At 42.3% G+C, this 71,023-nt stretch overlaps 4 protein-coding genes across 11 annotated transcripts; 2 read left to right on the top strand and 2 right to left on the bottom strand.

Moving 5' to 3' along the window:
* The first annotated feature begins 23,072 nt into the window (after window positions 1–23,072).
* On the top strand, window positions 23,073–27,203 carry LOC112263141 (ras-related protein Rab-27B). 2 transcript variants are annotated; one of them, XM_024439149.2, is made up of 6 exons: window positions 23,073–23,190; window positions 24,541–24,721; window positions 24,989–25,074; window positions 25,292–25,395; window positions 25,639–25,762; window positions 26,574–27,203. In XM_024439149.2, exons 2-6 carry the CDS (start codon window positions 24,566–24,568, stop codon window positions 26,758–26,760), a joined length of 657 nt encoding a protein of 218 aa, XP_024294917.1. In that variant the 5' UTR covers window positions 23,073–23,190; window positions 24,541–24,565; the 3' UTR covers window positions 26,761–27,203. The 2 variants fall into 2 exon arrangements, with proteins under 2 accessions (XP_024294917.1, XP_024294918.1); XM_024439150.2 differs by having other exon boundaries at window positions 24,520–24,721.
* LOC112263139 (sia-alpha-2,3-Gal-beta-1,4-GlcNAc-R:alpha 2,8-sialyltransferase) lies at window positions 27,193–43,108 on the bottom strand. The gene is made up of 4 exons (XM_024439148.2): window positions 42,441–43,108; window positions 41,501–41,623; window positions 40,786–41,343; window positions 27,193–30,713 (listed from the first exon to the last, which is right to left on the bottom strand). The coding sequence occupies exons 1-4, from the start codon at window positions 42,599–42,601 to the stop codon at window positions 30,431–30,433; spliced, it is 1,125 nt and encodes a 374-aa protein (XP_024294916.1). The 5' UTR covers window positions 42,602–43,108; the 3' UTR covers window positions 27,193–30,430.
* Window positions 43,109–44,917: 1,809 nt separating this feature from the next.
* On the bottom strand, window positions 44,918–53,817 carry LOC112263138 (cyclin-G2). Of its 3 annotated transcripts, none has more exons than XM_024439145.2 (8): window positions 53,685–53,817; window positions 48,222–48,351; window positions 47,973–48,110; window positions 47,508–47,758; window positions 47,289–47,367; window positions 47,096–47,194; window positions 46,629–46,831; window positions 44,918–46,408 (listed from the first exon to the last, which is right to left on the bottom strand). In XM_024439145.2, exons 1-8 carry the CDS (start codon window positions 53,729–53,731, stop codon window positions 46,294–46,296), a joined length of 1,062 nt encoding a protein of 353 aa, XP_024294913.1. In that variant the 5' UTR covers window positions 53,732–53,817; the 3' UTR covers window positions 44,918–46,293. The 3 variants fall into 3 exon arrangements, with proteins under 3 accessions (XP_024294913.1, XP_024294914.1, XP_024294915.1); XM_024439146.2 differs by lacking the exon at window positions 53,685–53,817 and adding an exon at window positions 52,247–52,445; XM_024439147.2 differs by lacking the exon at window positions 53,685–53,817 and adding an exon at window positions 48,872–49,142.
* Window positions 52,856–62,792, top strand: LOC112263137 (coiled-coil domain-containing protein 158). Of its 5 annotated transcripts, none has more exons than XM_024439143.2 (24): window positions 52,856–53,372; window positions 53,531–53,585; window positions 53,768–53,910; window positions 54,102–54,298; window positions 54,464–54,573; window positions 54,710–55,016; window positions 55,123–55,199; window positions 55,366–55,476; window positions 55,641–55,755; window positions 56,071–56,190; window positions 56,430–56,627; window positions 56,748–57,200; window positions 57,468–57,636; window positions 58,099–58,242; window positions 59,251–59,363; window positions 59,578–59,736; window positions 59,821–59,904; window positions 60,025–60,144; window positions 60,478–60,626; window positions 60,860–60,919; window positions 61,103–61,152; window positions 61,361–61,537; window positions 61,745–61,849; window positions 62,661–62,792. In XM_024439143.2, exons 1-24 carry the CDS (start codon window positions 53,264–53,266, stop codon window positions 62,744–62,746), a joined length of 3,411 nt encoding a protein of 1,136 aa, XP_024294911.1. In that variant the 5' UTR covers window positions 52,856–53,263; the 3' UTR covers window positions 62,747–62,792. The 5 variants fall into 5 exon arrangements, 4 of the variants coding, with proteins under 4 accessions (XP_024294911.1, XP_024294909.1, XP_024294912.1 ...); XM_024439141.2 differs by having other exon boundaries at window positions 52,857–53,372; window positions 61,082–61,152; XM_024439144.2 differs by having other exon boundaries at window positions 52,858–53,372; window positions 60,028–60,144.
* The last annotated feature ends 8,231 nt before the right edge of the window (window positions 62,793–71,023 follow it).

Below are 71,023 nucleotides of genomic sequence, written 5' to 3'. Positions count from 1 at the left end.
TCATACACTTCTCCGTGAACGAGATGGACTACCTGTACTACTAGCAGATCCACTTGAGACTTCATGAATTTATACAAAAATAAATTCAGTTTAACATGCAGATGTTTACCTTTTTGGACTGTTATTTAAGGTAGGAGAGTCATGGGGAGACTGAAAGAGGTCAAGTACAACCAACTGTTAGCTGATTCATTTTGCCCGGCGGTGAGCTGATGGCTGAGATTCTGGCCATTCCTCTCGTGTAGAACCTGTGTTTCTCTATCGCCCACACCTGGGAGAGGCTCTGTGAGCAGCTTCCCCACCCCCACCGTCCTGCGTCCCCGGTGACATGGTGAAATGAAAGGGCAAAATAAGCTTCCTGTTCTGAATTGTCTGCTCTATGCGTCCCAGGACATGACAATACAGTCTGTGGCCATGATATGGATGACTACTACAGTGAGGCTATGGGTGAGCTCATTTACAATATCATTGGATGAGGTCAATTTGATGATCACACCACAAAACAACCGAGTACAGTGTATTTAAAAAAAAAAGTTTAAATGGATGTTCTAATGCAAATACTACTTATATTCTACCGATTTGTAGTAATTTGTCATGTCTAATTTTTTGGGAGAAACTACTTTTTTACTAAGCCAGAGCATGGTGTAACAGGTAGGCAACTGCAGCTGCACTCAATGTGTGTATGGGGTGCATTCCAATACCCTAGCAATGACACCAATAGGTACTCAAGTGCTGCGCCCACTGGTGGCGTGCATGTGTATTACGGTTAATACCACATTCCTCCCCTCTTAAATAAGTCCTTTGTTAGGACATACAACATAACACATTCCCTATGCTCTCCTATTGCGTTGATGAACTCATTATGAAATGTGAAGTTCCTTTAACTGAAACATTCTTTAAAACTTGTCATGTACTCTACTGATCCAAACAAGTCAGTGTAAACAATAAACATGACATTTCACATGTTCACAATAATTGAATTTTCTTTTCACATGCTTGGGTAACTGTTATGCATTTAATTCTTGAGTCTCATTTACTGTGAGCCCTTTAGTTGTCTTTTAAAAACCAATTTATATCAGTTCTTGTTCAGAGTTAAAGGTTTTTTAAGCAGCTTGGAAGCTCTGCATGCCTCTGAGAATGACGAACACTAGGGGTAGTATTTATTCTCAACGGTGTAAAAGCCACCGAAAAGCCACAAATACTCTGAGCCAGGCTCAGAGTATTTGACTGAAACTGTGTATTTCTCTTGGTGAACAGTTTTCCCTGTTACAGTCTCTGTCTGTGGCACGTGCACCACAGAAGCACTTGGATAGCTAGAGAACAGCCTGTCCTCTGCCACCACAACTGGTAACTCACTTGTTGTTCCTTACATCTGGAAATAATCGGATCAACATGTCTGCAAACCACTTTACCATCTCCCAACATTCCCTTGTAAGAGACAGGACCCGTCACTGAATCTGAGGTATCAGGTGTCCAGGTATCCATTTTGACCTCTGACTGAAATTTATGGTAAGGACAGGGTCCCCCTCTCCAGAACTGCGGCCCTTGGTGAATTTGTCATGGTTCTCTTTCTGTCTGTTTTGTTTGCGTTCAACTTTCCTTTTCAGGTCTGGATAGACTAGGTCCAGTGTGGAGCGTAGTCGACAACCTGGTACCATCTCAGCAGGAGAACGTCCTGTTGTGGGTTGAGGTGTTAAGTCTGCAGCTGAACAGAACACGTGACACTTTGCTGCTACGCTCCCTTCTGCGCTTTACTTCCTCGTTTCTTTGAATGTCTGCACTGCGCATTCCGCTGGGCCATTTGAAGATGGATGAAGTGGAGCAGATGGCACATGCACAATGCCGTTGTTTCTGGAGAACTCTTGTGTTTCTGTACTCATGAAACAGGTTGCACTGTCGCTCGCCACCCTCTCAAGTATCCCCTTTATTACTAAAACTCTGTCGCAGGCCATCGATAGTAGTGGTGGACGAAGCAAAACTAACAGGATACACATCCCATCCATTTTGAATGTGCATCGATGATTATCAGGAACAGAGGAACAGTTTCCCATGAATGGCCCTGCGTAATCTATATGCAATCTTCTCCAAGGTTTCTCTGGGAAGTCCCAAGGGTGGAGGGAAGCTGTTGCTTTCGCCTGTGTTCCTTACATGTCTTGACTAGATTCTCTATCTCCTTATCTAGTTGAGGCCACCATAAGTAACTCCTAGCCAACCCCAGGGCGACTCTGATGTAGCTGCTGTAGGATAGCCTGGCGTGCTGATAGTGGAATAATCACTCGTGCTCCCCACAAAACGCAACCATCCTGTACGCAAAACTCTGTTTTCCTGACTCTGAAATTCAATCCCTTCTGTTTGTTGTGGTCATCCCCTTACCATATATTGTCTAACTCTAGACCGTCCTGGATCTTTACCTGTCCAGGTTCTCACTTGCTCTGCAGTCACGAGTGTCGTGTCTGTCCACAAACATCAGCACTCTGTCCTGTTGAGCTGTTATGCTGGCGTGTACGGCAGCAGAAGACGGCTCAAGGCATCTACATTCCCATGGTACTTTCCTGCCTCGAAAAACGATGAAATACTTATACGCCCTCAACGTCATTGCCCACCTCTGAATCCTCTGAGACACCATCTGTGGAACTGCCTTCATTTCTTTGAAAAGAGACCGTAAAGGTTTATGACCTGTACATGTGGTAAACTTCCTGCCATATACACAGCATTCGGAAAGTATTCAGACTTTTTGCAAATTCTTTCACTTTGCAGCCTTATTCAAAAATGTATAAAAATGTTCCTCATCAATCTACACACAATACCCCATGATGACAAAGCAAAAACAGGCTTGTAGAAATTTTTGCAAATGTATTAAATATTTTTAAAAATGAAATATGACATTTACATAAGTATTCAGACTCTTCACTCAGTACTTTGTTGTAGCACCTTTGGCAGTGATTACAGCCTCGAGTCTTCTTGGGTATGACGCTACAAGTTTGGCACACCTGTATTTGGGGAGTTTCTCCCATTCTTCTCTGCAGATTCTCTCAAGCTCTGTCAGGTTAGATGGGGAGCGTCGCTGCACAGCTATTTTCAGGTCTCTCCAGAGATGCTAGATCGGGTTCAAGTCCGGGCTCTGGCTGGGCCAATCAAGGACATTCAGAGACTTGTCCTGAAGTCACTCCTGAGCTGTCTTGGCTGTGTGCTTAGGGTCATTGTCCTGTTGGAAGGTGAAACTTCGCCCCAGTCTGAGGTCCTGAGTGCTCTGGAGCAGGTTTTCATCAAGGATCTCTCAAGGATCTTTTCCCCAGTTTCTTTTGGTTCTAGTCCTCCTGGTTTCGACCCTTGCCTGTCCTGACTCCGTACCCGCCTGCCTGACCACTCTGCCTGTTCTGTCTTCAAGCCTGCCTATCCCCTTGTACTGTTTGGACTCTGATCTAGTTACTGAACCCCTGCCTGGCCTGACCTCGAGACTGCCCTTCGTCTGGTACTGTTTTGGACTCTGACCCGGTTTATGAACTCTCGCCTGTCCCCGACCTACCTTTTGTCTACCCCTTGGATTAATAAATATTGGAGCTCAGCCATCTGCTTCCTGTGTCTGCATTTGGGTCTCGACCTTGTGTCCTTAAAGTCTGAATACTTTCCGAATGTACCCCAAACTGTACTGCTAACCCCTCTTTGTCTAGTTGGGAATAGTTATTTTCTGCTGGTTTAAGAAGCCTCCTGCTCTTCCTCCTACTGCCACTTTGTCTCTTTACACAGTAGTGTGTGAAGAGGTGCAAAAACCTGTTATAATAGTTTAGCAGTCCCAGGTAAACTCAGTCACATTTTCATGAACAGGTGCGTTCTGGATTGCTTGTACCTTGTCATTGAGTGGATGGATACCCGTGGCGTCCAATCTGTGTCCTAGGAACACTGCCTCGTTCCCGATGAAGGTACACTTACTGCGCTTGAGATGTAAGGCCGCACTCTCCTCCCCATCACCAGCACGTCATCTCTCCTCCCCGTCATCAGCACGTCATCTCCCCGTCACCAGCACCTCATCTCACCTCCCCGTCACCAGGACGTCCTCTCTCCTCCCCGTCACCAGCACCTCATCTCTCCTCCCCGTCACCAGGACGTCCTCTCTCCTCCCCGTCACCAGCACGCCATCTCTCCTCCCCGTCACCAGCACGTCATCTCTCCTCCCCGTCACCAGGACGTCATCTCTCCTCCCCGTCACCAGCACGTCATCTCTCCTCCCCGTCACCAGCACGTCATCACTCCTCCCCGTCACCAGCACGTCATCTCTCCTCCCCGTCACCAGCACGTCATCTCTCCTCCCCGTCACCAGCACGTCATCTCTCCTCCCCGTCACCAGCACGTCATCTCCCCATCACCACCACGTCATCTCTCCTCCCCGTCACCAGGACGTCATCTCTCCTCCCCGTCACCAGCACCTCATCTCTCCTCCCCGTCACCAGGACGTCATCTCTCCTCCCCGTCACCAGCACGTCATCTCTCCTCCGCATCACCAGGACGTCATCTCTCCTCCCCGTCACCAGGACGTCATCTCTCCTCCCCGTCACCAGCACGTCATCTCTCCTCCCCGTCACCAGGACGTCATCTCTCCTCCCCGTCACCAGGACGTCATCTCTCCTCCCCGTCGCCAGCAGGTCATCCAAGTAAATGGTGACATGTGGAATCCCTTGACGTACGCCCTTGATGGTCCTCTGAAAAATAGCAGGACTGCTGGAGACACCAGAAGGTTAAAGTTTATACATAAACAACCCCTTGTGTGTGTTTACTGTACAATACTTCTTAGATTCCTCGTCATGTTGCTATGCATGGCTCATGTCTAACTTTGTGAACTTCTGTCCACCAGACAGATTTGCAAATAGATCCTCTGTTTTTGGAATAGGATACTGCTCTAATTTGGATACTCTCTTAACAGTCAATTTGTAATTCCCACAGCATTGTCAGGTTTTAAAACAGGCACTATGGGAGCTACCAATTTCAAGAATTTGACTGGTTCGGTAGTGTTCTCCTTCAAGAGACGGTCAATCTCTGCCTCTACCTTTGACTTCATGGTATAAGGAACAGGTCTTGGTTTGTAAAACCTTGGTGTGTCCTCCTCGTCTACATAGATTTTAGTTGGGAAACCTTTCAATGTTCCTCTTGGAACACATTCTCATGCTTTGTAAACACCTCTTCCAATGTGCACCATTGACCCTCATCAATCTGATGTAATGCTCCTCATTCTAACTTCAGTTCTTTTATCCTGCCTCGACCTAGCAGGTTCTGATACGACTCCTACGGGTAGCTGAGTCACTGTGTCTCTGTGCTGCACAGTTACATTAGCTGCGCCTAATGTGTCTCTCACCTGTGTACGTTTTGAGATGCAGAGAACAATTCTTTAAGTTTGGAAATGTTGCACTGTCCTACAACTTCGAGTACTCCGATCTGTTCATTATGTTTACACTGCACCCTGTATCCACTTCAAACTTCACATCTGATTCAATGACTGTCAATGTGATAGGATCCACTTTTGGAACGTCATCTCCGACATGTTGTACACTGTAAACATATCCTCTTCTACCTCTTTGTTTTTTGTTCAGCTTCCCCACTGCTGTAATGTGTCCCATACTGTTGTATAAATGTTTCTTAGTTTTGTTTTCCTCACACTTTTGGATTGGAACTCTCTGCATGGGGATTCAGCCCTGCATGCGCATTTTATAGATCCTTGTTTACCGCACTTATGGCACTTCCTCCTGGAAATGGCACTAACTTCCCTTGTGATCACCTTCGCATCTGTAACATACTTTCACGTGCTCACCTAGCTCGTGCTGGTTCGTCTTCCTGAGGCATTCTTAGCTTGTGCACACTTCCCTGGTATGTCCCTTGTTTCCAGGTCACATTAGCACTGTCCACACATTTTCCCTGGATTTCTTTTACACCCTCGTTGACAGTCTCCATTGCTTGCGCAAGTATAATCAAATGTAAATCCAGTCTCCTATAATAACCAGTTGGATCCAGTCATTATTTATGCCGCAAACTAGCCTCTCTCAGAATTTCCTTCAGATTGTCCCCATAATTGCAATCCTGTGCCAGTATACGCAAGAAGGCAACACGGTCCACAACACTCTCATCTGTATTTCTGTTGCTTGAATTAAACTTAAACCATTGCGCAATCTCATTCGGCTTCCGGTTGAAATGTGCTTTTCGCAAACTCCACTATCTCCTCAAAGTGTTTATCCCCAGGTTTACCAGGATGCAGATTTCTCATACGATTGTAGGTTTAGCTCAACGGAATGGCTCTTTTCTTGTCATAATCTACAATTTCATTTGCCTTGAAAAAATGACCTAGTACTTCACAGTATTCCTCCCACAATTGTGTCTGATGATAAAAGGGAGATACCTACACAGATAGAACAATGAGACAGCTATTTCACTAGATGTATAAATGTGAAGCATCTGATTGGCATTTCCACTCACTACCAAATATGATATTCTGACATTCTGCTAATTTTCTCATCAATTAAACATTTGACCTCACTACAGTTTTCTGCTCCCAAAACTACAATCTGTTACGAACAGAGTGGACTAAGTTTAGTAGACTTTACCCTTTGCCAAGTTAAAACATTGCACTGTTTAGAAGGAGTGCAAAGGCAAATTGAGTTATTGCACACATGTACTTCTCACACAAGGCGTTCCTTAATGGAAATACGCAAATGTAGCTAGAAGGTGCATTCCAATACTCTTAACAATGATACCAATAGGTACTCAAGTGCTACATTCCCTGGTGGCAAGTATGTGTAATGACGTTAATACCACATTACCACACTATCCCTATTTTTCTGGGGGGGTTGCCTGTTTTGCATGTTATTTTGGTATTAATACGTGTCACATATCACTTTGCAAACAAAGTAAAAAATGTTTAAAAAACAATCATTGAGTTAATAAAGACGCATTCAAACATGGTCTCTTTGTTTTCTTGAGTAAGGCAGCTCCAAAATGCAGGTGTTTCAGTCTAGCTCAGTGCTTTCTGTGGTGGTGGGGCAGCCAGCAGAAAATACAGAGTGTAGGGGTTGCTAATGTTCTCTACTTGCGCTGTGATTGGCTCAGTGTTCTGTCACTCATGGGGACACTACGTCACTGACAAATCTAAGGGTAGAGCTCGAAAATTCAAGCCCCTTAGGTGCTGCCATACAGTTACATTAGAAGTGCCCATCCAAGAAGGCTCAAGGTCATTGACCACAGATAGAATTAGGTCGAATCACGTTATATCTACAGTAACTTTTTTTGTGAACATCATACTTAATCTTAGCTAGCAGTCATCATCATGAATCAAGTCGACAATCTGCTGGCAAATCCTTTTTAATCCTTGTCATATGAAGAGAAGAAATTATAGATAAAACGTATCGGAGCTCATCGGCCATTGGACTTGAACATTACACAACAAGTTGGAAATTGCAAATTTAACAATGAGGGGTTTGGAAGGAATCAGTGGTTAACTGCATGCATTGCAAAGCAATCACTAGCCTGCTATTCAGAGGAGTGGGTGTGTGGTTCCAAGTCTGGGATTAAGGGTCTCTTTTCAAACTTAAAATTATAAACATTCAACATTGACCATGCTGTCAATCCAGCATGATTTCTGCCGCGCTCAAAACAACTGTTAACTAGAAACTGGGAAATCTGACTTCAGTGAGTACAAGACAACTGGGAACTCGAGAAAAAAATTGCTCCGACTGGGAAAATACGTTTTGAACAGTCATCCAACTCGGAATTGTAAGTCGGGAGCTCGTTTTTTCCCCCAGAGTTCCCAGTTGTCTTGAAGCCACTGAAGTCAGATTTCTAAGTTCTGAGCTAACTGACGTCATCATGATTCCACCTTGTTTTTCCCCGCTTTTCCAGTGTTCTTGAAAGCACCATAAATCCAGAGAATGCCAGACTTTGATGACAAAATTTGCCCATGAAGGACCACCGCGCCACCTTCCTGTTCAAGTGAGCACAGCACAACAATGTGAGTCCAAAAATGTCTTGTATGCTGCTGTATAAATGATGTAATATGCCAGGGAAATATATATACTGTTGCTAAGTAATACTAAGTGTATGTTGTGTAGTAAACTGCTAGTTGTCCTTGTTCCTCACCCTAATAATTTGGTCTATTTTCTCTCTTAATTTTGCCTACTATTCTGACTCGGTGGTGCACATGTAGCCTATAACCTGTTTTAGAGAAATGTAATCATTAAATATTGTAAGAACTTTCAATGTCTGCTTATATGCCCCCTTTATTTATCCTACATTTCTAACTTGGTGTACATGTAGAACCCTGTAAGAACAGCACATGTTCTGAATTCTGTTGCTGTACATTTCAAAAGTGCTGAACAAATAGTTATATTGACGACGTCCGTCCTAGCTCGCTCATTAACGTCTAAATTACGGATGGCCTCTTATCCGCTTGTCGTCCCAATGTGCCATAATTTGTACATCTCATTTGTCAAGAGAAACCACATTTGTTTCAGCAAGTCAGCCATATCAGGTATGTATTTATAAAATCTAGTGAATGAGGCTGAATGAACTGTTTCGCTGCCAGACAAGGCTCCGCTGATAGCCAGATGTAGCAGTGGTAAGGTGTTGGAACTGCTGTTATTATTTCCATATTCTTGTACAGTTATTTAACTTGACTCTCTTCCTCGCCAGGGAGAAGTGATGGACACCAAACGACATCAGCATTTTGTGTCTCATATCTGACATTTCTGTGAGATTGCTCAGTTTATTTTAGTTCATGTTTGTGTTCATTCACTTTTTTGAGGAAGTAATAGGCTTCACACAATTTGAACCTGTTCTTTCAAAAGAAGTGTTCTTACTTATGGAAATAGTTCATTCTCTGACACTGTTTGAGGTTTTATGTGTCCATTTTGATTATGTAACATCGCATATAACATCTGAAAGTGTTGAGGATTAGTAGATAGCACACTGGGGAGGAGACTATGTATTGTTCAAATTCTTAGTTAATTTTATTTTGGATTTATTGACCCTAATCTCATCAATTGGAAATTGAAATAGTCTTCAGGTGTTCCTTCAATCAACACAGCCACCATCAACATTAACAAGGTTATTTAATGTTAATAAAACCCCATAACAGATTTTTATTTTACTTTCAATGTATTCTTATTTCCCAATGTTCAGAGTGCATCCCCAAATAATAATGACATTGACAAAAGAGACTGCGGAAGGAGCATAACATGGTAAAACAAAAAGGAATTCCACCAATTGACATAAAAATTATAATTTCAGTCCCTCTCCAAGCCTACCCACACCATTCGAAGAAAAGGCCCAACAAATAACACTTCACCTTTATACAATAAGTGACATTTGAACATCAATATTTGTGATTTCATGAAAAACGTAGGTGGGCGATGACAGTTTTATTCAGGTCACCATCGTTTAGTTTTGCCATCTTTGACCTTCCACAATGTGAGAGGTCACGTCTACTCCCGCTCCTTCTCTCTGGCACTCGATATCGCCAGTTTATTCATTATTACGCACACCTGCCACAATCGTTACGCGCACATGCGCCTCATCTGGACTCTGTCACCTTCCTGATTACCTCCCCTATATCTTTCACTCCCTTTGTTTTTTTCCCCCAGGCGTTATTGATTCTGTTTCTGTGTTTTATGTCTGTACGGTAGTCATGTTTCTTGTTTTGTTCCATTTATTATTAAATTCACTCCCTGTACTAGCTTCCCGACTCCTAGCGTACTCGTTACATGAGCAGGCAGCAGCTTCTGCAGAGTCATGGCCACCCACTGGAAGGGAGCAGAGCAATACCATACACACAGTTACTATAAACCTATAGCGCACATGCACAAAATCTGAAAACCTTGGATTAGGAATGATTCTCAAATTAGTGGACACATGTTTAGGACTTTTGCCTACAACAAAACACAAAATATGATCATCTCTCAGATTGTCTCAACTGCTTTTACAAGTGTTCTAAGAACACATTTAACGGTAAGCAGTGAATGGACAGAGTTGGGATTGTGAGACACTTCATTAAAAGATTCATGCAACATCTTTCCCTGTTTACACCATGATCAGTTTGACTGTTTAGAAATGTAATGACACACAGGTGATGGGTATTATTCCCATTACCAGAGACTTGTTTGTTTGACCCTCCACTCTCCTGGATGATCCTCCTCGGGTAGTCTGCTGTCAGGTTGTGGAGCCGTGAGGCTGAGATTAGGCCTTGTCCTGGACTAAAAAAAATATGCTCAAAGACAATTCTCATTGGCAGTTGTAATGTTTTTTATTTCAATATTAATCTATACTGTATTGACAGAAAAAAAGCAACTGTTATTGATAGACTTTCCATATCGGTGCGTATTTACTAATACATAGTTACTATTAATAACTAATGCAGCTGAACTCACCTTAAGTGCACAGAGGTCAGTTTCTAAGCATTGGCCAATCAGTATAGTCTCTGCGCTTACAAAGCTCAGAAGAGTCTCCTGAACATCCCGTATGGACGAGCGTGTTCCTTTCACACGAACATCACTGGTGCCTGAAAACCTGAGCAGAAGAGAGCATTGGTGACTGCGATGCCATCTTTGTTTAAAATGCTGGATAAAATGAAGCAGTCTGTCGAGATTCTATATGAATTCTGGAGTGTTATGTGGCCCTTCCTGGTGTTGTAGTCAATGACTTCATTATCAGCTTTCACAAAAGGCGTCATAGGTTACCTGCAAACTGGAGTTGACAGAAGTCACTGTAGCCAGCTCCAGACCATGAGTGGTAAAGCACTGAAGGAAGAAAGACTAAATCTATTAGTCATACAGTAAAGAAAATAACTTGACCAGATCACTAGTACGGCAGTGGGGACATCGATGTTCAAAACACACTGACCTAACTTTAACTGGCATGTCATGCAAAAGGTTGCCTATGATTCCCATAATCCGACTGTTGAATCTCACCATTTCACAGTCGACTGAGAACACCTCCAGGCAGCCCGTATCAGAGGCAGGTCTAGGAAGGGTACTGACAGAGGCATCTAGGCTAACTGTGTCATGGGACATGCGGCTGAGGGGGAGAAGTATGTGGGGGATACTATGTTTCCTGACATCTTTGAAAAGTCTTGCGGAAAATAGGTGCTATGCCCTTTTTGTCTTCTTATTACCTTGAAAACGTGGCATCCAGGAATGACACCCTCACAGCAGCTATGGCGTGTTTCCACTCCACCTGGAACTGTAGTAACAAGTTACTCAAACAGGATTACATTTCTACATTCAGAAATGTGGAACATAACATAATGTCCTCTCACCCTTCTTCTCAACTCCCTTCCCATTCTGGTAGTTCCTCCTTGCGAGTGTGCTTTCCCACTTGGTTCATAGAGTAAGTGGCCCCACACCGACAGAAAACCCTCTTTAAAGCTTCTTTACCCAGAAACAAAAACACACAAGTTGCCAATTTGGAAGTAAAACAGGACTAGCCCTGAATGCAAATACATCATAAAGCTGAAGTATGCCCTATTCTGGCATAATGGGGAATGATGAACAGAGCACGAAGAACAGCCCCATGTTGACTACAATACCCAAAGTAGGCCAGTCCTAGGGAAATTAATCATACCACAGCCTATAGGATATACTGCCTATACCAAGCATGTAAAAGGCATGCTTATGACTAAATCTGTCACATTTCAAGAGGTGCATTTTTACATTTGGTCAGCCCTCAGCAATATACAACTGAACAATGCTTTGCTTCATACTGTACTCGCGGTCAGTGAACATCACTGAAGCCATTTTAGTCCACCTCTACATCTTTACGTTTGAACTCACCTTAGCAGGGATGAAGGCCGTAGGCTGAGGTTCTACAGGAACAGGGGAAATGGGTAAAACTGTGACTGGGTTTGGACTGGAGTGACTGGAGAACTAACTGAAGTGATGGGCAGAGTATAGCTTCCCTCTGGGAGGATGAAGTTCAGGTTGTTGCCCACCTGGATGGTTGTTCCCACAGGTATGATGTTCACACAGGCTAGCAGGGGGAAAACACAAGCAATGACTTTGTACAGACAATATCAACATGTTCCAATCTCCAACTGTCCAAGTACCCTGCCCAGTGTGTGAGAGTGTGGGAGTATCAGCCTGTTCTGTTGATCCCTCTTCAGCTTGTTGGCTTCCTCCAAGAAGATACGGTAGCATTCCTCCATTGCATCACTATCAGATAACTCAATACTCAAGCTCCTCAGAACTCAATAACTTCATTCACTTCGTCTATGGTAAGTGGTTCAAAAGGAGCAGATTCTAATTCTATTCCATTAGTTAGCCCATGTAACAGCTGGCATTTTGTGATACCCGGGGTAGTGGCTGCTGGCTCTACAAAGTTTGTTGCCGGAACTGGACTAGGCAAGGCAAAATCATGCCCTGGAGTTTGGCCTGGTATTTTCTGAAGACATGGCATTGATGATACGCTTTGTACAAGTGACCAGAAGCTCTGTGTTGCTGGCTGCTTATCTCTCTGGGGTCTCAATGACGAGTTTATGGGGGGAGGAGATCGAGGGAGGGACTAAAACCTTGTGAGGTAGTGAAGATACATGTCCATGTAAGACTTCATTGGGTTGAAGAGGGTTACTGTTCTCAACACAGTTGAAGGCAAGCTCACTTTCAAGCAATTCAGGCTCTGCCATCAGTAAGTTGACATCCGCATAACCAACTGGATCATTATGGTGAGGTGTCTGTAAAGATGAAGCATCCCTTTTGGGACATTCAAGATCTGTCTCAGTTACTTTCCGCAGTGGCCTCAGCCTCTTGGTAACAAACTATTCGCTCACTTTCACTCCTCGGGTTTTCTAAGCATTTTGACAGGTCATCAAACACACTCAGCACTGGGTTTACCTTCAATTCCCTGACTAGCAGAAACACTAGATATGATCACACTTATAACCTTATCTTTCACAATCTCAGACACTGCAGGTGGGGATATGACTTTGACTACTTAAGGACTAGGAGTGGACACGGGAAGTGGAATAGCAAGTGGAGCATCAGCCACAGCAGGAACAGCAACAGGAACAGGGTGGACTTCCGCTTTGACTTCCTGTGGAAGGTTTGTGGTGGTCTTTCTGAGCTCGACTCTTCTTCCTGTCGCTCTCCAGAGGTGGAATATCAATGATGAGGACCCCTTCTTCATCAGGGTCATCAACTAGCTTGTTTCTACTAGCTTGTGAGGGAATGGGCTCTTGAGAAGGCAGCTTAGTTTGGTTCCCCTTACAAACATTCTCTCTCGTCCTGTTAACCACTTGCCCACTTATCCCTTTACTTAAAACAACAACTAAATAACAAAGAAGCTGAGAAGTTGGACAAGGGCTATTATTCCAAATCAATCTTCTGTTTGGAGCTGTCAAACACATACTTCCTCCTAGAAGGAGAATAGACTGTAGTGGGCTGCCTGTGTGAAGATTTGGCGCTATTTCCATTCAAATCTTCACCTGCCGTTTCAGATTTGGGAATCAAGACTTTCTTGGACTCTGTGCTTTTACTGTTAATCTGCACAGTTTGGTAAAGGGATCATCTCCTCTGCTCCTTCTCTACCTCATTCACAGTCTCTATTTCCTTGTTAATCCTCTCCAACTCCAAAAGGCAAGGGTCTTTGTCCTCATTGACCTGTGGGGCTGTAACGATCTTCGTCTTCATCGGATGAGGAGTAGGAAGGATCGGGCCAAAATGCAGCGTGGTAAGTGTCCATGATTATTTATTACACGAAAATACAAAATAACAAAGTGAATGTAAGAAATGAAAATCAAAACAGTCCTGAGAGGTGAAAACAGGAAACAACTACCCACAAACACCATGTGGGAAAAGGCTACCTAAGTATGGTATTCAATCAGAGACAATGAAAGACAGCTGCCTCTGATTGGGAACCATACCAGGCCAAACACATAGAAATAGAAAACATAGAACACAAAACATAGAATGCCCACCCCAACTCACGCCCTGACCAAACTAAAACAGAGACATAAAAAGGAACTAAGGTCAGGACGTGACAGCTACATCCGCAATAACATCTGCTAAATATGTGTATGCGACCAATAAAATTTGATTTTATGGAATAACTCTCACCTGTCTCTGTGTTTTCCCCCATTCAGAGTCGCTGATGTCATTCTGTCCATTTAGTAAAATGACTGGGATATGTTAAGAATTTCATGGACATCACAGAGATGGTTGAGAGGAGGAAGGAACTGACTCCAGAGTCTGCTCGCTATTCATCATGACAGTGAGTAACCTGTCTAGCAGCATTCAGACTGGGTACTTACTGTTAATATGGTTCTAGGTATCCATTTGGCTTAATGAAACCAGGATATGGGTTGTGAAACAACCTGTCAGGATATACGTTTCGGAAAGGGTTTGGATTCTTAACCTTAGCCTTTAGTTCCTCAGTGAATATTTTCTTAACTCTATTTCTTGAACTGCATTGTTGGTTTAGGGCCTGTAAGTAAGCATTGTATTCTGTGCATGTGACAAATACAATTTGATTTGATTTGATTTTAGTTCGAAGAAATGAAATGTCTTCATACTAGCAATCGGTTTACGATGATGTGAAATGCAACCAAGGATTGTATATGTTATTGTTTTGTTTACTCAGCCTCAGATGCCAAAGTCATGGACCACCCTGGACTGGGTTGTGGTGGGCTCACACATCACAGCGGAACTGTGAACAGCCATCCAAAGCAAGCTGGGCCTCACTGGTGTCAGGCACCTTCAAGCCAAATCAACAAACCACACTTTTGCCAGAGAGTGTCAGAGAAATCATGGGTAGTCTAAGTGGTTTAGATAAAGTACCAGGTTTAGATATACGTTTTATATCTAACTTGACTCAATTTAGTGTATCCAAATCACTACATGAAGTATTTGTATTTATTATGGATCCCCATTAGGGCTCTATCAAAATGAAGGCAGTTATACATTTGTAAAAACATTACAGTACATTCACAACAGATTTCACAACATATTAAGTGTGTAGAGTAGAGCTTATTGATGCTCAATGTAACCCATAGCAGTTATCGCCTCTGTAGCTGTTGTCAAGCCATTCAGGTCTTTACCTTAACCCATTCTGGACGATTTCAGGAGTTAGTTTAGTATATTTGGATAGTAACAAGCACAACACATTGAACAAACAATTGTCCTATGCATTGCCCTGTAGTGTTTCCTAACTCACGCTCATTTTCAACACCTATCCCTAGTTGGACTTGAATGGAAGCCAAAGCTAAGAAACAAGTGCATAATCAATGTTTAAAATAATAATCACATAAAAAAACACATCTGTACATTATCATAATTATATCACAAAGCAGATGTCAGTCAACAATTAGACGCACAAAGCAAATCTCATACATCCAGTATATACCCCTAATATTTACAACTTGGATGTACAGTGCTCTTACTGGAAGCACTTCATACAGTTCATACATGATTGCAATATTGGAGCTGTAGCAACCAGTTGTTGTTGTTTCTTTTGAATGTATTTACATGTTCCAGCAGTTTATGTTCTTCTGATAAAGTGTTCCATGCATGTGTCTCCTCGGTAAGAGGACTGACCTTCAGAAGTTTTATATGCAGGGACCTTGCAGTTTCCCTTGGTGCACCCCCTGGTGGACATTCCAGGCCATTGCAGCTTCTGCATGCGTTTGGTCAGGGATTCAGTGGCAATACCATTGAGACACTTAAACACAAGCTTCACATTTGCAAATCTGATTGTGTTTTTAACAGCTCAGTACATTGTACTTTTTCAGGATTTAACAGTGATGGTACCCGTACATGTTTTTGGACCAATATTTTCAGCGCACACTTATACAGTGACTCTAAGGGTCTCAGCACTGTCTGGCTGGCCTGGGACCAGGATGTTATACAGAGTGACATGTGAGAGAACCCCATTGCATGTAAGAATAAAAAAGGCACTGTCAAGACACAGACAAGGTCTTATTAGTCTGAAACAGTAGAAGCTTGCTTTGATAGTCCTACTGATCTTTTTAGCATATTTGTCAAACTTCATATTTTACCTCTGTGACTTGTTTGTCTTTTCTCTTTTCTTTGATGCGGACAGAGAGCGACTTTGTCACTGGCAGCTTCCTTGTTGAGAAACAGATTGAGACCGTTTACTTTACATTCAGTCAGACAGAGTTCAACCAGGTGGCCACTGAGGCCAGGTGTTTTGTCAAATGTTTATTGACATCAGCACGGGTTTTATCAGACACATAGACAACAGTGTCATCAGCGTACATTTGAAGGCCGGCACTTACTGGCTCTATGTCATCATACTGGCTCTATATCTCCTCTGTTATCATACTGGCTGTATATCTCCTATGTCATCATACTGGCTGTATATCTCCTATGTCATCATACTGGCTGTATATCTCCTATGTCATCATACTGGCTCTATATCTCCTATGTCATCATACTGGCTCTATATCTCCTCTGTTATCATACTGGCTGTATATCTCCTATGTCATCATACTGGCTGTATATCTCCTCTATGTCATCATACTGGCTGTATGTCTCCTCTATTTCATTATACTGGCTGTATATATCTTATGTCATCATACTGGCTGTATATCTCCTCTCTGTCATCATACTGGCTCTATATCTCCTCTATGTCATCATACTGGCTGTATATCTCCTCTATATACTTAGAGTTATCTTCAGTGGCTGGACTGCATTCTGGGCTCGGTGCTATCACGTTTCAGGAGAAGACCCAGATGCAGACAGTGTCAAAGTAACAAAAGTTTATTACTAGGGCAGGAAAAACGACAGGTCAAGGGCAGGCAGAGGTCAGTAATCCAGATCGGAGTCCATAAGGTACACAACGGCAGGCAGTCTCAGGGTCAGTGCAGGCATAGGTCAATAATCCAGGGTGGTGTGACAAGGTACAGAACGGCAAGCAGGCTCAGGGCAGGCAGAACGATCAAAACTGGGAAACCAGGAACTGGAAAAAGACAGGAGCAAGGGGAAAACCACTGGTAGGCTTGACGAACAAAACGAACTGGCAACTAACAAACAGAACACAGGTATAAATACACTGGGGATAATGGGGAAGATGGGTGACACCTGGAGGGGGGTGGAGACAAGCACAAGGACCGGTGAAACAGACCAGGGTGTGACAGGTGCAGGGTATTGTCCCTGGCCGTCTTGACACTGTCCATTGCCCTGTCCAGAGTAAAATATTTTGACCCTGTGTGGATCGATCTTTGCAGAGCGGGGTATGGGCTTGCTTCAATGTAAACAAAGCAATCTCCATTGGAACAGTTAATTAGTTGGTTCTTGTATAGAATCATGTGTTTCATCACTTTCCCCACAGTTTTGCAGCCTGCTTTAGTTAGAAACTAATTCAGCCAGCTCTTTGGTTGTCTTAGGTCTCTCTTAGGTCTCTCTTTATGTTGTGGTGTCTCTCTTGTCGTGATGTGTGTTTTGTACTATATTTTATTTTTAATTTTTAATCCCAGCACGTGTCCACGCAGGAGGCTTTTTGCCTTCTGGTAGGCCGTCATTGTAAATAAGAATTTGTTCTTAGCTGACTTGCCTAGTTAAATAAATAAAGATAACTTGGACTGAGTTCTGATTGGCCATGCATGACTTCAGACTGAAAGGGTTGTTTTCCTTGAACACCACATGCTTTCCACAGACAGATATTCCTCTAATTGGAGATTTGCCCTTGCTTCCTTTTATGTAGATGGATACACCAGAGTGCTCTAGCTCTCTGTACTGACCTAAGGTGGCCTGGGTGGATTTCCTGGGTGAGGCTATGGTAGAGCTCTTCTTCTTTCAGAGGGTTAGCTATGGCCTCCTCCCTTGTAAGGATTTCTCTCTCCAAAATGAAGATAGGAAGAACAGTTTCCCTTGACGTGTTGCACCCGGCAAATGTACTCCAAGCCTCCTTTTCTTTACCATTTTCCTTGATGCTGCTTGATGTGTCAGCCTCCATGCACTCAGCCATGTTGACTGGTTCTGATTTCCCTATATTATGTCAAAAATCACAACAAATGCTTTCTATCATCACAAAAATACTTATCTAAGATTGTCGGGAGTAATGGAGTGAATTGAATTCCCGCTGTATAAACATTGGATGGTTGATTTTGTACTATATATTCACTAGGCCACCAGACTGCTAAGAGATTTCAGGCCCTGGGATTGATTAGTGTGCAGGACTTGCAGCTCTTCCCATTGGCTGACCTGGTGAGGGAGTTCAGAGCCTCCAACGCTCATCGTCTCCAGAATCTAGCTTTGGACATAGATGACACTCCAGTCACCCCACTGAAAACGAAAAACTGATAAATGAAAGGACCTTGTGATTTAAACCGTTTTCAGCTAACACTGATACAGTGCACATATTGATACTGTATGTCTTTCTGTCTTTTGTCTCCATATCTTCGTAATATCCCAGTCTTTTAGCGATGAAGACTCCCTTCATGGAAAAGTCCTCAACCAAAGATTTGTTGAGTAACCTTCTACACAGTTATTCATAAGGTTTGAACTGCAAGGTGCAGAAACAGTTAAGTCTGTAAGTAGTGTGTCTGCATTAAGTTTAACTTCAGAATGCTGTCTTGGTTTTAGGATGCATAAAGATGGCAGGCAGGCTCTGACACTTCGACTCACCATCAGGCGCTACTCAGCAACCAACAAGCGATCAGATCAGCTCTGGTATTGGTAAATAATTCTCACACAAATAAGGAGTATATTTTGTCTGTACGTCATTACGATTTGAAAATGGACTACCAATGGCTTTGGCAAATATGCAGTAACTATTGATTAGAACCTGCTGTAAATCTACATTTTAATAGTACATTAATTTCTAAGGCTGGGTTTCACAGATCTTAAATGGTAGATCAGTTACTGTACATTTAGCAACTTATCCCCTGCGACAGTGATGCCTTGGCACAGCTGGTCACCATGGCCATGAAGCTCTTCCACAAGATGGTGGACACCAGCACAGGCTTACACCTCACCCTCCTCAACATGTGCTTCAGTGACATGCAGGCCAGGTGTGCTGCTGTCAGCAAGGCATGCATCTGTGCCTTCTTCACACACAGATCTCTTGAGAAAACCCAGGCCTCCTATGTGTCAGGTAAGACATCTGGATTTCACCCATAAGATATCAACTAATATCTCTGTCTCAGGCCTTACCCCTGCAATGTGCACTCCCTATGGGTCATCTTTGGAATTGTAAAAATGTGCATAGTTTCTCTCTCTCTCCATCTGCTATAGGATGATCCGTCTCAAAGTGTGCTTGGTAACCTCACAGTGCAGGCTGGATCTGATGTTGAAGGTAGGACAGAGTGGTTGACTGGTCAGGATGCATCACAGGGGATACCAGACACACCTCTCAACCTTAGCATAGCCCTGAGGCCTCCCATCAGCAGCCAAGTTTGGGTGAGTGCTGTGTAGGTGGAACAGTAGATGATAAAAGGACCAACAGTCCTGGTTTGACAGATTTTCCTGGATTGCCCCCAAACATTGACCCTGAGGTGTTCAGACTCCTGCCTGGTAAACTGTAAGTGCTGTTATTGTGAAGTAGAAACATCTAGGAGCAACAACGGGTGGGCCGTGAAGTGGTAGGCCACACAAGCTCACAGAACGGGACCCCTGAGGGCTGAAGCATGTAAAAATCATCTGTCCTCGGTTGCAACACTCAGTTCCAAACTACCTCTAGAAGCAACGTTAGCACAATAACTTTTCGTCAGGAGATTAATGGGTTTCCATGTCCGAGCAGCCACACACAAGCCTAAGATCACCATTCGCAATGCATCGGCTACGCATCGGCTAGAGTGATGTAAAGCTTGCCGCCATTGGACTCTGGAGCAGTGGAAACACGTTCTACCCGTCTCTCTGCCTTCAGACACTAGATAAGGGTTCAGAGGTTAGGGGTTGTCTCTGTGTCCACACGGTGTTCAGGGTGTTTGTAGTGGACAATCAGAGGGATGGCCATTACTGGCCCATTGAGAGGGAACAAGGGCTTTACTAGACTAGGGGATCCAGAATGGACCAGTACAAACACACAGGGAGCAGCTGTACTCTTGATTTACTGGATCGGCACTTTCTGTTACATCAGTAAAAATGGTTGCATGGTGTCAATGGAATCCTCTTTTAATGATAAGAGGACGGCACTTAATTACTTTTGATCAATTCAAACAAAGTATATATTTTTTAATTGACCAATCATTTATTAAATAAATAGTTGCTATAAATAACATATTAGCAACATAATATTAACCAACATTTTACAAAAAGCATATTAATCACAATAGCCTTGAGAAAAGATGGTAAAATAAAAATCTTTGTACAAAAAGAGCAAGATGGATAAATACTTGAATGGACAGACAACAAAAACTATTCCTGTTATGTGTTCAGTCCTACAATTGAAACATATTTCAAAGAGAATTGTCAGTTATGTTATCCTTCAGCTCCTTCCCTGTCGTCCAATAAATAATCAATCAATATGGTACGTAATCAATACATACAGTGGGGCAAAAAAGTATTTAGTCAGCCACCAATTGTGCAAGTTCTCCCACTTAAAAAGATGAGAGAGGCCTGCAATTTTCATCATAGGTACACTTCAACTATGACAGACAAAATGAGGGAAAAAAATCCAGAAAATCACATTGTAGGATTTTTAATTAATTTATTTGCAAATGATGGTGGAAAATAAGTATTTGGTCAATAACCAAAGTGTATCTCAATACTTTGTTATATACCCTTTGTTGGCAATGACAGAGGTCAAAAGTTTTCTGTAAGTCTTCACAAGGTTTTCACACACTGTTGCTGGTATTTTGGCCCATTCCTCCATGCAGATCTCCTCTAGAGCAGTGATGTTTTGGGGCTGTTGCTGAGCAACACAGACTTTCAACTCCCTCCAAAGATTTTCTATGGGGTTGAGATCTGGAGACTGGCTAGGCCACTCCAGGACCTTGAAATGCTTCTTACGAAGCCACTCCTTCGTTGCCTGGGCGGTGTGTTTGGGATCATTGTCATGCTGAAAGACCCAGCCACGTTTCATCTTCAATGCCCTTGCTGATGGATGGAGGTTTTCACTCAAAATCTCACGATACATGGCCCCATTCATTCTTTCCTTTACACGGATCAGTCGTCCTGGTCCCTTTGCAGAAAAACAGCCCCAAAGCATGATGTTTCCACCCCCATGCTTCACAGTAGGTATGGTGTTCTTTGGATGCAACTCAGCATTCTTTGTGCTCCAAACATGACGAGTTGAGTTTTTACCAAAAAGTTATATTTTGGTTTCATCTGACCATATGACATTCTCCCAATCTTCTTCTGGATCATCAAAATGCTCTCTAGCAAACTTCAGATGGGCCTGGACATGTACTGGCTTAAGCAGGGGGACACGTCTGGCACTGCAGGATTTGAGTCCCTGGCAGCGTAGTGTGTTACTGATGGTAGGCTTTGTTACTTTGGTCCCAGCTCTCTGCAGGTCATTCACTAGGTCCCCTCATGTGGTTCTGGGATTTTTGCTCACCGTTCTTGTGATCATTTTGACCCCACGGGGTGAGATCTTGCGTGGAGCCCCAGATCGAGGGCGATTATCAGTGATCTTGTCTTCCATTTCCTAATAATTGCTCCCACAGTTGGTTTCTTCAAACCAAGCTGCTTACCTATCGAAGATTCAGTCTTCCCAGCCTGGTGCAGGTCTACAATTTTGTTTCTGGTGTCCTTTGACAGCTCTTTGGTCTTGGCCATAGTGGAGTTTGGAGTGTGACTGTTTGAGGTTGTGGACAGGTGTCTTTCATACTGATAACAAGTTCAAACAGGTGCCATTAATACAGGTAACGAGTGGAGGACAGATGAACCTCTTAAAGAAGAAGTTACAGGTCTGTGAGAGCCAGAAATCTTGCTTGTTTGTCGGTGACCAAATACTTATTTTCCACCATAATTTGCAAATAAATTCATTAAAAATCCTACAATGTGATTTTCTGGATTTTTTTTCTCATTTTGTCTGTCATAGTTGAAGTGTACCTATGATGAAAATTACAGGCCTCTCTCATCTTTTTAAGTGGGAGAACTTGCACAATTGGTGGCTGACTAAATACTTTTTTGCCCCACTGTATAAGATCAATGTGTCACTCAATGAATGTGGTCATATTGCAGGATTTGAGTGATGAATCACACTTCACCATCTGGCAGTCGGAAGAACAAATCTGTGTTTGGTGGATGGCAGGAGAACGTTACCTGCCCGAATGTATTGTGCCAACTGTAAGGTTTGGTGGAGGATGAATAAAGGTCTGGGGCTGTTTTTCATGGTTCGGACTAGGCCACTTAGTTCCAGTGAAGATACATCTTAACGCTATAGCATACAATGACATTCTAGACAATTCTATACTTCCAAATTTGTGGCAACAGTTTGGGGAAGGCCCTTTCCTGTTTCAGCATGAAAATGACCCTGTGCACAAAGCGAGGTCCATACAGAAATGGTTTGTCGAGATCAGCATGGAAGAATTTAACTGGCCTGCACAGAGCCCTGACCTCAACCCCATCAAACACCTTTGGGATGAATTGGAACCCCGACTGCGGGCCTCATCGCCCAACATCAGTGCCCGACCTCACTAATGCTCCAACATCTTGTGGCTGAATGGATGTCCCCACAGAAATGCTCCAACATCTAGTGGAAAGCCTTCCCAAAAGAGTGGAGGCTGTTATAGCAGTAAAGGGGGGACCAACTCCATATTAATGCCCATGATTTTGGAACGAGATGTTCAACGAACAGGTGTCCACTGACTTTTGGTATGTAGTCTAGACCTGGTATAAAAATGATGTACAAACAGTGGGTGACACAATACAAGTTACCCCCACATGCCTCCCCACAAGTTGACCTCAAGATGATGTCCTAACTCAGTTTAGACTATTAGCCAACTTGTTGAGATTCCAGAGGAATAAGAGGGAGAAATGACTTTTAGGGGTGTTTACAAAGCTCCCAGTTTGCTGAGTTCCATTGAAATCCACATAAGAACACATTATTTGTAGACAGGGCCGCAATCCAGTAATTAAAGAGCTTTTTTCCCCCCTGAGAAATACCAGAAAACACAAGGTCTGTGAACACCGCACTCTGTGGTTATTTTTTTAGCTGGAAACTCCTCCCTTATAGCATGTGAGAGGGGGAAAGGTTCAGCTATGTGTTTGCCAAGGACTGGTTGAGCTCCCTGAATGGAAGTTGGCAGTACCTCTGGCTAAATCGGTAAGATTGAATTTATTTATCGTTTTTCTCCAATCTTGGTAGAGTGAAGTTCATGCATTTTGTAGCAGCATCATTGAGTGGCATATTGGTTTACTCATCTCCAGGCATTTCATCAGGCATTGTATTGTCTGTCACACTGTATTGTTGGGGGCATTATAGTTGGCCTACATTTTCTGAAAAAGCATTTTGAGATGTTCCTTATGTGCACAATGGCCATTTATCTTCAAGAGAATCTGCATACAGATTAGTTTGTTCTATTGATAACTTGCACATTCTCTGCATACAAAATAAATATTGTCCAATGTCTTAAATATTTCGGGCATCACAGACACATGCCATTGAAAGAATTTAATCAGGCCTACTTTTTCTCATCTTTCAATAAAGACACCAGACAACTGAGCAGAAATATCATATTGATAATCCACACTGGAAATGAGTCAGCATTTCATATTGGCATCTCATTCCTTTTTCAGTGCCTAAGGAATCTGAGACAGGCCATTTCCAAGTATGATTGGAAATAAAACATTTTAAATAAACTACAAGGTTGTGCTTTTAGACTGTTCCAACACAATAATGGATCAATTGAAGTCCGCGGCGGCAATGATGTGAAAATGTCAACATCCCTTTTGATATTTTCCTCCACTTCATACACATACTACAATCGTCATACACATACTACAATGTTTTGTTGTGCTATTACTCAAATAAAGAGTTACCGGTGTAACTGAATGAGCTACAGGAGCCCAAGGTCTTTCTGCCCTCTTTGTATTCTGTCTCTGTACTATTTGAGAGTGTACTGTATGTAGAGAATGAATAGAAGCCACATGTTTAGAGCTTTTTCCTGCAGCTCACACAGGACAGCCACTTGACCGCTCATGTGAAAGCTGGGTCGAGTCATGTGCCTGCTCTGCTCTGATCGGCTTTTAATGACTCGAGTTGTGACGGTCTACGAAGCCCCTGTGATCATGAACCCACTGACTGGGAATTTCAGCTGTGTGTTAGGCCAATATTTGCCTCTTTGTTCAATCCTTTTAGGGCACTTTGTAGTATACATGCTATATTTACAGTACTTACAATGAAACTACAATAACCTATATATGTATGACAGTTTCAAAGTATATTAGTTAAGGGCACGAATCAAGCCATTAATTTCTTCTGGGAGACCTGTATTCAATTCTCTGAAGTCCTGACAATGTAATAGTAATTCCGCTCTATTCACTGTTGCTGTATTAATTGTAAGTGTGGTGAATGTACCACCATTCACAGTAATGTCTGTAATGTCAGTTATGGCTATATTTGCAAGTAAGATATGACTATAATAGCCTACAGTACTTTGGTTTCATATTTTAGGGCAGGTTTGGCACGAGGCTGCACAATGACGACTGATTGGGATTACGACTACCTGATCAAGCTCTTGTCGTTAGGGGACTCTGGAGTGGGGAAGACCACTTTCCTCTACAGGTACACCGACAACAAGTTCAACCGCAAGTTCACCACCACAGTGGGAATAGACTTCAGGGAAAAGAGAGTGGTGAGTCGTGCTGCTTTACTTGTGTGCAGCCCATGACATTCCTTTCAAACACACCATTCATGTTCAGTCATCCTTGCTCCACACCAGCTTCCAATGATAATGTGGTTATACAAATCCAAATGTTGAATGTTGGATGGAATAGTAGGGGATCAACTCACAATAAAACAAATAGAACATTTGTTGAAAACATATTCCAGAGCCAAAGAGCATGCCTTTGGTCCCAGCTCTTGAGATGACACTTCTTCTACAACTGTCTTGTGTCTCCAGACGTATTTGGGGACTGGCTCTAATGGAACGACAGAGAAGACGTTTAAAGTGCATCTACAGCTCTGGGACACAGCAGGGCAAGAGAGGTAGGCCACAACAAGCAGACAGTACATGTGATGTCTGAACTGTCCTGCTCTGCAAGTCTGTCACATTTCACGGTATTTTCTATTTTTCTAGGAGTATACTGTATTTAGAAATTCAAAGGCAATTTTGTATCATTGTAAGATGAGCATTTTCAATGGTATAATCCATATCCATAACGTTACCAGTGTTCAAACATTGTTGTAATTGTGTAAATTCCAGGTTCAGAAGTCTCACTACAGCCTTCTTCAGAGATGCAATGGGCTTCCTTCTTATGTTTGATCTGACCAATCAGCAGAGTTTTCTGAATGTCAGGAACTGGATGAGTATGTCTCAGCACACGTATCTCCCAAAGCACTTAGATCAATGTCAGCCTATAGTCAGTTTGAATCATCCATTTAGTAGAGCATGTAAGTACAATACCACATTGATAGTGTATTTTACGTTGTATTTGGCATTATAGTAAATGATCTCAATCTAGCAGGGTCGGTTACTGTTTGTGATTCAAATACTAACTTACATATCCATCAATAACTGGAATTTGATTACCTCTTGTTGTGATTGTTCAGGTCAGCTACAGGCAAATGCCTATTGTGACAGTCCAGACATAGTCTTAGTTGGCACCAAAGCAGACCTCAAAGACCTGAGAGATGTACAAGGAAAACAAGCCAGGGACCTGGCGGACAGATATTGGTAAGTGAGATGGATACCTGCTTGCTCAGGACAAAGTTCTGCTACCTCTGCGAAATGTGGTCTGACCATTGGCACGGCTCTCTTCTCCAGCGAACCTCCATGAACTGAGGGTGTTTGAGTTCATAGTTTTAGCACAACTGTAAAGCATTCGTACCAATCTAAAGCGAATGCTCCAAACAGAAGGAGTACTATTATACTCCTTCTGTTAATTCACCAGGAGGTTGAGTCAGTTAGCTACTACCATCCACTCTATAGAGCCTCTTCAGCATCTTTAAAGGCCCCGTGCAATCAAACATGTGATTTCCTGTGTTTTATATATATTTCCACACTGAGGTTAGAATAATACTGTGCAATTGTGAAAATTATTATAATGGCCTTTTAGTGTAAAAGCTGTTTGAAAATACTGGCTGAAATTTCAGCCTGTTTAGGTGGGATGGAGATTTGGTAAATGAGTTAATAGACCAATAAGAAAGAGAGTTCCAAACCTCTCTGCCAATAACGGCTAGTGAAATACCCCCCCTCCCCACTCATACAACTCCCAGACAGTCTGAGAAATTTCTCTTTGCTAAGAAGATATTTGTGCTTATTTCTGACCATTTAAATTAAAACAATCACAGTAAGGTACTTAATTGTTACCCAGAATTGATTTGATATTAAGATTACAAATGGCTGCATTAGACCTTTAAAATAAGTATGACCCTATTAGAAATAAATCACAATTCAACTGAACGTTGTGGCCTTCAACCATTCATTAATAATCACTATAATCAGTATAGTGTTCAGGTTAATAAGTCCATCCCTTTCTCCCTAGTGTACCCTATTTTGAGACGAGTAGTGCCACAGGGGATGAGGTAGACCAGGCAGTGACCACTCTGCTGGACCTGGTGATGAGGCGCATGGAGCAGAACACAGAGGGGCCTGTGTCAGAGGCTGCCAATGGGAGCGCAGTCATTAACAAAGTGGCCGAAACCTCCACCAGCAGGAAGTGTGCCTGTTAGGATGTCAGCCACATTTCATGGACATGTGGTTGGCTGCATTCAGAATGAAGGACCATTCATTCAAATGTGTAACTATTGCATCATAGGAGTTTTATTATATTGGAAAAGTTCAATTATCCCATACAGTATTTTAAGGATGTGTATTATCCTCTTATGTAATAATGTGTGTTTATTTTAGGATTGATAACTGCTGCACTGGCTATTTATTCCCAACCTGGTCAGTATTATCTTCAGTCTATACTTGTGATGTATGTTATTGACCAGAAACAAGCAACATAACACACAATCCAGTTTTATAACATTGTAAAATGATTAAAAAGTAAATGAAAGCACCATGTGTAGATCTCAAGCCAATATTTGTAATATGACTAGGCTTTGTGTGATTCTAAATGGTTAAATACTAATCAAAAGTATTTGAAGAAGAGTCGTATGTAAAAAGTATGTTTCTTTTTTATTTGACACACTGAGGCATCGATGGAAGGAAAATGCAGGCACATACATTTATAATTGACAATATATAATCCAAAACTGATTATGCAACAACTCATTCACAGTCATGGTTACATTTCTTATATATGAATGAGAAAATCTATTATTGTGTTACAAACATAGATAGCAAAGTGCATTACAGGATCCATGAGTTCTACTGTATACGACAAAGAGCACATTTGGTACTTAAGCTTGATTATTACTGGAACAAAATTGTCATGCACATTTAAGAAAGTATAGAAAATGTTTAGAGGTCATAAGTACTGACAGAAAAAAATATGAAATTGTATTAAAACCTAAGTCTTAAGAATAAATGCTGTCATTTTAAACACAATTAATGTCAGTTTTACCAATAATTGCCTTTTGACACGAAAATGGCTGGCTGCTTTGATGACTTATCAGTTTGTTCTTATCAAATAAATACATGCAAGCACAAACTTGGGGTGATTTGCAATCCGGGATTCTGTTAGTACCTTTCCTTTTGAACACAAACGCGTCTGCACACACATTGGACATTTTGCTCTAAGGAAATGTGGGGGAGCATACATTCTCTTCATTTATGTGAGTAGTACTGTAGTTTTCTTTGGAGATGATCAGTACATGGAAGCATTTAAGGGAGGACATTCATAGAGGCATTATAATTCAACAACAGAACCCATTAGACAAGACATAAAAGGCAAATATACCACACAACTACCCAAGTGTTTTCTATGTCAGGAAATCATTTGACAACACATCAAATAAAAAACATAAATTGAATGAAATATATTGCTGTACATTGGTTGCCATACTTAAGCCAACATTTTAAATCACATCAGATAATCACATTCAGATAAATGAGTATCTATTGTTTAATGGTCTTTCTTTGGTGTATTTACTTTTAAGAAATAAACATGAGTGAAAATATAAATCTAATTTAATCTAAAATCGAATCTACGCGACCAGGGTATGGACTAAGAGTAAACTACTACCTAACAAATTAATGGCACATTCGTATCATATATTTGTGTCATAATAATGACGACAGTACTATGATGGGGGAAAAAACTGTTTGTCTGTTCTAAAATACTTCTGTGAGCCTGACACCCATGGTCGATGTAACACTGACTAACTTGTCTTTTAAAAGTACCCATAATCTGGTTCATGAGCATAGTAAATCTGAACTCATAAGAAAAATGTTTTAAGGTAAATTCCTAAGATTTTCTACCCCTGCTCATAAGGGCAATCCCATATCTTGTGCATGACATGTACACTATGACGAAACCCTCTGTCTAATAAATACAGCCAATTTGTGGTGTTTTCACCAACCTCACCTCCTTCCCAATGTGAGCATGTGCTGTGAGTCATCATGTGGCTATCATATGGTACCGTTTGAGCAAAGTCAATGTACAGACATCAATGGTTAAATCCTGAAAGCTACAGTACCAATCCATACCCAATCCTCTAACATAGTGGAGCTTGACTTGATACAGTATATGTTTCATGTAACACTTTGTTGAGGAGAGTAAATATAATCTAGAGATATAAAAATAAAGTTACATTAGTTCTTTAATTGTCAGAAAGGTAAAACAAAGAATTTTGGTCCCAGTGGTTTGATAGGAATTCCTGCCTTAAAACAGCTTTCATACAATGTTTCTGGTGCTGTTTAAATTAGAATATCAGCACAAATAATTTGTTCGTTTCTTACATGCAGTGTCATTCAATAGTGTATCATGCTCTTTGTACAAGGTGCTACAATTATTCAACAAAACTTAATTTCTCTGGATTATGTCTCAAAAGTCAAAGTAATGTATACACCGAGTGTTCAAAACATTACGAATACCTTCTCTTTCCATGACATAGACTGAACAGGTGAAAGCTATGATCCTTTATGGATTTCACTTGTTAAATCCACTTCAATCAGATCAGTGTAGACGAAAGGGAGGAGACAGGTTAAAGAAAGATTTGTAAGCCTTGAGACAATATTAGGAAAGCGCTCTTAAAGTTTTGTACACACAGTGAATGTGGTGGGAAGCAAAACCCTGTGTTGATACATGGGTCATAACATGAGTTCTGCGTTCAGTGTTTGACTAAAACAAAAAAATGCTGTTACGGTATGCACCCCACAACGTAAAGACTGGTTGATGAAATTCCTTTTCCCTTTAGCACCATGGTGTTCAATGGTATTTTGAAAATAGATAAGAGTTGAAGTCGTATGAAACTAAAAACAGAATTCGGACACTTTTTCTGAATGTTTTGTTTCAATTCCTCAAGAACAATTCTTATATATATACAACAATATATATACTTTAAAGTGTACTGTAACTAAGCTCAGTCTATGGCTTGGTGTTGGAATGTAGATTATTCATTCGCAAATTTAAATATGACCAGAATCTCAGTAAAATAGTGGGACTGTGGCTATCGCTACAGTATCTTTATCTAAATAGGGCAGCAATTATATACATTAAGGGGCATTGTAAACAAATCTCACTGCTACAGTAGTTAGCAGTGCAGTGTGCTGGCTGGGCCCATTGGCTGTCTGCTGGCACCTGTGGTACTTCACTGTATGCTAAAAAGGGATGGAAAATAGACAGTGTGTCTGCTTGCACCTCAGTGGGAGCATTTGCATCTGATAAAAATAAATAAAAAACATTCCTTCTCTTAAATCCTTCCCTGAGACTAAGCAGTGATATCAAAAGAACAATCAAATCCCTTTGAAATAAGGCTGTAGCCTAATAATAATTATGCCCCCCACCTCACCCCTACATTCTGGAAAAAACTTTTGTTTGGAAATAGTGATTATTTTTCATAAAATGTATGTGTGTTGTATTGATCTATTTATCCCAATAATTATGATAGCAATGCAAATAATGTGATGTGAAATATTGTATGATAAGTACTATGATAGTGTGACATAATATATTCAGCATCATAATGACATCAGTAATCCACATTTGAAATACTGTGCCATGTTCCTCGCAACCTAAAGTGTGAATTACATACCCTATGACGAAGCTGAAAGGCAAGATGCAGTGGTGGTATGATGGTGTGTTTCTGGAGTGAAAGAGTAATACATCTTACTACTAAATCATGCATTGTCTGCTTCGAGTCGCAAAATATGTTACGTGAGCGCAAGGTCAGCTGCTGTGTTGGAGCTCCACCAAATGAATTTCTTGACGCACTGTCACCCAGGCTGGAATGTCTAAGAACAGTGTGAAAGGCTCAGCTTGGTCACACCTTCTCCATGCATCTTGTAAAGCAGCTTAAACTCACTGGGCAGCTGGTGGGTCTCCTGCCACTTGGTGGTGAACTTGGTTCCTTTCTTGTCGTAGTAGTGGTAGGGCAGCTCCTTGCCTGTGTTGGGATCCCAGCCGAAGGGCCAGAAGCCATACAGATGGATCTCCTCACACATGGCCGAGGCCAGAGTGTACATGAGGATACCAGTGCTGAGTCGCTTCGGGGACAGGTTCTTGGTCTTCCAATATCTATGGGGGAAAAGTAAACACTTTTTTGGACAATGAAGTGTTCGACAGATGGCAAAAAAAGACAGTCAGAAAAAAATCATAAGGAATAAAGTTTTGATGTGTCTGTCCTATATCTAAGCGATATAAGAAAGCTTAGGAAATATTTTAGCTTTTTTTGGCACAAAACTACCTCCATACTTCCATTCGTGTTACCTTCAGACAATTCCCATGACACTTGTGTGTGTCATAGAGCAAAACAGAAAGTCCCCCCTTTCCATAGTGGGTGTCACGCCCTGGTCAAAGTATTTTGTGTTTATCTTTATGTATTTGGTCAGGCCAGGGTGTGGCATGGGGTTTTTGTAATTGTGGTGTGTTTGTCTTGGGGTTTTGGTGGTGGTATTGGGATTGTAGCTTAGTGGGTTGTCTAGCAAGGTCTATGGCTGTCTGGAGTGGTTCTCAATCAGAGGCAGGTGCTTATCGTTGTCTCTGATTGGGAACCATATTTAGGCAGCCATATTCTTTGAGTTTGTCGTGGGTGATTGTCCTGAGTGTCTTGATGTCCTTGTTTGATGTTAGTTGACACAAGTATAGGCTGTTTTCGGTTTTCGTTTCGTTTATTGTTTGTAGTGTTCGTGTTTAGTCGTGTTTACGTTTGTTTAAATAAACATGGATCGCAATCGACACGCTGCAGTTTGGTCCGACTCTCCTTCACTATATGAAAACCGTTACAGAATCACCCACCACCAACGGACCAAGCAGCGTGTCAACAGGCAGGAGCAGCAGGAGAGGCAACAGGTGCAGCAGGAGAGGAGGCAACAGGAGCAGCCCAAAGAGGAGTACAGTATGGACTATACTTCTTGGGAGGAGATAGACAGGTGGGCGGTCGACCCAGGGAGAGTGCCGGAGCCCGCCTGGGATTCGATGGAGCAGTGCGCGGAAGGTTATCAGAGAATGAGGTTGGCGAAGTAAGCACGGCGGCGCGGACGGAAGCCCGAGAGTCAGCCCCAAAAATTTCTTGGGGGGGGGGCTCACAGGGAGTATGGCTATGCCAGGTAGGAGACCTGCGCAAACTCCCTGTGCTTACCGGGGGGCTGGAGAGACCGGGCAGGCACCGTGTTATGCTGTGGAGCGCACGGTGTCTCCAGTGCGGGTGCACAGCCCGGTTCGGTATATTCCAGCTCCTCCTATCGGCCGGGCTAGAGTGGGCATCGAGCCAGGTAAGGTTGGGCAGGCTCGGTGCTCAGGAGCTCCAGTGCGCCTGCACGGTCCGGTCTGTCCAGTGCCACCTCCACGCCCCAGCCCTCCGGTAGCAGCTCCCCGCAGTGTCCTCGGTCCAGTACCACCAGTACCAGCACCACGCATCAGGCCTACAGTGCGCCTCGCCTCTCCAGCGCTGTCGGAGCCTTTCTCCTCTCCTGCGCTGCCGGAGTCTCCCGCCTGTTCAGCGCAGCCAGAGCTGCCAGTCTGCATGAAGCAGCCAGAGCTGTCAGTCTGCATGGAGCAGTCAGAGCTGTCAGTCTGCATGGAGCAGCCAGAGCTGTCAGTCTACATGAAGCTGCCAGTCTGCATGAAGCAGCCAGTCTACATGGAGCAGCCAGAGCTGTCAGTCCGCATGGAGCAGCCAGAGCTGTCAGTCTACATGAAGCAGCCCGAGCTGCCAGTCTGCATGAAGCAGCCAGTCTACATGGAGCAGCCAGAGCTGTCAGTCTGCATGAAGCAGCCAGAGCTGTCAGTCTGCATAGAGCTGTCAGTCTGCATGGAGCTGCCAGTCTGCATGGAGCTGCCAGTCTGCAAGGAGCTGCCAGTCTGTAAGGAGCTGCCAGTCTGCAAGGAGCTGTCAGTCTGCACGGAGCTGTCAGTCTGTAAGGAGCTGCCAGTCTGCAAGGAGCTGCCAGTCAGCACGGAGCCGCCAGAGCGGTCAGTCTGTAAGAAGCCGCCAGAGCTGTCAGCCTATATGGAGCAGCTAGTGCCGCCAGTCTGCCCAGCGCCGCCAGTGCCCCCAGTCTGCCCAGCGTCGCCAGTCTGCCCAGCGCCGTCAGTCTGCCCAGCATCGCCAGTCTGCCCAGCGTCGCCAGTCTGCCCAGCGTCGCCAGTCTGCCCAGCGTCGTCAGTCTGCCCAGCGTCGTCAGTCTGCCCAGCGTCGTCAGTCTGCCCAGCGTCGTCAGTCTGCCCAGCGCCGCCAGTCTGCCCAGCGCCGCCAGTCTGCCCAGCATCGCCAGTCTGCCCAGCGCCGCCAGTCTGCCCAGCGCCGCCAGATCTGCCAGTCAGCCAGACTCTTCCAGATCTGCCAGTCAGCCAGACTCTTCCAGATCTGCCAGTCAGCCAGACTCTTCCAGATCTGCCAGTCAGCCAGACTCTTCCAGATCTGCCAGTCAACCAGACTCTTCCAGATCTGCCAGTCAACCAGACTCTTCCAGATCTGCCAGTCAGCCAGGATCTGCCAGTCAGCCAGGATCTGCCAGTTAGCCAGGATCTGCTGAAACCACCAGCCAGCCAGGAGCTGGTAGATCTATCTACCTGCCTGAGCTTCCTCTCACTCCTGAGCTTCCTCTCACTCCTGAGCTTCCTCTCACTCCTGAGCTTCCTCTCACTCCTGAGCTTCCTCTCACTCCTGAGCTTCCTCTCACTCCTGAGCTTCCTCTCACTCCCGAGCTTCCCTCAGTCCCGAGCTGCCTCGGTCCCGAGCTGTCCTTCAGTCCCGATCTGCTCCTCAGTCCAGTGGGGTTCTGGGTGAGGACTACTAGGCCATGGTCGGTGGCGAGGGTGGACTATCCAGGGACGAAGGGAGAGGGGACTAAGACATTAAAGGAGTGGGGTCCACGTCCCGCGCCGGAGCCGCCACCATGGACAGACGCCCACCCGGACCCTCCCTATTGTTTTGAGGTGCGTTCGGGAGTCCGCACCTTAGGGGGGGGGGGGTTCTGTCACGCCCTGGTCAAAGTATTTTGTTTTTATCTTTATGTATTTGGTCAGGCCAGGGTGTGGCATGGGGTTTTTGTAATTGTGGTGTGTTTGTCTTGGGGTTTTGGTGGTGGTATTGGGATTGTAGCTTAGTGGGTTGTCTAGCAAGGTCTATGGCTGTCTGGAGTGGTTCTCAATCAGAGGCAGGTGCTTATCGTTGTCTCTGATTGGGAACCATATTTAGGCAGCCATATTCTTTGAGTTTGTCGTGGGTGATTGTCCTGAGTGTCTTGATGTCCTTGTTTGATGTTAGTTGACACAAGTATAGGCTGTTTTCGGTTTTCGTTTCGTTTCGTTTATTGTTTGTAGTGTTCGTGTTTAGTCGTGTTTACGTTTGTTTAAATAAACATGGATCGCAATCGACACGCTGCAGTTTGGTCCGACTCTCCTTCACTATATGAAAACCGTTACAGTGGGGTCCTATTAGTTTTGTAAGCCAAACTGTTTGGACGCTACAGATGGTTTCATGAAAAGATCGATCTTCGGTATGTCTCATGGGCTGACAAATACAGCTGTAGCTCGGCCACTTTCCGGATATGTCTAGCTTAAACTGACAGATTTTGATGGAGTTTTCTATTATGTTACTTAGACTCTTAAAAATAACCCAATTTGGGTTTTTTTATTAACTCAGCACTGGGTAAATACTCACTGTCACAGTCATACGCTGGACCTAGTTTTGTCCCATGGAATAAATGTTGTGGATCTTAATGTTTTTCCTCATAATCCTGGACTATCGGACCACTATTTTATTACGTTTGCAATTGCAACAAATAATCTGATCAGACCCCAACCAAGGAACATCAAAAGTCGTGCTATAAATTCACAGACAACACAAAGATTCCTTGATGTCCTTCCAGATTCCCTCTGTCTACCCAAGGACGCCAGAGGACAAAAATCAGTTAACCACCTAACTGAGGAACTCAATTTAACCTTGCGCAATACCCTAGATGCAGTTGCACCCCTAAAAACTAAAAAAAATTCTCATAAGAAACTAGCTCCCTGGTACACAGAAAATACCAGAGCTCTGAAGCAAGCTTCCAGAAAATTGGAATGGAAATGGCGCCACACCAAACTGGAAGTCTTCCGACTATCTTGGAAAGACAGTACCGTGCAGTACCGAAGAGCCCTTACTGCTGCTCGATCATCCTATTTTTCTAACTTAATTGAGGAAAATAAGAACAATACGAAATTCCTTTTTGATACTGTCGCAAAGCTAACTAAAAAGCAGCATTCCCCAAGAGAGGATGACTTTCACTTTAGCAGTGATAAATTCATGAACTTCTTTGAGGAAAAGATTATGATTATTAGAAAGCAAATTACGGACTCCTCTTTAAATCTGCGTATTCCTTCAAAGCTCAGTTGTCCTGAGTCTGCACAACTCTCCCAGGACCTAGGATCAAGAGAGACGCTCAAGTGTTTTAGTACTATATCTCTTGACACAATGATGAAAATAATCATGGCCTCTAAACCTTCAAGCTGCATACTGGACCCTATTCCAACTAAACTACTGAAAGAGCTGCTTCCTGTGCTTGGCCCTCCTATGTTGAACATAATAAACGGCTCTCTATCCACCGGATGTGTACCAAACTCACTAAAAGTGGCAGTAATAAAGCCTCTCTTGAAAAAGCCAAACCTTGACTCAGAAAATATAAAAAACTATCGGCCTATATCGAATCTTCCATTCCTCTCAAAAATTTTAGAAATGGCTCTTGGGCAGCAACTTACCGCCTTCCTGAAGACAAACAATGTATACGAAATGCTTCAGTCTGGTTTTAGACCCCATCATAGCACTGAGACGGCACTTGTGAAGGTGGTAAATTACATTTTAATGGCATCGGACCGAGGCTCTGCATCTGTCCTCGTGCTCCTAGACCTTAGTGCTGCTTTTGAGACCATCGATCACCACATTCTTTTGGAGGGATTGGAAACCCAAATTGTTCTACACGGACAAGTTCTGGCCTGGTTTAGATCTTATCTGTCGGAAAGATATCAGTTTGTCTCTGTGAATGGTTTGTCCTCTGACAAATCAACTGTAAATTTCAGTGTTCCTCAAGGTTCCGTTTTGGGACCACTATTGTTTTCACTATATATTTTACCTCTTGGGGATGTTATTCGAAAACATAATGTTAACTTTCACTGCTATGCGGATGACACACAGCTGTACATTTCAATGAAACATGGTGAAGCCCCAAAATTGCCCTTGCTAGAAGCATGTGTTTCAGACATAAGGAAGTGGATGGCTGCAAACTTTCTACTTTTAAACTCAGACAAAACAGAGATGCTTGTTCTAGGTCCCAAGAAACAAAGAGATCTTCTGTTGAATCTGACAATTAATCTTAATGGTTGTACAGTCGTCTCAAATAAAACTGTGAAGGACCTCGGCGTTACTCTGGACCCTGATCTCTCTTTTGAAGAACATATCAAGACCATTTCAAGGACAGCTTTTTTCCATCTACGTAACATTGCAAAAATCAGAAACTTTCTGTCCAAAAATGATGCAGAAAAATTAATCCATGCTTTTGTCACTTCTAGGTTAGACTACTGCAATGCTCTACTTTCCGGCTACCCGGATAAAGCACTAAATAAACTTCAGTTGGTGCTAAATACGGCTGCTAGAATCCTGACTAGAACCAAAAGATTTGATCATATTACTCCAGTGCTAGCCTCTCTACACTGGCTTCCTGTCAAAGCAAGGGCTGATTTCAAGGTTTTACTGCTAACCTACAAAGCATTACATGGGCTTGCTCCTACCTATCTCTCTGATTTGGTCCTGCCGTACATACCTACACGTACGCTACGGTCACAAGACGCAGGCCGCCTAATTGTCCCTAGAATTTCTAAGCAAACAGCTGGAGGCAGGGCTTTCTCCTATAGAGCTCCATTTTTATGGAACGGTCTGCCTACCCATGTCAGAGACGCAAACTCGGTCTCAACCTTTAAGTCCTTACTGAAGACTTATCTCTTCAGTGGGTCATATGATTGAGTGTAGTCTGGCCCAGGAGTGGGAACTTGAACGGAAAGGCTCTGGAGCAACGAACCGCCCTTGCTGTCTCTGCCTGGCCGGTTCCCCTCTTCCCACTGGGATTCTCTGCATCTAACCCTATTACAGGGGCTGAGTCACTGGCTTACTGGGGCTCTCTCATGCCGTCCCTGGAAGGGGTGCGTCACCTGAGTGGGTTGATTCACTGATGTGGTCATCCTGTCTGGGTTGGCGCCCCCCTTGGGTTGTGCGCCATGGCGGAGATCTTTGTGGGCTATACTCAGCCTTGTCTCAGGATGGTAAGTTGGTGGTTGAAAATATCCCTCTAGTGGTGTGGGGGCTGTGCTTTGGCAAAGTGGGTGGGGTTATATCCTTCCTGTCTGGCCCTGTCTGGGGGTGTCCTCGGATGGGGCCACAGTGTCTCCTGACCCCTCCTGTCTCAGCCTCCACTATTTATGCTGCAGTAGTTAATGTGTCGGGGGGCTAGGGTCAGTTTGTTATGTCGGGAGTACCTCTCCTGTCCTATTCGGTGTCCTGTGTGAATCTAAGTGTGCGTTCTCTAATTCTCTCTTTCTCTCTCTCTCTCTCTCGGAGGACCTGAGCCCTAGGACCATGCCCCAGGACTACCTGACATGATGACTCCTTGCTGTCCCCAGTCCACCTGGCCGTGCTGCTGCTCCAGTTTCAACTGTTCTGCCTTATTATTATTCGACCATGCTGGTCATTTATGAACATTTGAACATCTTGGCCATGTTCTGTTATAATCTCCACCCGGCACAGCCAGAAGAGGACTGGCCACCCCACATATGCTCTCTCTAATTCTCTCTTTCTTTCTCTCTCTCGGAGGACCTGAGCCCTAGAACCATGCCCCAGGACTACCTGACATGATGACTCCTTGCTGTCCCCAGTCCACCTGACCGTGCTGCTGCTCCAGTTTCAACTGTTCTGCCTTATTATTATTCGACCATGCTGGTCATTTATGAACATTTGAACATCTTGGCCATGTTCTGTTATAATCTCCACCCGGCACAGCCAGAAGAGGACTGGCCACCCCACATAGCCTGGTTCCTCTCTAGATTTCTTCCTAGGTTTTGGCCTTTCTAGGGAGTTTTTCCTAGCCACCGTGCTTCTACACCTGCATTGCTTGCTGTTTGGGGTTTTAGGCTGGGTTTCTGTACAGCACTTTGAGATATCAGCTGATGTACGAAGGGCTATATAAATAAATTTGATTTGATTTTGATTTGATATTGGACAGAACCCACGGTGGGTTATTTTGACCCAGCCAGTTGGTTTGCGTGAATAACTCAACATGTTGGGATGTTAGGATTACCCAAACATGGGTTAATTTAACCATCAGTTGGGTTTTATTCACTTTCATGATGGGTTGACCAAGCAGCAGGTATTTTTTTTAATGTAATCCTTATTCTTTTCAGGAGGTATGGCTTATTAAGGGTGTAGCTTTCAGATAGTTATTTTTGGTCACCCATGAGAGTAAATGTCATGCCTGTTCATTTGTTCTGTTCTATTGTATCACATGTTAAGATTGTACAGTGTAATTTTAAATGTTCCTTAAATATTTTGGGATATTAACATTATTAATTACATATTGTAATAAAGTGGTAGCTATCTCAACAATGGAACTTACATAGGTTCTTCAAGATGGAATCCGCAGTAGTGGGAAACAGCGCCAGAGGCCACCCCACCACCAATGTTTTTTTTATTTAAATTTTTAGATTGGAGGAGCGTTGCACAGCATGATAAAAAAAAATCATATTGTGATCTTCTATCTCGCATCCAATAAAAAAAACAACGTATTTGCTGTTGTAATATCACAAATGAATGTGGCTGTTTCACCATTAAGGACTCCAGCTTTAAAGGTCCAATGCAGACATTTTTATCTCAATATCTAATCATTTCTAGGTGTCAGTTAAGTACCTTACTGTGATTGTTTTCAATAAAAAATAAAATACAAATAAAAGCTTCCTTAGCAAAGACTCTAGCAAGAATTGTGCTTGGACTGTCTGGGAGTGGTCTGAGTTGGGAGGGTAAAACACAAAACTAGAGGTCAACCGATTATGATTTTTCAACACCGATACCGATTATTGGAGGGCCAAAAAATCTGCTGCCGATTAATCAGACTATTTATTTATTTATTTATTTGTAATAATTACAATTACAACAATACTGAATGACCACTTATTTTAACTTAATATAATACATCAATAAAATCAATTTAGCCTCAAGTAAATAATGAAACATGTTCAATTTGGTTTAAATAATGCAAAAACAAAGTGTTGGAGAAGAAAGTAAAAGTGCAATATGTGCTATGTAAGAAAGCTAACGTTTCAGTTCCTTCCTCAGAACATGAGAACATATGAAAGCTGGTGGTTCCTTTTAACATGAGTCTTCAATATTCCCAGGTAAGAAGTTTTAGGTTGTAGTTATTATAGGAATTATAGGACTATTGCCCTCTATACCATTTGTATTTCATTAAACTTTGACTATTGGATGTTCTTATAGGCACTTTAGTATTGCCAGTGTAACAGTATAGCTTCCGTCCCTCTCCTCGCTCCTCTCTGGGCTCGAACCAGCAACACAACGACAATTAGCGCGCGCTAGCTAGCTAGCCATTTCACTTTGGTTACACGAGCCTCATCTCGGGAGTTGATAGGCTTGAAGTCATAAACAGCGCAATGCTTGACGCACAACGAAGAGCTGCTGGCAAAACGCACAAAAGTGCTGTCTGAAATAATGTTTATGGAGCCGATGTGAAATGGCTAGCTAGTTAGCGGTGGTGCGCGCCAGTGGCGTTTCAATCGGTGACGTCACTTGCTCTGAGACCTTGAAGTAGTGGTTCCCCTTGCTCTGCAAGGGATGCAGCTTTTGTGGAGTGATGGGTAACGATGCTTCGAGGGTGACTGTTGATGTGTGCAGAGCGTCCCTGGTTCGCGCCCAGGTCGGGGCGACGGGACGGACGTAAAGTCTATACTGTTACATTTACGCAGCTGGTTCTGCCTACCACCACTCAGTCAGATGATATGCAACGCAGGACACGCTAGATAATATCTAGTAATATCATCAACCATGTGTAGTTAACTAGTGATTATGATTGATTGTTTTTTATAAGATAAGTTTAATGCTAGCTAGCAACTTACCTTGGCTTACTGCATTCGCGTAACAGGCAGTCTCCTTGTGGAGTGCAACGAGAGAGAGGCATTATTGCGTTGGACTAGTTAACTGTAAGGTTGCAAGATTGGATCCCCCGAGCTGACAAGGTGAAAATCTGTCGTTCTGCCTCTGAACAAGGCAGTTAACCCACCGTTCCTAGGCCATCATTGAAAATAAGAATGTGTTCTTAACTGACTTGCCTAGTTAAATAAAGGTATATAAAAAAGTACAAAAATATAATACAAAAATCGGCAAATCGGCGCCCAAAAATACCGATTTCCGATTGTTATGAAAACTTGAAATCGGCCCTAATTAATCGGCCATTCCGATTAATCGGTCGACCTCTACACAAAACTAGCTGTTATTGGCCGTGACTCTCTTTCTTATTGGTCTATTAACTAATTTCCTGCCTGGTGATGTGACCAGGCAGGCCAAAACTCCATCCAACCAGGCGGTCTTTGCAAAGTGCTCTTACACAAAAAGGAAATTATCATATTTTTCAACAGTTTCACAGTATTATTCCTAACTCATAGTGTGGAAATATATATAAAATACAGGAAATATTACATTTTTGATTGCACTGGGACTTTAAGGAACACAAAACCTCTGTAAACCTTCTGTGAGCCTCATAAAAGCTTCAAACTGCCGGTGTTCAACCTTAACATGCAGTAATAATACAACAGAACAGATTAACAGGAATGACATTTACTTTCACAGGTGGCTATCTGAAAAGCCACACCCCTACTAAGCCACGCCTGCAGTCTATTTCAATAACCCAGCATCAATAACCCAGCATTAAAACCCAACCTTGCTCTTTTAAAAGAAAACAACCTAAGTGACCCAATGCCTACAACCCAGCAGTTGGGTCATTTTTTTGTGTACAGTATGTAGGAACAATGGTGTCTGAAAGTGAGAACAAAACCACCAATGACAGTTCTGATTCCCAGAACTCTGGCACAATAAACTCAGTCTCTCCATACTCACTTGTTGACATCCTGCATGATGTTTCCAGGCCAGGCCAGCTCGATTTTCAGCTGCCCCTTGTGCTCAACAAAGAAGTCCACCAGGGTCCGTGTGACGGTGGCCGAGGTGTGGAGGAAAAATGCAGGGATCCACAAAATGGCCCCCTCCAGCTTCTTCAGGTTGAGGAAGAAGTTGTTGCGGTCCTGGATGGTCAAAAGGTTGTTGTAGTACCTCTCCAGGATGCTGGGGTTAAAGGTGGTGAGGTTGGTCTTCCGGCCCACATCCTTGTAGTAGGAGTCGGTAGGGGCGAAGTTGCAGCGGAAGATAAAGTCGGCACTGTCGATCTCTGGCCCACAATGACTACCAGTCAGGATCCCACTGTTACCCACCACGGCACACACGTTGTAGTGCTTGTTCTGGATGGGTGAAGCATCAGGAAGCAGTGACTTCAGGTTGTTGCTTATAGAGAAGACATACTTGTGACTGGAGTAGTCGAAGTGCATCAGCTGGCCAACGCGCACACCGTTCTTGGTGAGGGAGAAGTTGTTGGCCACATCAATGTAATGGAAGATCTCTTTCCTGAAAAGTTGTAAACAGATCAAAATATCAGCTCACAGCTGCTGTTTCAACAAAAAACAATATTGCAATGTAGCCAACTGCAAACGACAAATAAACTGAAATGTTCTACTAAACACATAAACAGTATTCTGTTTAAACCGAATAATAATAATAATACCTTTGCTGATAAAAAGCTGTCCTGTTGAATTTCCATTTGGAGGGTTTCCCTTGCAGCTCCTCGTTCAGAGCATTGGTTAACGGGATGAAGGATGGGTCCAGGAAATTCATGGCAAACTGTGACCTGAGAAGAAAAGGGTTTTCCTTAGTAAAGAGCTATTCATATTGTCAGCATTGTTGTCAGCATGTCCAAGCCAACTCATAGCATGCATTCATGTGTGGGCTTGTAACAGTATAGGCACAATAACATCTAGCAGCACATTGGACTGTCAAGGGTGTGTATACTGGTGGCGAAATCAGATGCAGGAGAGCAGAGTGTTGTGAACAGGCGCACACTTTTTTCAGGCTGGAGTGAACAAACAGACGGACGCAAACTGCGTCAAAACCCCCATGCAAAAAGACCAAAGCTAATGTACCAAATGAACATACGTGCAAAAGCACGGAACATGGAAACATAGCCTGGCGCGTCACAATAACCACATAACAATAAACAATATATATATATATATATATATATATATATATATATATATATATATATATATATATATATATATATATATATATATATTTGGGGGGGCAAAAACCTAATGTCGATGATTCTACAGTTGAAATGTCATTAAACATTTAATGTAAGGCTAATTAATTGAGGCAGGGGTTTGCATTAGAGTTAGGCTACTTCCGCTTGCAGAGGAATTATTATTTATTTAGATTATTTATTCAGGCCCTGATTCCTCTAATACAGTTGGCCATATAATGCCATACCCTACAGAACAATGTAGACATAATCAATCATAAAGATTACTTTGGAAAAAATTGTACCGCGTGCGCCTTGTCAGAATGAAATAAATCACATATTATCGGACCATTTCAGGATTTTTACATGCGTCATATCAAAATAAAAAATTATGAGCTTCCAAATCTTGGTTTAGTTTACTCACCGAAATCCTGCGTGGAACATTATCCGTGGTCCTCCCATATTGTCATTTTTTGTGGAAGAGAAGATGCTGTCCTTTCTAATGGACACATAACTTATTAAGGATAAAATGAGAAGAGCAACCATCAATATGACCAGACCCAGAGCGTTTGCGATGCGGACCATCTTGGAGCGTTTTCATTCCTTGAAGAATAGCGATGGAAATGTGCCAGCCTTCATCACCTCGATTCGAGATGTTGATTTTGTCTATACATAATCGTATTATGACACAAAATAAACATGCTTTCCAATGTAAAATGGACGGCAAATATGCAATGTGGTTGAAATGGCAGTTAGCGATTTGTCTTCGTGCACTCACATCATCCCTGCTGCCTTGCCTTGCCTTCGCGCTGAACTGAATTCTCTCCAGGCAGCCAGATTAATACCATTAGGGCGATGCATCTGAAATTCACGTCAATGTATCAATCCAGCAAAATTCTCACCGGTCTCGGCTACGCAACCTCTCCCCATTAAATCATTTCACATATTCCGGTGCAAATGGAGAAGTGTTTGTTGAGCCCAGATGAAAATGCGACTAAAAGTGTCATATAACTGTATTACACCTCCGTGGTTTAGAGATGGGAGCAATAAACTCAATGTGTTATGCATACCATCGAATATTACTTGCTGACTGTACAAAATACTGAATCACATAATATTTTGCAAATGTGGAAACCTGATCAGCATCTGAATAAGGGATGTCCCTACGAATACTAAAGTACATCTCATTAACAGTAGCATATCAGTTTAAAGGTCCAATGCAGCCGTTTTTTTTACGACAACAAATAATTTCTGGGTAAAAATTAAGTACTTTACTGTGATTGTTTTCAATTGAAATGGTCAAAAATAAACAAACATAGCTTCTCAGCAAAGAGCAATTTCTCAAGCAATAATTTCCTACAACTGTCTGCGTATGGTCTGAGAGTGAAGGGGGGAAATAGCTGTTATTGGCAGAGAGGTTTGGAACTAATTTCTTATTGGTCTTTAACTAATTTACTGCAGGCAGGCCAAAACTCCATGCACCAAAACAGGCTGCCATTTTCAAACAGCTCTTACACTGAGAGGGCATTATCATGTTCACAGTGTTATTCCAACTTCATGGTGTGGAAATATACACAGTGCATTCGGAAAGTATTCAAACCCCTTGAATTTTTCCAAATTTTATTACGATACAGCCAGAACGAAAACCAAGCCATGAGGTCGAAGGAATTGGACCTAGAACTCCAAGACACAGATCTATAGAAGGGTACCAAAACATTTCGGCCGCATTGAAGGTCCCCAAGAACACAGTGGCCTCCATCATTCTTAAATGGAAGAAGTTTGGAAGCACCAAAACTCTTCCTAGGGCTGGCTGCCTGGCCAAAATGAGCAATTGGTAGAGAAGGGCCTTGGTCAGGGAGGTGACCAAGAACCCAATGGTCACTCTGACATAGTGCCAGAGTTCCTCAGTGGTGATGGGAGAAACATCCAGGACAACCATCTCTGCAGCACTCCACCGATCAGGCCTTTATGGTAGAGTGGCCAGATGGAAGCCACTCCTCAGTAAAAGGCACACGACAGCCTGCTTGGAGTTTGCCAAAAGGCACCTAAAGGAATCTCAGACCATGAGAAACAAAATTCTCTGGTCTGATGAAACCAAGATTGTACTCTTTGGCCTGAATGTCAAGCGTCGTCGACGTCTGGAGGAAACCTGGCACCATCCCTACAGTGAAGCATGATGGTGGCAACATCATGCTGGGGGGGATGTTTTTCAGTGGCACGGACTGGGAGACTAGTCAGGATCGAAGGAAAGATGAACGGAGCAAAGTACAAAGAGATCCTTGATGAAAACCTGCTCCAGAGCGCTGAGGACCTCAGACTAGGGCGAAGGTTCACCGTCCAAAAGGACAAGGACACTAAGCACACATCCAAGACAACGCAGGAGTGGCTTCAGGACAAGTCTCTTAATTTCCTTGAGTAGCCAAGCCAGATCCCGGACTAAAACCCAAGCTAACATCTCTGCAGGGACCTGAAAATAGCTGTGGAGCGACGCTCCCCATCCAACCTGACAGAGCATGAGAGGATCTGCCGAGAAGAATGGGAGAAACTCCCTAAATACAGGTGTGCCCAAGAAGACTCAAAGCTGTAATCGCTGCAAAGGTGCTTCAACAAAGTACTAAGTAAGGGTCTGAATACTAACGTAAATGTGATATTTAAGTCTATTTTTTTTTATGTATAAATGTGCAAAACAAAAAAAAAAACGTTTTCTTTGTCATTATGGGGTATTGTGTCTAGATTGATAAGGGGGAAAAAACAACTCAATCCATTTTAGAATAAGGCTGTAACGTAACATAATGTGGAAAAAGTCAAGGGGTCTGAATACTTTCCGAATGCACTGTATAAAGTACAGGAAAATCAATGACTGTACTGGGCCTTAACAATAATAGGGAAAACACAACAGGGTTTAAAAATTGTAATCCTTTTATTTGCAGGGTTCTTTTTTCCAAGCAAACATGGTTTGTTTATAACAACATGTTGATATACAGTAACATAAAATGGCTTATTCACAAAGAATGATAACACATTCACTTTTTTAAAATAATTTCTTATACAAGTTATGTAAATGTGTTATTCATTTACATATAAATATTTTGCACGTGTACTGAATCAACAATCACCATCATTCTCTAACAGAATCCCAATGACATACTTCCATATAAGCCACCATTAATAGAATACAGTATCATCCTGCATATAATCTCACAAACACATTACAATAACATGGTGAATTGGCAACTACTACATTAATACTAGTCTATAAAACCGGTAAAACTTGCACAATGTACCGATGTTGGGTATTTCCCATTGATTGAACAGTTAGTGTGCGGGACGGACATCCTAGGTAGAAAATAATTTTGCCATTGTGCTTAAAGGGATAGTACACCCAAATTACATACTGTATTGGTTTCCTTACCCTGTCTATGGACAAGGTTTGACAGCAATCCATTATTTGGTTTAGCATACCTCGCACATGCTAAAGGTTTAGCATTTGTGGAACAAATCTAATGTTGTATTTTTCATGCAAAATGTTCAAAACATCTAGAAGTGACTTTCTTGAGCTTCATAATCAATTTGAGATACTTTTGTATGATTTGGTGTAGATGTGCAAAAACAGCTAATACCAATGACTTGAATGGGATTTGTGCCACATGTGGAAACAGTGCCAGGGAAACTAAACCAAAGCATGGATTGCTGTCATACCTTGTGCATAGACTGCTTATTACACGACAGGTAAGGAAACATATGTCTCATTTTAAATTTGGATGAACAATCCCTTTAATGACAACTGGAATTGTGTCAAGTTTTGACATAAATTGACACCAGGAACATATTTAAAAATGCATTTTAAGATCTTATTGCCAGTCAGCTGCCAAGATATTGCAATTTAAATTCCACTAAGATCTATCTAAAATCATAACAAAATTTTAAAAACTGCACATGGATTAACACAGGCACTTGGTAGGTCCTGTCATTCAGTATTTCCAGAATACATACGTATGTAGCAGAGGTGGTTTGTTGAATATGCTCCCGTGATCAGTAAACTTACTTTGGACCGGAAGATTTGTTAGCTTCCACACCTAGGCTTTAGCTCAGAGGTCTAACAAGTCGCGCAGGCAGCTTGAGTTAGATACCCATCTGCCACACATACTGTATAGTAATTAACATAAATGTTTTACAAATGACAAGGAAAGTTACATTTAGGGAAAAGTTACAGTTAGCACCCTGGTTACACATACAATCCCTATCGATAATTTAAGCTCATCAAAAAGAGAGGAGTATCATTTTCTGCCCTGGTTGCAAAACTCTGAGGGGAAGAAGGCTCCCTCTGCATCACTGCCAGGAGAGCCGCACAGGCTGTCCTCTTCACAGCTCATATCCTCACAGGAATCCTCACTAAATATATGCAGGGGAGAACAGATGTAATCATTACCATCTTCAGATTAGTGAGTTAACTTTTCTTTCTTCCCTGAAACATCATAGCAATGTAGAAGTGATGTGGTGCATTACGCTGCAGTACAATTCAATAATGAGCCTTCATGTTCACACACAGTAGCTCTTATGTAGTCAAATGTTATTAAACAGTGAAATGCATTAAAAGGGGCTGTTTGTTTACCTCTCACTTTCATCCCAGCTGCCCTCTGGAATAGTCGGCAGTTCAGGGACACTGAAGTGATTAGCGTGCAAATTTTGGGCGGTTCGTCTGGACACGATCCACACCAGTTTTTTGTTGTCTGGTTTGTTACATTCACTTGAGCTGTACTCAGTCATGCATTTGGCCACGAGTCCCCTCCAGTAGAGTAACTCACTGTCAACAATCTGTGAAGGGAACAGGAAACATTTGAGAAGCTGGCGGAAGACATAAATATAATAAATAAATATAAATAAAGAGAGTAGTCATCCAAGCCAGAAGGTGCTAGTTTCATGTAGCATGTTGTCAGATGACTTCACTTGTTCAGTGCCAGGGTAAAGTATGCCAGTGTCAGCCTCAGTGGGTCTTTGTATTCTAACAATATAATAACTGTCATTGGTCACAACACCGGCATATCAAACTGAGGGCTATGTAAGTAAACTGTATAATACCTTTAAGTGCCTTTGGAGTTCTTGGACAATTTCCAACATGGCAAGAGACTGGAGGGCATCAAATTCCTGAGTAATGACAGACAGTGCCAGCACCGATGGCTGAAGAAAAAAAATGAAAAAACGTATCAGTCCTACAACTCAAAGTTAACATTCTTGTCATTTAAAAGTGTATTGGCCTGAGAATAATTCTTACTTTTGCTTTAGAGAAAATAAGCTGGCATAAGCAGGCTTTTAGCTGGGCTTCCAGTCTTTCAATGCTTGGGATCTCCCCCCTTAAAATAAAGGAAACTCTCATGTGATCCTCATGTCAACTAATCATTAGGATATCAACTTTACAGCTTCTAGCCATTGGAAAAATACATCACTGATGGCATAACGCGAAAAGTGATCAATTGAGAAACAAAGTGCTCACCTTTCTGATGTAAGTGATACAATGACAGCATGGTATAAGTGTAAAAAAGTTAAGGCTGTGATGGCTTTGAGCTCCAAGTTGAGTTTTTCAGAGATGATCTTCTCCATTCGGCTGAGGTCAGACACAGTGAACTTGCTTTGGCTGATGCGGATGAGTTCATGGGTGGGTGAGATGTTGCACTCGTCCTCAACCATTTTGGCAGCAATATGGAGACAGGAGACTCCAATGCAGGGCACGTGCTTAGGTTGGACCTGTGAACATGCCATTATAGTGATACACTAGTCAGCATTAATGGGCTACTTCTGCAGAGTTCGATTATAATTAAAAATGAAATAAAAAGCATGCAAATTTACACAACGTAAACAACAACACGTATCAAACAATAAACAAAATGCATACAATATGCAATTATGTAGAATATTCAGTGTGACCACATCACAAAACAAATATCTTTAAAATACACACCTTCATAATGGCTAAGAACCTATCCAGTAGATTGACAGCTAGGACAAATGTCTGGGTGCTGAAACCAAAGAAACTGGCCAGGCTCCACAAGTCTTCAACTTTGGCATTTCTGCATTTTGCAGAGACTCCATTGTGATTCTGAAAAATGAATGTTAAACACCACAACAAAACATCAAAATAGCACATCAAAACACTACTGAAAGGTAAGTACAGTATATAGAACTGGGTCACTGGGATAGCAATACCTACCTCTGCTGCAGACTCCATTATATTGAGGCCAGTTTCCCTCGGTAAAAAGTCTGCTTCTTGAGCAATGTATGACTTTAGCTCTTTGACAAGCCAACATGTTTCATTGTCAAGGTCTTGAAGATCCTGCATCCTGAAAAAAACATTGTTTTATGTGATTAGATCCAAAACAAATAAACTGTAACATTTCCCTCAGAGAAAGGGGGACTGTTTTACCCCACCCACAGGGTATCAAAATGTCAATGGCAGCCACCCATAATCATAGCTAGCTAGATTGCTAGCAATGTTTTACAATAGGCCCAATACAATTATTGAAAACGAAAAGCATAGCATTATTGATAATTAAAACAGTGACAGGCAAAGGTTTCTCAGTTGTAAAAATAAAAACAACAGCTAAACACAAGAGAAAATAATCAGCAATAATATTTTGTTCAGATCAGATTTTGGATCCTTGATATAACACTTAAGCATGACCACCTGTCAACATGTGCCTTTGAAATGCTTGGAATTGGTCATTTCAGGTCAATGTGAAAATGCCATCATCTGAAAAGGTTCAGTTATCTGATTTAAGTCACAATTTTACACATCTCTGAGCTCACATGCTCGATATTGTACAGTTGAGAACACAATCAGAACTCAATTTCACGTTTTACATTTGATCCAGCTATTTCAGTCAGGACATCTTCTGTAGCTGGGATTTTAAAGTATTTTTCCCCTTTTCACTTGCCCTGCGCCATGAAGCTGTCAGCAGTAGGTCAGATTTATGCTGCAGAATAGAGCTCGCCAGTTTGTAGTCCTGAAAAACGGAAATTAAATCTCTGGTTCGTTCAGCCATTCCTATGGTGGAAATGTATGGGGAAAGACTGGGTTTTTGGGATAAACGCCAAAAATAAGGTCTGAGGTTAACACAGGCTTAGAATATCTTATACGTTTTGTTCTATGAGATAACATCAGTCAGTTAACATGACCTTTATGAATTATTAAGTATAATTTTGATTACATAAACGCTTCAAAATTCACAAAAAGTTACATTAGATGATGAAGATCACGTAGAACAAAACGTATAAGATCTCTGAAGCCTGTGTTTACCACAGACCTTATTTATCACAGCTTTTAGCCAACAAGCTAAAGTTAAGTCTGTTGCATGCTTCCCAGTCAAAACAGTTTTTTCCGGCTGTTCGAGCACACATTTTTTTCTTGAGGCAAGTCGAAGTTCGGCAATAGTGTGCAACTGCAACTGACTACCAGTCGCCCCCGCCTCCCGCTAGCACAGCGGGCGAGAGGCTTGGACAGCACCGTGTGCTAGCTAACTTGCTAGTTAGCGACACCTGGGGCGAAAGACGCCATCTGCCCGTGTGTACTAGCTATAGCTAGCTACCATTGTCGACCGCTCAGTAAACAATGGACCTGATCGGACAGCTCAGAGCTTCTGCTCTTTTCTGTCCATAAGAAACAAATGGATTGGTGGAAGAGGCAGGGCAGGCCAGGAGCAAGGAAGGAAGGTGTGGTCAAGCAAGGCATCCCCTGAGGCTAGATGCCCTAACGTTTTTATAATTGTCGGCCGCGTCTCTTCTGTGGGTTTTATGAGCGGTCGGAATCCAACGTCATAGTGCATTACTGCCACCTATTGTGTTCCTGCCCCTCCCGTCTATGTACAGAAGATGCAGGAATGTCTCAAATTGCCGGACGCAGTTACACTCTTCTCATATTCTGTAGCCGAAGCATACACCCCTTCTTCGGTGATTTGTCAACAGTACTACTCCTAGTAGGTGTGGGAACATGAAGAATTTGTTGTCATTCGACGAGAGACGGCTAGTTTTCATGCACCAAACATCTTAGCTAGATGTAAAATTGCGTGACTAAGACCTCTTCGGCAAAAACTTCCAAATTAATGACAGATTTCTTGACTTATCTTAGATTAATTCTTATTATTTTGAGGAAGTGTTTCTGGCTATGTTGTTGCTACGGTGGTTCAAGAGGAACAAACATTAATATTGATGCTTTTTCAAATATTTAAAGTGAAGGTCTTTAGGAATTATGCGAGCACAGACGGTTGCTGTTGACTAATAATGACAACGATTAGGTTCCAGTTTAACAACGTTTAATTCATCGTATTTCCACAGTACATAGTTGCCATTGCACTCAGGCCAGGCCCATCTCCAGTGACTTGCGCAGGTGTAGCCGATGTGAAATGGCTAGCTAGTTAGCGGTGGTGCGCGCTACTGGCGTTTGTCTGTGACGTCGCTCGCTCTGAGACCTTGAAGTAGTGGTTCCCCTTGTTCTGCAAGGGCCGCGGCTTTTGTGGAGTGATGGCTAACGATGTTTCGAGGGTGACTGTTGGCGTGTGCAGAGCCTCCCTGGTTCGCGCCCAGGTTGGGGAGAGGGGACGGACGTAAAGTCTATACTGTTACACAGGCGTACTAAAAACAGAGTGATAGAAGCATGGGGATACTTAACAGTTGCTTCGCCTTGCCGAGTCCTGATAGGAGCGAATGGAACCTATATATGCGCACGCCTTAAGCCTCCGTTAGTGCCTACAAAAAGAAGCCATTACGATTGCTCTCAATGTTTTTCATTTAACTAGCTAACCGTAATAAAATCACTTCAAACGTCACTGCTGTCTACAATTATCTTTATTTAGGAACAGTGCTACAGTGGTAAGAGTATTTGAGATTGAGAAAAATATTTTCAAAGGAATTTTGCCAGGAGAAGTCACAATAGGGCTAGCTAATGTGTGCTAGGTAACCGTTTGTTCAGAGTACATATAATTATTTATTTTTCAGAGTACATTTAGCAGAAAGGGTCTAGCTATAATATTTGATCCGAAATATAATAGCTATATTATTTTCATGTTGTAGTTAGTCACGTTTTGGTGGTTAGCTAATGCTAGTTGGCTAGCTGACTGCAGTATTAGCTGTTTAAAATGGCAGCCTCATCAAGTTGATAGGGAATTCACTGACTGCTAACTAACAACTACATCATATCTCGTTATCTGCATATAAGTGATCATTATTGACAAACGTTTATTCCCCACATATTCTCACGTCAGTATCATTAGTTTTCATTTCTAATCCAGAAAAGGACTCACAAATCTTAGCAGACTAAACTCAACTCCTCAATTTCAAATGGAGTTGAGCAGTGTCTAGGGTGGGTGGACTGGAGCACCAATGTCACATAAAATGTCATAAAAAAAAAAAACTTATTTCAGCAACCAAAGAATAGCACACAATTACACAGAACAACCTTGTGTGTAATTGTGGGCTATTCTTTGGGTGCTGAAATCAGTAGCTAGTTTTAAAAAAAGGTGAAGTTGCCGCTCAACTCTATTGTAAATGCTGGAGTTAATCAGCTAACAAAAGCCAAATCTGTAACTTGTGTTGCTTGCAGTATTATTCTTTTCATTTTGACCTGAAATTATGTCCTCAAATGATGTTATGGACAGAAATAACAGCCAAATGCAGTGATAGACAAAACTGCTAAGGCTTATTTAATGAAACCTAAATTAACATTATTATTATGTTTTATGGTTTACATGGAGACCTTTGCCTGCCATCTTTAACATTATTTCTTAAAAGGTATCCAACAAAATGTTATTGATAGTAGAATGGATGTATTGAAAAGCAAGCAGTCTCGTCTCATAGGCGGGGCACAATTGGCCCAGCGTCGTCTGGGTTAGGGTTTGGCCGGGGTAGGCCGTGATTGTAAATAAGAATTTATTCTTAACTGACTTGCCTAGTTAAAAAAAAGGTTAAATAAAAAACATTGAATGATTACTATATTATTTAGCTTGCTGCTAACGTTAGCTGAAAAAAAACGGTCGTATATAGGTCACGTATCAAGCTCATATTGGGACATTGTTTTTTGACGCAATTAATTAACGTTAATAATCTTTAATGAAAAACGATCCCATGTATCTCAAAATTACATGCTAAGACTACACAGTATACCAGCTGCAAAGCAAAAAGGGTCAACAAGCTAGGCTAGCTAATGTGAGCTAAGTTAGCTAACAAGACAGAGTCATTTCGTACCTTGCCAAACGCTTGGAACAAGACGAATTTGTGCACATATCAAATCAGTATTCACATTTCCATTTCGATTATGTTTGCTATAACGTAAATTAACACTATGTTTCCTAAATGGTAATCTAATGTAATGTTGGTGTTGATAATGTCCGTCTTGAAATAAATACAACAACGCTTGAACCATAGAACAATGAGAGATATTTCGACGAATGTATAAATGTGAAGCTTCCGCTTGGCGTTTCCAATCATTACCAAATATGATAGTGAGAGGAAGCCCAGTGGCCGGTAGTGGGAGAAGATGGACCGAGATAGATTTTGTCCGACATTCTGCACATTTTCTCATCGATTACACATTTGATCTCAAAAACGTTTTCTGTTCTTAAAACTATAATATGTTATGAGCAGAGTGGACTAAGTTTTGTAGACGTTACCCTTTGCCAAATAAAAATAAATCGCGTTGTTTTTAGAAGGAGTGCAAAGGCATATGTCGGTATTGTACACGCGCACTGCACGGAGTAGGCGTTTCCGAACGAAATATGCAAATACTTGCTAGAACTTACCAATAGGATCTCGCTAGCTTTGGCTTGACTCCTTGCTTGTTCTGCCCACTATGACTCATTCGTCCCCATTGGAAACAATAGGCTGTGGTCTATCTTGGGTTAATATAATTATAACATCTTTGCGGATTCAACGACTGTCGTTGTCTCGTAAACTACAACATCCATCGGGTACCGGTGGATGACAACAGGTTCTACTACCCTTTAATATTTTGTATTTAACAGTAAAGTAAAAATCTTTCTGTTCGTTCTTGAGATAGTATCTATAAAGTCAGGAACAAGTTGGGGAGTTAGCTAGCAAACGTTTCTAAAATCCACCAACTCTGAAGAAAGCACGAAATCAACGGTTTCCATGGCGAGCGATTAAGCTTCCCTAACGTTCTAACGTTAGTAGTTACTTGTAGCTGCAGGCGCTTGTGGATTTGCACATGCTATCTCACAAGGCTAGATAGCTAACCAACTGATAATGTCTTCTGTATCTCAAAATTCCATACCTAAAGATAGTGATTTATCTATCCATAAATCGTCTGAATTTTTTGATGATGGATTATTGCACGAGATTCCAACAACAACAAGTAAGTCAATTAACCTGACTAGCTAGTTATAACGTCGTTAGCTAAGCAGCTAAGCAACGCTTATTTGTCACAGTGCTGGTCCCTGGCGCCATCCGCAGTGGCAGCACTGAGCCACCCTCTTTGGCTATCTAATTAAGATAACTACCCCTACCTTACAGGTACAAATGACACCAGTACTGTCCCTAAAAGGTACAAGAATCTGGATGAGTTGAGGTAATTTTTCCACTTTAAGTTTCTCTAGCTAGATAACACGTTACCTATTAAACTGCCCTACCTCCTTTTTCAAAACACTGGCGTTAGCTACCTACCTACCTGTATTTGAAAACAGTCTGCCTTTTGCACGATGAACCGACATCCATTTGGAAGCAAATTTGTTAGGTTGGCTTTCTTTACAGTGAGGAGCTCAACAGACGAACCAAGGAGACCCAAATGCTGCAAGAAGAGGTGGAACATGCAACTAAAATTACCATGGAGAAAATGGGACGCACATTTCCCAGCAGCTCACCCTCACAAATCAATTACTTTCCCATTTTTATGGGTGAGTATGAGGTTTCCTTGTGTCATTAATAAAAAATATAGCCATTGCAAAGCGTATACGCTAGCTAGTACTAGCTCTATACAGTAACACGTCAAAATATGACACTAACCTATTTTGAATTCTGGAGCTACCTGTAGTACTTTGCTGTGATATGTTTTCCCTATTGCCCCCTTTTTATTTATTTTTTACAGATGGTTCATCTGAGGAGAACTCAGAAGTGATGTCTCCATACCGACCGTCTTTGATCCAGCCTCTTACATATGACCGTGATGGCCTGGATCTGATGGTTGTCAGAAGTGGTGTAACCTTCCCCGGGAAAGATGTTTTGGAAAATGTAATAGAGGACTACTCTCAGCAGGTGTCGGAGCTCCAAAAGCAGCTGAGTGAGGTTAGTCTGAGATGGAGGACTATTTATTTTCCTTTCCTGCTGAGAGTTGTTGATATAATCTGGTTGAAGGAGGCCTCCTGAACTAAGTTATTCGATTCAAAAGCCATGCAATTCTGTGTCACAGAGTTGCCATTGATTGCAGCACATTTGCTAATACTTTTTCAGATGTGTGCTTTTCATGAACAGCAGAAGTTCAAATTGCGTCAGTCCATCATCAAGCTGCAGACAAAGTTGCACGAGGTCCAGACTGAGAAAGATGCCCTGACTGATCTAAGGTAATTCATGCTAAAACCCTTGCAATGTAGGCCATTTGTACTGTATACCTTTGGACAGATCTCAGCTCATTTTAACTGTAAAAGTAAGGAAGTGAAGGATATAAGTTGTGTGAATGTTAATTGTTTTGTCCCTCAGAATGAAAGAGAGCAGAAAACAGGCAGATGTAATGGGGAAAATGCATGCAATAATCAGAGCGCTGCAAATCAATAAACAGACAGGGGACCAGAGGCTACTGGAGGCTGAGGAGGAAGCAAAGTCACAAAGCAGTAAAGCAGAGTCAATGGAGCGTACACTACAGGAGGTTCACTCCACGCTGTTGGCTTATGAGAAACGGTGTAGAAACTATTTGTACTCCAGCCATGACGCACTGGGAGTTGCAGTGCAGAAAGTATTACAGGACTTGGAGCATGAGAATCACAATCTGAGAGAAAGATTCCTGCTGGTAATACAGTCAGTCTTATGTTTTATGCCACTCTAAACACTTTTGTCAAAGGTTTGACGTGTTGTTCTTGATATTGTATCTTTCTATTCCAAACTCATTGTGCCAGGTGGAAGAGCAGATGGAGACTCAAGAACAGAAATGCCAAGATAAAGCAGAGATACGGTTGAAGGAGCAAAGGGAAAGGTACTTTTTCACTAACTTTTGACAATTCTTGCCTCAGTCACTTGGGTTACCTGGGATTAGTCATTCATTCACTTCTCTGATTTAAAAAAAATCAAGTATGTTTACGACAAGTTCCTTGAGGCGACATGTCAAGTTGCCTTGCTTGGCTTGCTTTGCTCTCTTCCAGACTGGAGCAGCTTATTACCAGTCATGACCAGGAGGTGGCGATATTGACTGAGAAATTGAGCAGCTCCAGAAGCAGTGCCTCCAGTTTGTCTGTCCAGGTGGAATTGCTACAGTGAGAGACGTTAATTAACTCGCAATACAATATCTACACATTTCCTGAGTTGAAATAATTAATTTGCTTTAAATTTAAATCACCTATATTTTAATTTAGTTGTAAAACATCAGTCTTATCTTTCAGAAAGTGTCCAAAAACATGCATTATTTCCTTCTGACCAGAAAACAAGGTGAGAGTCAGGCTTCAGTGCACCAGTCTCAGGTCAAGGACTTGGAGTCAGCTTTCTCCATCCTGCGCTCCGATCTACTGGATGGCCAGCGGATCCATGAAGACAAGGTAATGGCTACATATCTCTATTGTGTTTTAAATGATTAGAATAATGATAGTGGCCTTGGCCTATTCAAACAGAAGTTTAGGGGGTAGACATTATAACACAGGAGGTTGGTGGCACCTTAACTGGGGTGGAAGGGCTTGTGGTAATGGCTAGAGCGGAATAAGTGCAGTGGTATCAAACACATGGTTTCTATGTGTTTGATGCCATTCCATTAGTGGCGTTCCAGCCATTATTATGAGCTGTCCTCCCCTCTGCAGCCTCCACTGCATTGCAATATTCTATGTGAAGGTTTGGGTTGTCATGATGTTGTGTGCCAGGTGAGTGCTCTGGAGAAGCAGTTGGCTGAGGCCCAGTCCCAGGTGGAGGAGGCCCAGAGAGGGAGAGACGGATCTCTCCAGCAGGCAGAGGAGCTGGACTCTCAGCTCTGCCAGCTCACGGTAAGACAGCCCAGCCTCAGACATAAACAGGGAGGATACAGCCATAGTGTGCTCCCTGCTGCTGTGGAAAAAGCACATTGCACATTTTTTAGATTCCAGAAAGCCTACATCTATCAATGTATTTGATATATAAATGGTGAAGTGGCTTTGATTTTTAAAAAAATGTTTTGAACAAATCCAAACGTATGAACACAAACTGCGATGAGTAAGAGTGGGTACTGTGTTACGTGTGGGGTCAGTCAGAGCTCCGGCAGGTCCGTGAGGAGTTGGCCCTTGAGAAGGAGGAGACCAAACAGCTGCGGGAGCGGGACACGGGCCACAGTGTGACCAGCGACGGGCTGCGCAGGGAGCTGGAGGAGCGACGCCTGGGGGTGCAGCAGCTGGAGGTTCTGGTGGGATCTCTCAAAGACGACTGCCAGGCACAGATGGAGGCTCAGGTGCGAATTAAATGAAAAGCCTTGAGCTGTTTGTTTAAATGTTGTTGTTGTTTTTTTAATGAAAAATTACACCAAGGCCTTAGTTGTCAAACACTTATGGTTTTGTATCTCCTCTGCCAGTTGTTGGGCGAGAAGCATCAATCGGAGCAGCAGGAGGAGCTGGCTGTGCTGCGAGGGGAGCTGAAACTGACCACAGACCAGCTAAACAGGGCCAGGGACGAGGAGCTGAGACTGCAGGCCCTACAGGGGGACCGGGACAAGGCGCTGAAGAGGGTCCAGGCGCTGCTGGAGGAGAGGGACAGGGAGCTGCAGCTGAGGCAACAGGAGGCGCAGCAGGGCCGGGCCAGGCTGGAGGAGGCCCAGGGCCACTGCCAGGCCCTCAGGGCAGAGACTGAGGTGCTGAGGCTCAAGCTGGAGGACCGGGAGAAGATGGTGAACCTGCTGCGGCTGCAGCTGGAGAGCACCACCCAGATGACCGTACAGCATGGACGTAGCATTGACTCCCTGCATGACGAGAAGAGCCGCCTCAGCAACCAGCTCAGTGAGCACAAGCTGGAGATCCAACAGCTAAGGGTTGGTTTGTTAGTTAGCTAGCTAGAGTTAGTTGACTACTTAGTTTTGATCATAGTTTATTTGCATCATCCTACTTTAATTTCATGGTTGGTCGTTTCCTCCACCTCTGGGCCAGAGGTCATACAGGCTGCTAAAGGGAATCCTCAGTTAACACCAAGAATTGTTCCTTGTCTTGGATTATAATACTCCAATGTTTTCTTTTTGGGTGTGTTTTTAAAGCTATCCTACCAATAATGTTCAAACCCTGCTGTGTCCCACCCTGTACAGACAGACTTGGAGCAGCGTGAGGAGTGTTTGGCAGTGCTGGAGAAGGAGAGGCGAGTGCAGCAGGCTGGCCTGTCCGAACAGAGCCACTGTGACAAGGAGCTAAAGCTGGAGAAACAGAAGCTCACCGCTGAGCTAGAGATACAACGCATGCAACTGGTCACCCTCACAGGTACACTAGCTGTCATTATAGATGGCTTTCATATGAGAATATTCCCCGTGCACAGATAAAATGACGCACCCACTCTGTCAGTTCTTTCATCAGCAGGATAATGTTGTGGTTATCCGTCTTGAGGCCGGCCTTCTAATCAACATAAACGATTGTGTTGACGTCGTGTCCTTGATTTAGCCAATTAAATGTTTTACTCCTGTGACCAAACCGTTATTTGTTAACGTTTCTCTATGAATTATGATCTTTATTAATTCTGTAATATTGAAGACCTTTCAATGATGAGATATAACGGCCTCCATTTCTCCAGTCTTTGGGGTAATACAGGTCTTTAGTGGCAAAAGGCAAGAATAATGATGAAGTTGCTACACTGTGTTGGAAAAACACTTCAGCATGTACTGTATGTGTTTCATGTTCATCAAGCCTTCATTGTGCTTTGTGTGTGTCCATCTATCTGTTGTCCAGAGGAGCATGAGGAGTTGAAGAGGCTCCACAGCAGTAAGAGTGAGGAGCAGGAGGGTGTGGTGGTGAGTCTCAAAGCCCAGCTGAAGACCACCCGGGCTGAGATGGACCAGGCCAGGAGGACCCTAGAGGGGGTGGACGGACACGGTCAGCACTGCACATCTGACAAACATCACGGAGAACATTTATAGTATAGTAGAGAATTTTGTGTTTGTATGATTATGGGAAATATACACAAATATACATGTGTTTAGGCATGAGGTTTTTAGTTGAGAGAACTGACTATTGCAATGGATGAGTAAAGAGCTCTGGAAGAAATTAATTTTTAATTTTTTTTTATCCCAACCAACATATTTCCAGACTAACCCATCTTTCCCAGTACACTACCATTTTACTATTTGATTTGCAATATATACATCTGTTTTACTGTGGTGTCTTAACAAAGGTCTAAACCTCTCTATTTGTACCATTTCTATCGAGATTGCCCCCCAAAATAAATTGTTTACCTAAGAGTATAATCATATTTTCCATTGTTTGATCGTGGTTCTTCAGATCTCCTAACAGTACTGTTTGTAGGTCCACACAGACATCGTGACTTAACAACCAGTCCTGGACCTGACACCAAAAGTGAGCCCCCGAAGGACAGAACCAAAAGAGATGATCTATTGGTTCTGTTTCCTTGTGGCAGAGTCTGTTCAATGCCCCAATATATTGGGCCTTATTTTTGTGGCGAGAATTTTATATAATAGTTTTAATTGAAAAGAACGTATTTTGATGTGTCAATTTGTTTTCTCTATCAGTTCATAAACCCGATGCCTTGATATAGTAGTAAAACTGATACATTTTACATTTTATACTAGTCATTTTAAGCTATGCATGGATTTTCTTTGGTGCAGGCCAACAAATTCATTCCTTTCTCTTTTGAGCAATTGCCTCTTCCATTTTTGTGGCAGAGCTGCGACGAGTTTGTTATACTTTTGTATTGGGCATACACCTTTGTTAATAGCTTGTGTGACAATTTGGATGTAAATATAATTTCAGTATAATGTAGGCTTTAATTCATTCTCCCCCTCCATTGAGTAGACAGAAAGAGATGAGAGTAGATGAACCTTGATTGACTCGTCCTCTCTGCCCTGCATCCCCTTTTCTGTCCAGGCCTGAAGGTTGCCATGGGAATGCAGAAGCAGATAAAAACTAAGCGAGACCAGATCCACTCTCTCCAGGGCCGAATCCAACTACTGGAGGAAACCATGGACAAACTGAGCCAGGTAGGAACACCTGACAGTCTGCTTTAGGGCTCCATGATGCAAAACTCCAAATTCTGAGTTAATCCCCATTCTCTCACTATTACACGTGCCCTGGCTTCCACACAGAAAAAAGACCTGTGTCCTTAATTATGTAGGGGTTTTAAACAACAAGGGATTCTAGTGTTTACTTAAATGTATAATAATCTGCCATTCAACATGGTCTCTCTCTTCCCAGGAAAAGCATTACCAGAGTCTGGAGAGTAAGCGTCAGGTCCAGGAGCTGGCCTCAGTCACGGAGGAGAAGAGACAGATGGCAACTGAGTTGGAGACCGTCCGTTCCCTGGAGAGACTGCTCAGGGAGAAAGTGGCCAAACTGGAGGCGACCCTACACAAGGTGGTGTGGCACTACCTTGTATGAAGATACATATATAGATGCTTTGACTGACCCCCTTTTTTTAACACTTGCTATGTTCCTCAGATGTCTGGGAGCGTTATTGACTGTCAAGACTTCATCCAGTTGCAAGAGCAGGCGTTTGTGCGGCTGAAGCTGCAGCATGCTCAGGTACAGTTCAGTAAGACTGGTGTCCATTTGCCTCTATAGAGGTCTAATGCATATGATGTCTTGTTGTTTCTGTCTCTACCTTTTCTACTGTGTGCTTTTTCAAGTGCTGTGTCTTTTCAGCAGGAGCTGCAGGGTCAAAACCTGCGAGACACAGGGAATGCTCAGCGTTCTTCCCCTACAAGCCCAACAGCCCGGAATGCACTAACCTCAACCCAGCACCGCTCTAACTGCCTGCTAGAGGTAAATCAATACAGAAATCTCCTACAAAATGGCTCCAATCCTCCCAGGGCCTGGCTTTATCGCTGTTTATTCAGCTGTGGAAAACAAAGATACAAGCTCAGCACATCTGACTAACCCAAAATTAAAAACACACCCTGATTGCATTCCTGTGGTAACACGACAGACTCGCTCATCAACCGTTTGACTTGACTTGGCCGGATTTAAGCCAATTTACTCAAAGCATGGGGGGATTCCAGATAGTAAACAAAAGATTTATGTGTTGAATATACTGTAATCCTTATTGGTATTGGCCATAATGGTATTTTACACAGCACCTCTTCACCCCTCTTGCAGTTGAAGTCGCAGCGGCTGCTGGAAAGCCCCACTATGGAGCTGCGTTCTCTAGTCAAAGAGCTGCGACGTGTGATTTCTGAGAACCCCGGACCACACACCAGCATTATCAAAAGGACGTCTGCTCCAGAGAGAGTGCACAGGACCACCCTGTAAGTCTGTCCTCATCTATTAGAGATCACGTGACCATTAGAGGTCATGATGTTACTAGTTTTCACCCCACATTTTATAGTGTGCGCCAATCTGTTTATTTCACAACCACTAGTGACCTTTTACTCAAATGTTTACAAATATTGTGTTCTATTTGGTTCTCAATCAACCCATTAACTAAAATAATGTGGAGCCTCTTATTCAAATGTAATACAATAAAATATTTATCTTACAGCAATGAAGTCACCAATTGTTTTACAAACAATGCCAAAACGACAAAGGGGACCTACAGCAGGTAAGAGCATGTATCCTTGAACCTCTTGTGTCTGACTGCCTGAGCATGGCAGTTGGCAACCGGCCCCTACCTGTGTCTTGGCTTTTATACTCCTCAGGCCACATGCATGTGCAGTGTCTGTGGCATCGTTCTAATGCATGTTTGTGTATGCAATATGTGTAGTGGTGTGCCTCACCTCCTTAGGACAACTGATCTGGATGAGCGGAATTTAAACAGCACCTTCTCAAGCGAGAGTGAGTTTGTCTTTGTTGGTACGACCAACCACTTATACACAGTTAACAAAGCATGTGATTAATTTCCCTTTTTTCACACGTTTCGTATCACTCTTCTAGTCTCCTTTATCATCCCTGTGGTCCCCTCAAACGTAATATGATTAAGGAACACACTATTTTGATCAGTTAATCTTTCCTTCACTTGTGACATCGTTTGCTATTTCTACAGGCCGGGACTTCTCTTTTGTTGCATCTCTGCCTTGCTACACATCGTCACCTCGAGCCATGGCACTGGGCCACACGTCCCCTGTACACTCACTCCTGACTACTGACCACAGCCCCACGCATCTACAACCGAGCAGGCCTCTGCCTCAGGCAGGAAGCCCTCTTGCAGACATGTGCACCTGTAAGTCCAACTGCCTTCAGTGTTATTACACCTCTGTTGTGTAACCAATGTGGGAGTTGACCGAGGCCTTCTTTGCACCAGTTAAATGGGCTTGAAGTTCCCCTGTTACTACAGTATGTCGTCATAATAATGTTTGAATTTCTGAACTCTAATCTGTTGACCTTTTTGAGTGAGTTACTTGTGGTTTCACTTGAAATGTTTGTCCAGTGGCCAATCCGCAGGCTGAGTTGACAGGACGCACATGCAAGCACTTGCAAGGAAAACTGGACAGCATTCAAAACATGGTGGATGACTTGCAGATGAAGAACCAAGGTTTGTTGAGCCAAGACACTGTTTTTTGAGTTCATATGACTGTTGTGCAGTGGTCGATGACTGACATCCGTGCTAAAGAACTGAATCTGTATTTAGTGTTGAATTAGCCTAGATACCAATGTTGTCCACACTCTACAGTTGTGAGAATCCAGTCTTATGTCTGTCCTTCCCTGCCTCGTGTAGCAGACATATTTAATAGGAATGTAATCAGAAAAAAGAGGTTATTGGCTTGGGTAGGTCGCTTTCATGATTGTATAAATAGATGGTTTAGCTGACAACGTCACAAACGATGCACACGCTTCAATGGGGCAGAAGTCCGTGACTTGTTTTGATTCTGGATGGCCAGATATCTACCAACAATGACAAGAAACTGCCATGTGGGGAATCACAATTGGCTTGTTTCATCTTATTCTTGATACCATGTTTTGACTGATTTCAATGCTGATGTCAATGCTAATATGGATAAAATTCACAAGCTAGCTAACCAATGTATTTGTGAGACAATAAGTGCTCATTGTGCAAATGTATTCATGTTTTTATTAAACATTGGAGACCAAATATAGTTTACATGTTATCAACAAGTCAACCTGTCTGTTTTGCCCCATTGTTGAGCATGCATAGCTTTTGTTGCTAAACAACCAACCCGTAAATTTAAAAAATAATATAAATGTCAGAAAAACATGAATTCCTGATTAATCCGGAGAAATTCCATTTGCTGTTTGTCCGATAAACTGGATTGTCCTAAAGGTGGAATTTGACATGAAAACTCACTTTCTGTGAGAAACTTTTTTTTTTCTTTTTTTTTTTACAGACATGTCCTCTATGATAAAGGGTCAGGAGAGGAGGTTGATGTTCAAAGACAAAGGGAGGCTTTATAACAAGCAAGGCTCTGGGTGAATGTCTACATGTGTAACAAAAATAAACTTGTATTTAAATGAAGGCACTCTGATTATTGTGAATAGTCTTTTATTATTAATTGAAATTGCCAATGTCCATGGCATGTTACTTTCAACACAGCAAGATTGGCACTAAATATGATGACAGAAGGATAAACAATCTCTTGTTGTTCATAAAATATGTCATTTATTCAAGGTAACTGAGGATGATCTGTGATGTACATGCATTGACAGTCAATGTTTTCTAAACATGATCTGGAAACACGTGAAAAATTAAGATCCACTTTTTCTTTTTTACCAGCATAGTGTCTTATTCTTGTGTACTATTGTGAAACTGATCTACATAATGCCTATTGAAACATGCCTGAAGGACCAATTTCCCTTTCCGTGTTGAAGCAGAGCCTGCTGCATCTGGCCTTGATCAATTGTCTCGCTCCTCTTCTGCGAAGAGAAGACTCAGAAACCGAAAAATAGAAGAAAAGTCCCAAGTTAAAAAGTCAAGCAATCTGTATATAATATATATATTTTTTTAATCTAATAATAATCTGCCATTCAATATGGTCTCTATCTTCCCAGGAAAAGCATTACGCCTGTGCTGGGAAGCACTCACTACGTAAACGTGAAGCAATGTTGTCATACCCTACCCTCAGCCCCGTGCTGATGATGAACGCTTGAGTCCCATGCATCTAATATCATTTCAGATCATTTTAACTGAAACATCAAGGGGGATTGATGGTCTCTCAAAATCAATTGTCTCATAAATGCCCACAAAGAACAAGGACGAGTTATACCAAAGACCCACCATTTCACTTGGTTCTGGTGGAAACTCAATGTCCTCAGGGATGATATTGGGGTCTCGTAATGGTTCATCAGCATCTCTTTACTTCCATGTTTTAGCATCTAGGAACCATGCTCCATATTTGGGGCTTTTAGTTCCTGGTTTGCTCTGTTGAACATGAGCATTACTCATATATATATATTTACATAGGCAGGAAACAAGAAAAAAAAATACAGACTGCTATATTGGTCTGCTAATACAGGACTCGTAAAGGCCCAGGGCACTACTTCAGTAAAGAAAAAAATATTTTTTTTTCAGGGGGTGCTACAACACCCTCAGAACCCCTACTCCCTGTGTTTATGTACGCAGTCCTCCTCACCTTTATGGTCATGGAAGGTTTGTGTTCGCTGTGCTTACCAATGAGGCGACCCAGTCACAGAAAAGCTTGACTTTCTTGATGTCCTCCTCTTGAGATGTGGAACACAGTCGTTTGACATTGATTATCTGGTCTTCCTTGGCACTGATCTGTTTTGCTTGCAGCTCTTTGGGCAGGAATCGTCCATCCTTTAGCAAAAACAAGAAAAGGGTTAACAGCACAGACTGTTGGCTCCATATCCTACATCACCAGTACTTATACCAGTAGATCAGGGCCGGCTCTAGCCTTTTGGGGACCTGTCATGCCAAATAGTGTCCCCCTCTGCGGGACATTATTTGGCATGACAGGCCCTAAGTGAGTTTTGGTTGAGGGGGCCCCCACCTCATGGCAAAACATTTTCATGGCCCCATTTTCCTGCAATTTTACACATTTTGCAATGACTTATGCCATGTTGATATGATATCTGAGTGAGAATGACTAACAAGTGACAATGACTAAAGGTCAGGGCACATGCCCTGCATGTCCGGTTGATATTCGGCAATGATTACTACACATTAAGATAGATGGCAAGACTAATCTTACTCTCAATAGTAAGTCGAGATCCCGACTGAGTTCTTTTTGGTCAGGGGCCTGTCATGCTAAATAATACCTGCCAAAGAGTGTCCCCCACTGCATCACAATGGGATTCCCACTGTGACGCAGGGGGGACACTTTGGCAGGTGGACACTATTTGGCATGACAGGTCCCCTTGTGGCCGGGCGCCCTAAGCAATCGCTTATGTCGCTTATGCCAGGAACCGGTCCTGCTTTAGATGTACAGCTTATACCCTAGTAATGAAGATTTTGCCCCAAAACAAACTTCTCTGGAAATGACATTGCAGTGACAGATGGTCCCTCTCTCACTTCCTCCTCTGACTCGGATTCCTGTATGATGGTTTCACACAGCTCAGTGCAGTCGTCTGGTGAAGTCACTGCAGAAGCTCTGTTCACACACACATATCCGGCCCCAGGACACAACCTGATCAAACAACTATCAGCTGAAGGACAAACCGTAAGTAGTACATTCAATTGTGTTGTTACAAGTAAGCAAAACAAAGTCATGCCGTAACAACAGCGTAAGAGTTGATTACTTTTATAATTCAGAATTGTGTGTGCGTGGACCATCTGATGTATATTTTAGGGTCTGGTTTCTCGGACACAGATTAAGCATTCTGTTGGACTAAAACCCTTTCATTGTGTTTGGAAAGATGCCCTTTATGTCTTATTGCAAAAAGGAGGAGGCATCTTTTATCTTCAATGTGATGACATGGCTAATTAGTCTTGTTATCTACCTGCCACTCACCTCTGGGGGCATGCCATGCTCTTAATGTGGGTACAGAGCCAGAGGATGCTGTTTGAGTTTGTGCTCCACTGTAGCCACATGCTCCTTGTGTGCCTGCTGCAGAGCATTCTGCTTAGAGAAGCAAGCCTGCTATTTTGAGAAGCACTTCCTTTTGTGTTTTATTAGAGAGAGATGTAGGACATCCCAACTACAGAACCATCCAATGATGGGATTTATAAATGAATTATCTGGGCTCACAAAATAACTGATCTCCAGAAATAACTTTTAGAATGCTCAAATTCTGAGCTAGCCATTAAAAAAGTATGGTCCGTAGATCTAACTAAATCTGTACAACCCTTTAACTGAAACAGAATATGGCATCCCGTAATCCGAACCATCAATTTATAACTTTTACATTTGTTCACAGACTGTATTTAACACCAAGGAAACGTTTTACGATGAAATTGGCCCCATCTCCCAACTGTTCACTGTGTCCCTACATCAGGTAGGCACATTCCTTCATATGTGGGAGTGCCCTGCAGTTAAACGCTTCAATGCTTTGTATCTACTATGTTACTTAACGATGATAGTCCATTGAATATCTCAATACATGTTTCCTTGTCCCTGTGGGGTAAAAGCTAAACGGTGATTACTTTCACATTGCCCACATTTGGAAACTCCAGCGAGAGTGGGTTGTGGAAGGTCTTCAATTATTTGTCAATTAAACACATTTTTATTTGTAACCTTCATTTACGGCCTACCCCGGTCAAACCCTCCCCTAACCCGTACAACGCGGGGCCAACTAAGTAAATTAAACATATGACAAAATATGTCAGCCAGATTTTAAAGTATGACTGTAATCACTATAACAAATGCAACACAGTGCTGTCTTTTAACGTTAGCAAGCTAAGGTGGGAGTGGCTAAGGACTTAGCCCAAAGGCCGACAGCTGGCGATATTGAGTCAGATTGTCAGTCATGTTGGTCAAATGAAACAACGCCATGTCGCCATCTGCCGGCCTATGGGCTACCGTTAACTCGAATGGTCGACCGTCAACATTTGGACCAACGTTGACCACTAAGTCCTGAGGTACTCCCACAATAGCTAGCGACAATCTTTAGCTAACATCCACATTACCAAGGGTAGGCAGGCAGCATCTTTCTGATCTCCATTGGTCCATTTAAAAAAATGTTTTATCAGTCTTTACGTATCCTTGTTTTGTCAAATGTCCATGTATTGAACAGTAAAACGAGTCTTGCCCTTCGACCCTTTAATAATTCCAGTATCGAAAGTTTGTTCGTTATGTGGATACTAAGGTAACGGTGTTTTGGCGCTAAATCGGCAGTTCTTATGCGATGTCACAAATATAAATCCAGAGACCCTTAATTTGGTTATTTAGTTATATTTACATATGTACATTGTTTATTTAGCCCATATTTAAATATGGACTGTGTACTCCAATGTTGTACACCATGATGGACAATAAATTAAACCTTAACACATACAAAATAAGAGCAAAATCATCACATACAGCCTTACTGTTTTGACCACTAGATTGTGGTATTTTTATTTTTTATTATTCTGACAAAAGAGTGCTTACTTACTGGGCACAGATGTCAATTCAACATTATTCCACGTTGGTTCAACGTAAATTCATTGACATTATGTTGAAACAACATTTGTACAACCACTGTGTGCCCAGTGGGAAAATAAAGGATTGTTTAACATTGTAAGTTTGGCCTGTCATGTACTTTGGGTCTTCAGAGTTTTCATTCCTTCTTGTGCCATGTATTCCTCCTGCTGTGTCACAGGACTGAGGTCAACACTGTTGAACAACATCGCAGCCTCTTGAATGACGAATCCTCAGTGTCATCAGCATCCGATTCCATCAACAAGGCACCATTTGTTAGGCCAGTGAAATTCCACTTCATGGATTTATGGACTGTGGAAGACCCAGCCTTTAGTAAATGCCTCTGACAGCATTTTGACCTTGTCGGCCAACTGTGAAACAGCTTAGGCCTGTTGGAGCTGTCACAGAAAGGTTATGAACTTTGTTTCAGCCAGACTACCAGAACAGAGGGTGGTGCGGTCTGCACAACGCATCACCGGGGGCAAACTACCTGCCCTCCAGGATAGCTACAGCACCTGATGTCACAGGAAGACCAAAAAGAACATCAAGGACAACAACCACCCGAACCACTGCCTGTTCACCCGTCTACCATCCAGAAGGTGAGATCAGTACAGGTGCATCAAAGCTGGGACCGTGAGACTGAAAAACAGCTTCTATCTCAAGGCCATCAGACTGTTAAACAGCCATCACTAGCGCAGAGGCTGCTGCCTATGTACAAACTTGAAATCATTGGCCACTTTAATAAATGGAACACCAGTCACTTTAATAATGTTTACATATCTTGCATTACTCATCTCATATGTATAGGTATTCTATACTATCTATTGCATTTTATCCTATGCCGCTCTGACATTGCTCATCTATATATTTTTATTCCATTCCTTTACTTAGATTTTTGTGTATTAGGTATTTGTTGTGGAATTGTTAGATATTACTTGTTAGATATTGCTGCACTGTCGGAACTAGGAGCACAAGCATTTCGCTGCACTCGCAATAACATTTGCTAACCGTGTGTATGTGACCAATACAATTTTATTTGATTTTATTTGACATATTTGAACTTCTTTGGCAAATATGTCCTCTTGGCTCCAGGACCATCTCACAAGGAGTTTTCCCTTTGACAAAGCCTGCCTACTTTCCTTGACATCTTTAGGTTATTGTACCATCTTCCATCATACCATCATGTTACTGTCCTCTGAGAAATGTGGTATGTGGTTCAGAACACTTGATAATAAATAGACCTTACCAAGACTGTACTGTATACAGTATATGAAAGGACTAGAAAAAGTATTAACATATTCAAAATATGAAAATAAGTTTGAAATGGGCTTGTTTGAACCCTGAGGTTTGTTAACCGTCACTGTCAGATTTTAAGGTTTTGAAGAGGCGTAAAATAAATTCTCCCTATGTTGCAATCTCAAGCATTTCTAGTTGGGAAACGATTTCATCACTTGTGTCATGGATTTATATTGACTGAAATATGACACGTTTGGAAGTTGTGATCACCTGGATGATGCCTCCAAATAGTTGCGTTGACCATGGTCTGACTCTCCCTGGAGCCTTGCCATTTGGCAGATCCATAAGAGAAGTAAATATTTGGAATCGAAAAGGATCTCAGGATTATTTGTCCGACATACTCCCAAAAAACAAACACTATTTACACGTACAAACTTTGGCACTGTGACACGTGACATACTTGAACTTCAAAGTCGGATTGTAAAGGTGGAGTTGTCAGTGTACTTTAACATTAGTACTCCTTGCATGATGTAAACTTTGTAACTAACTTAAGTGGGTGTGTGTGGAAATATTATTCTATGGCTAATCATATTGTGTAATATATTCCATTGTATATCTTGTTCCATTTGATGTTGGGTGTTGACAATCGAGTGTGCATTTCCAAAAATGTCCCAACAACTTGGGAACCAAAGCAACAGGACAACATTAGTTTTTTTCTTTATAATCATCTGCAATTTGTAGATTTCAGAAATCTGCAGAGAAGTAAAACAATTTTAAAAAAGGTGAGGTACTGTCAGGCTTTTCCTCAAATTGTGTGCAATAAGATGAAGATATAAGACATTTCTGTTTTGTATTTTATTTAAATTTTTATAATCTGCAATTAGTGGATTTTCATTTCTGTTTACACTTCAAAAAGTTGCATTGCATCCTCTTAGTCTTGTTGCAAAGTTTCCACTCAAAGTTGGGAATACGAGGACCACATCTACAGTTGAAGTCGGAAGTTTACATACACCTTAGCCAAATATATTTCTAAATAAATAAAATATGAAATAAATCATTCTCTCTACTATTATTCTGACATTTCACATTCTTAAAATAAAGTGGTGATCCTAACTGACCTAAGACAGGGAATTTTTACTCTGATTAAATGTCAGGAATTGTGAAACTGAGTTTAAATGTATTTGGCTAAGGTGTATGTAAACTTCCGACTTCAACTGTAGAATTGCTGGGACATTATTATTCAATTGCATTTGACATCTCATGTTTTGTCTGAGAAAAGCTTCACTGTTGTGCTATAGGTACTGCCTCCAAAGTGCAAACCAAGCGCTATGGGCACACTTTCTTGCTTCTAGGACAGGAACTTGTGAGAAAACAATGAATGATATGTGGGGAAAACAGATACCCAGACAGGTTAGATTAGAAGAATTTATTCAAAATGATTTACCTTCTAATTAAAAGTCTCCTTGTCCTGGTATGTATGAATGGTTGCCTTATTTGCACACTGGACCCTTTTAGAGTGCACAAAGGATATGTCCCTTGCACCCAAAAGTTTTTGTTCCCAATATGATCAAATAGTGCTGTGTGTATGGGCCGTCAATTTTTATATATTAAACTAGCCAAGTCAGTTAAGAACAAATTCTTATTTACAATTGACGGCCTACCCCGACCAAACCCTAATCCAGATGACGCTGGGCCAATTGTGCGACTCCCAATCAGGGCCAGTTGTGATACAGCCAGGAATCAAACCAGGGTCTGTTGTTACGCCTCTAGCACTGAGGTGCAGTGCCTTAGACCACTGCGCTACTCGGGATCCCCTCTTAGGAGCATCTACAAATAAAATCAGTTTTTGCTTCACTAACCAAACTGTTTTTTTCCCCCCAGAAACAATGTTGCTGCATTACTTGCCTATTATCATTCTTCCCTGATGATTTGCTTCAGTATTTTTTCGCTTCTCTTGTTTGAACAGATGTCACCCCCCTCCAGCATGGCCCGATTGTTATAGTACTTACTTATTAGTACATTGAAGTAACACTTTAGTAACATTTTAGAGTACACCCAAGTAAGTTCCTTTTTGTTAACAAGCAACATCTAATAATATGATGTATAACTTTTCCCATGGACTATAATCAATGGGCATCTTTTGTCTGAATACAGGGAAGGGCATGCAACAACCTTTTGCATGCCATTCCCTGTATTCAGACAAAAGATGCCTATTGATTATAGTCCATGGGAAAAGTTATACATCATATTAGCTCAGTCTGTAGCCTCCAATACTGTTCAAACAGCATTTTAGCAGGATGTAACCTATTGGGTTCCAAAATTGGGGAGCGTTGTCCAACTTTTTTTTGTTGCTTTGGGGAGGGTTGTATGTTTTTTGGGGGGGTGCACAGGGGAGGGTAGTGCGTTTTTTACCTGGTTTAAATTCACTCCGCAGGTACAATATAATTGCTTCCATCCTAGCCAAATTTCCTCATCTGCTTGCCCCTCCCCTATATCAAGCTGTTTTGTTACTTTCCTTATGCACTACGCTTTTCTCCGCACTAAATTTTACTATACCACAGGTCAATATAGTCTACCAGTCTAACTGTCTATCCTTCCATCTCATTTGTCCAGATCTGCAATAGGCTAACTAGCAATCATATCACACATAAAATCATTCAAAGCTGCATACATTTTCAATATGAATCTACAAGAACAAATAGCAATAGCTGAGAGGCAGTGGAGAAGCCAGATGCATTCTTACAATGGCGCTGGAGGGGGTGGCTGCCATTTTATGGGCTCCTAACCAACTGTGCTATTTTGTGTGTTTTTTCACATTGTTCTTAACTTATTCTGTAAATAATGTTGCTGCTACCGTCTCTTATGACCGAAAAGAGCTTCTGGATATAAGAACAGCGATTACTCACCTCTAACTGGACAAAGTTTTTTCTTTAATGAGT

The sequence above is a fragment of the Oncorhynchus tshawytscha genome, linkage group LG12 (genome assembly GCF_018296145.1).
Source record: "Oncorhynchus tshawytscha isolate Ot180627B linkage group LG12, Otsh_v2.0, whole genome shotgun sequence".
NCBI classification, from domain to species: domain Eukaryota; kingdom Metazoa; phylum Chordata; class Actinopteri; order Salmoniformes; family Salmonidae; genus Oncorhynchus; species Oncorhynchus tshawytscha.
The sequence above is the reverse complement of the archived record's forward strand: the minus strand, read 5'-3'. Positions and strand labels throughout refer to the sequence as shown.

Coding starts and splice junctions, on each gene's coding strand:
- LOC112263141 (XM_024439149.2), top strand. CDS start 24,566: ATGACGACTGATTGGGATTACGACTACCTGATCAAGCTCTTGTCGTTA. Junction 24,722..24,988: donor ACTTCAGGGAAAAGAGAGTG/GTGAGTCGTGCT, acceptor TTGTGTCTCCAG/ACGTATTTGGGGACTGGCTC. Junction 25,075..25,291: donor GACACAGCAGGGCAAGAGAG/GTAGGCCACAAC, acceptor TGTAAATTCCAG/GTTCAGAAGTCTCACTACAG.
- LOC112263139 (XM_024439148.2), bottom strand. CDS start 42,601: ATGGTCCGCATCGCAAACGCTCTGGGTCTGGTCATATTGATGGTTGCT. Junction 41,344..41,500: donor ACAGCTTTTTATCAGCAAAG/GTATTATTATTA, acceptor ACAACTTTTCAG/GAAAGAGATCTTCCATTACA. Junction 30,714..40,785: donor ATCATGCAGGATGTCAACAA/GTGAGTATGGAG, acceptor TTTCCCCCATAG/ATATTGGAAGACCAAGAACC.
- LOC112263137 (XM_024439141.2), top strand. CDS start 53,264: ATGTCTTCTGTATCTCAAAATTCCATACCTAAAGATAGTGATTTATCT. Junction 54,299..54,463: donor TCCAAAAGCAGCTGAGTGAG/GTTAGTCTGAGA, acceptor ATACTTTTTCAG/ATGTGTGCTTTTCATGAACA. Junction 60,145..60,477: donor GCTCTAACTGCCTGCTAGAG/GTAAATCAATAC, acceptor CCCCTCTTGCAG/TTGAAGTCGCAGCGGCTGCT.
- LOC112263138 (XM_024439145.2), bottom strand. CDS start 53,731: ATGGATGTCGGTTCATCGTGCAAAAGGCAGACTGTTTTCAAATACAG. Junction 47,195..47,288: donor TTATTTTCTCTAAAGCAAAA/GTAAGAATTATT, acceptor TTTTTTCTTCAG/CCATCGGTGCTGGCACTGTC. Junction 46,832..47,095: donor AACTCCAAAGGCACTTAAAG/GTATTATACAGT, acceptor TTCCCTTCACAG/ATTGTTGACAGTGAGTTACT.